Source organism: Dipteris shenzhenensis, chromosome 30 (genome assembly GCF_047967505.1).
Source record: "Dipteris shenzhenensis isolate YYH24624 ecotype China chromosome 30, Dip_SZ_1.0, whole genome shotgun sequence".
Classification (NCBI taxonomy): domain Eukaryota; kingdom Viridiplantae; phylum Streptophyta; class Polypodiopsida; order Gleicheniales; family Dipteridaceae; genus Dipteris; species Dipteris shenzhenensis.
In genome coordinates, this window is record NC_141625.1 from 44,752,745 (window position 1) to 44,824,833 (window position 72,089).

Genomic DNA, 72,089 nt, shown 5'->3' on the forward strand with positions numbered 1-72,089 from the left:
TTAGTTTATTCTCAAATCCAATTGTGGATTAAAATGATTGTTTTTCATGTTACAAGGGAATGCTACAAGACAATAAAAACTACATACTTGGAAAGAGCTTTCCATTGAAGATAGGGCCAAGCATAGCCAATTTTCTTTCAAGATTTGTCATGCTACTCCCTACATAATTAATGCATTTATCATACTAAAAACTAAACCCCCTACATAACACCTTGTAGAATGTAATGGAAATTTGATATCTGGTATGGATGACATAGAATAATTCAAGATCAAAAGATTGAAAGAGTCAACAATGTTCTCATGAAAAGGGATCTCTGATTCAATATCAAATGAAAGAATCTAAAATATTTCAATGTCTAAGCAAACAATTATATTTGGTGGCTTGCAACTTTTTGGATTCCAAAAGAAGACCACAATGTCCTCAGTTGGGTCTTTTCAAAGTGCAACACATCCATCATTATCAAAGATCAAATTCAAAGTCAATAAATATTTATAAAGAATATATGGCATAGAATGGCATTTAGCGAGATACTCAAAGGCATTGAAGGTCTTGAAAGAGTGTCAACGTGGTCCAAGTATGAGATACTATCCCTCATTTTGTACGACAGAGAAAGAGCACAATTGAAAGGAAAAATTGCAAATGGAAAAACAAACTTCTATGCTATAATTTCAACTAGCACAATCAAGAAACATTGATAATAAGAAATTGGAAGTCTAGTTTCTATTCTAAAACTATCAAAGCATTCTTGCATACTCCATGAAAAATTGGGAACTAGAGCCCTTACATTTGCATGTGTGCCATACATATGAGATCCAAGTTGAAGAGAACTCAAAGGATCATACCAGAAACCAATCTCCCTTCATGGTAATTTGTAGAAATGTAGTAGAAATTTGATATATGTTATAAATGAGATAGAAATAATCCAAAGAGTCAAAAGATTGAAAGAGACATCATTGTTCTCATGAAAAGGGATCTTTAATCTTATATCAATGAAAATTATCTATAATATTTCATTGTGCAATCATAGAATAATAGTTGGTGGCTTGTAGACCTTTGGTTTCAAAAAGAAGACCACGATGTCCTCAGTTGGTCATTTCAAAGTGTAATATTCCATGGTTATCAAAGATCAAATTTGAAGACAAAAAGTATTTATTAAAAATAGCATTTTCACATGAAGGATATCTTCATCACTATCACCTGTGATGATCAAATCATCAACATAAATGACAAGCAACATAATACATTTCTCTGTTTTTCTCACATAAAGTGAGAAATCTGCCTTGGAAATTTGAAAGCCAATAGCATCAACCAATTTCAACCTAGGGGGATCAAAGGTGATGACTAAGTCCTAGCTGCTCTATAAACTCCCTAGTAAATTAAGCAAATAGGAGGAATTCCCACCTCACTAGTCATGCATAGAGCACCCACTTGTGTCAAGCACCACAAATAAATTGCACAAATAAAACCCCCAAGAGATACTTGCTTTGGTCCACACACACAACACCCTCATCACAAAAACAATAATATGCATGAGCCACTCACAAAAGAAACATGCATTGTTGGCACTATCAAAATGGGACCTAATTCATGTGTGAAATGCCCAGCTCACTAAGATGGAGAAAAGGTCTACAATGCCATTGACAAAGTGACACCAAGCTGAATGGCCCAAAGCTTAACCTTTTTAGCCCTCCCCAAAATCACTAACCTAAAGAAGGACAAGATCCAGGATCACTAACCCAAAGGTTAACACCAAAACAACCACAGTTGGTGGTTTTGGATAGTGATAGTGATAGTGATGAGCAAATAGATGCAACATGCGATAGAACATGGGGACCACAGAGTCAGGAGAACTAGTGGCACAGCCATCGACTATGCAAGATGCAATCACAGAACAGCTTGATGCCCGAACCAACAAAGAGCTAACAACAAAGGGAACAATACAACTTGTATGGCCATGTGTCTCAACATTCACCATGTCAGCCAATGTTCGCTTTGCAGCTAGATGCTACGTAATCAATCTCCCATTTTTCAAATAGTTGCTGAGCAGTAACTATTGTTAGGGGGTTGAAATCCTTATGCTGGGTTTTGATCGTTCTTTGGCATACATCATATTGTTTGACATAGTCGTAAGCATTTTCCCAAAGGGTTGGCCACCAATATTCTGCTAAGAGGATGTTTCTTGTTGTTGCTTCCTCTAAAGTGTCCTCTTGCTATGCCTTAATGAACTTATCTTATGATTGGCATGATTTCATGCGGCATAACACATCTTCTGAGAATCTGATCATTGCCCATCTGTATAGCTGACCTGTAATTAGTTGGTAGGGGGCAGCTTTTAGAATTAGGGGTCCGGTTTGTGCAAGCTCCCTTATATTGGAGAAGCATGTGTTTGCATCATGGCCTGCAACATTGCAAATGGCACACCATAACCTTAGGGGTTGGAGACCACACTTCTAGTGGGTTGAGTTTGTTACTCAGGATGGGGAACTCATCGGCCATCTGGTTCGCCATATAGTGTGGGCAGCAGACATTCTCTCTTATTGGGTACTATGGTGGCTGAGAGACATGCAACTTTTTCTCTATGGCCTACATCATTTCTTCCTTCACCCTTAAGGCCATGGCTTCCACTCAGTCCTCAGTGGTGCAATCATTGGTGGAAGTGCTTCCCTTCTTGGAATATTTTTTTATCGTGATGACTTCATTTATAGTCATCACTATTACTATCAAAGTCAGTCATGCCATCCTTGATGTTAATTATTACAGCTACATGAACACCGATGAAATGCATATAGCTACTAGCTTTTTTCATGTCTTTATGAATGGAATTTTCTAGTTTAGAGATGAACCATGCAATGAGGTACTTATCATTAGGACAGGAAACACACTTCGTTAATTAATCTTTTCATTCTTCCTAAGTATGTTTTGACCTTTCTTTCTTGCACATTTCCATATTTCCTAATTGGAGGGGGGCTCATCTTATGGCCTTTTGGTTTGGAACCTTCTTCTAAACTGCTTAGATAGCAGTGCCCATGTGGCTCTTTCTTCTATGAGAAGGTCTAGGTACCATTCTGAGGCCATGGGAAACCATGTGGCTTTGGTTTCATTTGATTGGTTGCCTCTAGCACAATATGATGTGCCAAAGAGCTAAAGGAATCTAATAGGATCCCCTAGTCCATTGTACTTTGGCATTTCTAATTTACCAAAGTGTCCATCCATTATTCTTGGTGTTGTTGTTGCATCATTGATTGAAGGAATCTTTGGGATGCAGAGCGTCATTTACTATTTCTTCTTCATACCTTCGGTCCTCCATGCTATTTATTGATGGTGATAGGTTGAATTCTTAGACAGCACTGATGGTAGAAGAAAGTTCTCGAAAGCAGGCAAGTGCTAGCCTTCATCCTAATCTTAGGTGCATACACAATGCTCAATTGTGTCTTTCAAGTGAGTCCACAATTGATTTTGACCTTCATAGCCTAAAAATGGCAAATAATATGCAATCGATGGGTCAAAATTAGTACCTTTGTGGTGGCAAATGTCGGGACCCAAAATGAAGGCAAAAGATACCAAAAAGTTATTTTGATGTAGATCTTGTGTTAAATTTGGGTTCAAACAAGGTGCAATTTGGCCTCCAAATGACCAAGATACAGGCCCTTGAAGAAGAGGGAAAAATGGGCAATTCTTTAAAATAAAGGTCCTCTTTTTTTTTGAAGGGTTGGATAATCTAACCCAACCGAGTGTTCCTAACTGCCTATGAGTTACCCCTTTTTTTGGGAGGGGACTGAGAAAGGGTTGGTTGGACTAACCTGTCCTAATGTAGTTAGTTGTAACTAACCTTAGGGTTAGTTTCTATCCTCTCTCTCTCTCTCATATTTCTACCTTTTCTCTCTCTACCTCTCTCCTTTTTATCTCTCTACCTCTCTCCTCTCTTTTTCTCACACTCTCCCTCTCTTGATGAAGGTGGGAGCATGTGGGCCATAGTGGTGATGGAGGCACAAGGATTGCAGTGCAAAAAACGATGGTGGCAGTGGTGCAAAAGTTGATGGCGATGGCGGTGGCTACGCAATTTGCATGGCCGATAGCAGGTGAATGGAGTGGTGTTTCGATGCTATGCTACGAGGTGGTGCATCAGCTTGCAATGGTGGCACCCGAGGTTATGATGGCTCAAGGAGGTAGGGCAATCCATGCAGTGGCTCTATGCAGCCCGAGGTGGCTGAGGTTGGTGGCAACGGTGCTCTAGGCCATGTACGAAGCGACCGTAGGGCGTTAGGCACTTGATGCGAGTGGCATGAGGGTGTGTGGTGCTTGTGGTGCCCTATGTATGCAGTGCACAAGGTGCAAGGTGCCCTATGCATGTGGTGCACAAGGCGCAATGTGCCCTATGTGTGCTGTGCATGAGGCACGTGTGGCACCCACTGCATGGCGCTCGACAATGGTGAGATTATAGTGAAGGGGTGGGTAAGTGTGTGTGTAGAGAGAGAGTGTATGGGGTGGGTGTGTGTATGTGTGTGTGTGTGTGTGTGTGTGTGAGAGAGAGAGAGAGAGAGAGAGAGAGAGAGAGAGAAGTAGAAGTAGTCTATTAACGTCCTAGGGGGGCAAAAAATGATCCATGGGACCCATCTCAATACAATGTAAAATAGAGTCTCCTCAAGGAGAGGGGTCACGAGTCTATGAGGTCCTGACACCAGGTAAAAAGATGAGTGACAAAAGATCCCAATGCTGCCAGAGAGGCAGTAGAGAGAATGATGTCGACTGAGCGGAATCCTCCAGTATCTACTGGTAGTCCTCCCTGATATGTGCATATCAGGGGCACTGTAGGACCACATGTGCCTCCATGTCAACTGTTTGATGTCACAAAGGGTACAGACTCTAGCATGTCTGGGTTGATGCATCCAAGCTCCCTTCTCAATTGCAAATGTATGAGATCTGGTACAAAACCTGGCTATGCTTTTGTGATATAGAAGGGGGATAGGTGTGCTAATATAAGGTTGAGCATGAGTCTCTATGGACATGTATGTAGACCAACATGTGGGATTTATGTTTTGGTAATATTCCAGCTTTACCCTGTTTTCACTTGTCACCCAGTGAGTTTGCAAAAGGCTTCGTACTTGGAAGCTGGAAAAAATGGCCATCTACATTCAACTACTCCATAAGAGCTATGTCCTAGACTTGAGAGGGCCAGAATGGGCTATGAAGAAGAGGCATGAAACTAAGGAGGGGAAGTCCTAGCCTTGCCTTTGCCTAAAGGCTTAGGCATGGAAGGAGGTTGTGACTTTGGAGGAGAGGATGACATGAGGAAGAGGGGAGTGCTATAGGGGGGGGAGGGGGGGACACTTGTAGAGGGGGGATTGCTGTAGAGGGTGGGTTTCAAAAAGGAGTGCAAAGGCCTAGTGGTGAGACTAGCTACAACGGGAAGGGGGGGTAGCGGAGAAGAGGAGGGCAAAATCGAGGGGGAAGGGGGCAATAGGGATTGGGGGAGGGGGAGTGGAGAAGAATTCGGATGGGGTGGGGGGGCTAGATTGGATTAGAATAGAGGCTTACTATGATGCAAAATCTTGAGAGCTCCTAGCCTCCATCACTGATAGTTTACTAGGAGATTCATTGGAAGATTAAAGAACTCCTCGCCCTTAAGATTTTGGGGAAATCATGAGAGAAGTTCAACTAGCCTCTCCCTCTGAGGCCTGGATGCTACTATCTACTTTGCCACTACTAGTTGTCTGAGTCTGGCATGCCATCTCCGATTCTTCATGGCCTCATTACTAGCTTTTTCTTCTCCACCTTCACTAGACCCCCTCCAAAGGCTCCACCTAGGGGGTTTGGAACTCCTATAGTCTGCTTCCTAGAAGAATTTCAAGTCTTGCCCTCTTGAGCCTCCCTCTACTGCCCCCATCAAGTTGAGGGGCAATGGGATCTCAAGCTTGCCTCCTCAAGTAGGCCCATAGCAAGTGACCCATCTGGTTACAATGGAGGCACTACCTCAAAAGGCCAAAAACCTCCACCCCCTATTGAAATTCTCCCCCATCCAATGTCTTGAGGAAGATCACCTTTGACAGGGACTCTAGAGCCTCTACAATCACTCGAAGTCAAGGGACCCATTGTCTACTGCTACCACTAAATTGAGGTTAATAAAGACTTCAAAACTATGCCAAAACATCTCTCAATGGTAAGGGAATGGAGCAGTACCCTCTCAACAACCCAGTGAAGCAAAGTGCTACTAGAAGCCATAGAATGAGGTAAACTATGTGTGGAACAAGAAAAATGGGACTTTGCTTCCTCAAGGCCTGTGCAGTGTTGGGGGAGCCTAGCTGGTGAAGGAAGACTCCCATCCCATAGATGGTGACATAGAAAATGTGATGGCCCTTGAGTGCCAAACTTTCCTGGATCTAATCCCACACTTGACTCCTGGGAAGGTGTAATAATGAGAATCCTACCTACCATCGCTCTATCTCGTAGTGTCTACACTAAACCTTCACATATTGCTAGTCCTATGGAAAGAGTGGAATCTTCATGGTTGTGGGATTTGGAGGTGCTACAATTTGAGCCCCTCTTACCAAACAAAGGGTCACCACCAAGTTTTTTTTCTCCAAGGCCAAAGTAATAAACCCAACATTATGAAGGTGGAAAAAAGGAGGGAACAAAAAGGTGAGAGGACCAAGATCCTCCAAGAAAGCTGAGCTAGAGGTTTGGTCATTAATGCAAGGGCTATTTAAAAATGAGCTAAAAAAGAGACTAGAGCAACCTACTACAAAGAACCTAGAAGAAACTATCTCTAGGCCAAGGAAGGCATCTTGACCAAATTGTGAGCCTAGCCAACAGGAAGAAGGTTGGTCACACGAGGAGCAACCTTTAGAGGATCACGAACCAAATGTTGCCTTTCAAACCTTTTCAAGCCACACACAACCATCCAAAAATTCTATTGGGTATTGTGCAAACTATGCAAGAGGAAAGGGAGCCCTTGGAATAGCACAAGCAACTATGTAGGAGCACTCAAGTCAAGAAAATGAGCTATAGGATGTCATGAGAAGACTCTTGGGGACACTCGAGAATGCTCAAATAGCTACACAAGGGGGCACTTAGGTCCAAGCTATCTATCTAGAACTTGGACTATAGCAAAAAAGTTTCCATCACTTTAAAATCTACAAAGTGAGCTACCCTTTGATGTTGCATAGCTTCAAAATGTTATTGTATAGCCCGTGTGCTTCAAGTTGTCGAGGAGTGCAACAGAATGACTACTTTAGAAATGGTTAGCATCTAGGTCATCATCTTCTTTTAAGGCTTTCTTGTAGAGTTAAATTGAACCTCCCAATAAGAGGTGGATCTTCCACTATGAGTACTACAGGTAGAACATGAATGATAGGGAAACAAAGGCATAAGGATGGTGAGATTGGTGGTTCAATAAGGGGAAGGATTATTGAAGGAAATCTAAAATGAAATAACTCCCTTTCTTTTTTAAAACAAGGTGGCAAAACCACTATGGCTATCATTTTGGTGCCATCTTTGAAAATACTCTAAATGTTTTTGCTGAGCTTGATTTTGTGTGCTCCTCGGTTCAGCATTGTGTTCTTTTGTGTTCTTTTTTGTTTTGATTTGGACTAAACATATGATTTGATAGGTGGGACTACATTAATGAGTCTTGGAGCAACTTGGGTATTGGAAAGACCTTTGGTTGAAAGATGGTATCTACTCTTTTTGGCAATGCGTGGCTATTTTATGCCTAAATGGAGGAGTGGTAAGCCATTTCAATCTACATTGTTCTATTTGAAAGGGCTATCCATGTTGTGGGCATTGTTCTATTGATTGGTCTCATCAAAAAGAGGTTGGAAAATGGGAGAATCCAGGGTTTGAGTCCCTTCATGTCAATAGTTTTGCTCGTAGTTCTTATAACAATGGTTTTGTGGCAATGGCATGAGGACAAGAAAATGTCGATAAACTTTTTAGCGTGACTTCGGTTGGTATGATCCTGTGTTCACCTATTTTCCCATGAAAATAATAGGCCAGAGATTTTATTCCATTTAGTGAGAGCTTAAAGGCAAACAACCTCATATCTCTCTTGGAAAGACCGTGTTGGCCTAAGGGGGATGCTAGTTTATGTGAAAGCTTTTGGTGTAGTAGGGCAATTATGCTTGAGAGCAAACCATTAGTTGAGATGGATCTCCACAATATCCATATCATGCAAAAGAAAGGGGTTCAAACATGGAAACAACTCTGGAATAAGCAAGTAGTAGAATGGTACTCAATTGGCAAGTTGAGCTTCAATTCTCGTATCATCTCCATAGAGCATTAGGTCTACTGCCTATACAATACTTGAGTATACTGTGAAGAATGGCCGACAAATTATGCCATCTTGGAGGCTTGGAGGGATAGTTAGTGGGCGATTTAGAAGTAAGGTGATGCTAGGCAATAGTGTTCTATGGGCAATTGGTGGCTAAAGAGTCTTTGGTGTCAGCTTTAAATCTAAGAGGAATTCAAGAAGTGGGGCTTCGTGGTGAAAAGAAAGAATACTAAATATCTAGAAGTTAGGATAGACACGAAAGGTTAATTTTCTCATATGGAAGATTATCCAAAATTGGCTCCCTGAAAGAAGGCAATTGCTAAGTGGTTTAAAGTGGGTAGTGCATCTCTTATGGATCTCAGTTTGTGTGTAGTTTAAAACTCCTCAATGTTGGCTGTGCTAGAAATGGCGTAGGAGGCAGGTTGCTTGCCCACTGTCAAGTTGGCCCAATTTTGTATAATGGTCTTTTTTGGGAAGTGACCACCCCAACATTATAAGATTAAAAAATGACACTTTTAATTAAAGGAAGAGTAGTTAGATAGCAAGAAGACTCAACTAACTTAACATTTTAAAGTCATTTAAAACACCGATGACCTTAACAAGGTTAGCTTGACCAACTACTCATGAAAATCCCTAAGGCCATTTGGACCCAAAATGCCAACCATCTTCCCATGGTCCCTTAGAGGATTGGCCAAATATGCTAATGTCATCTTGAAAACATTCCCTTCCATTCTTTGGGCTCCATAGGACTTGTTACTAAAACGTAAAAGAGCCAAACACATTTATTTAGGCTATAATGGGGAGAGTGCCCCTATGCATGGAGCACATGTATTGTGTTGCTATAGACTCCCCTACATGCACTAGAACATTGAGAATTGGGGGGGAGGTTAAGATTATGCAGCAAGAGAGGGGAGAACGATGAGAGAAATGAAAAGTACCATCCTTTCAATAGTGGCCCTTGTGGTCCAAGGCTCACTTACCCAATTTCACCCTTTTTTCATATTAGCTTTCTCCTAATATTTGAAATATATTCTTTGTAGCAAAAAGAGTCTAACATTATCCCATTGGCAAAGTGGCCTTGCACAAATCGTTAAGGACCCTTGGTGATTTGTTACTATAGGTTGTGTGTTTTATTCATGGGGGATTCACTAGTAGTAATAAGGAGGTGTCTCCTGCGTGTAAAAAATATCTGAAAATTCCCCTTATCTACCCCTATTTACGGGACCTTACCTTATAAAATGTACCTTCCTTCCCTTATATAAACCCCCTCCCTTACACTCACGTGGTATCATACGATAAACCCTAGTGGACCCCCCGGGGTTTTATTATCCATTCACTTTTCTTTGGATCTAAGAAAACATTTGCATTAGCATTTCCTCACAATCCAAACAGTTTAACATATGAATAATGGTTTGCCATTTTCATGTATGTATCTATCCATAAACCACTAAAAGGCTCTACAAAATCTCTTATAGTCTATCTCGACACTTGTAGGCCCAAAGATCAGGCTTCTACTGCTCCTGCTGCTCCTCTGTCTGGTTACAAATATAGTTTTGTGTTCTCTTTGTAGTTTCCATTGAAGATGGAAATTTGCTTGCATAAATGAAAATACTTTCCTTTAAAAGTGCCAAGTGTACATTTAAAACTATTTCTTTTATATAGAAACTATCTTTAAGGAGGAATCTTTAAAATCCTCCAAGGAAGATACAAAGTTGTAGCTACAAGTTTGAAATAACACAATGATATTTATTCAAAAGGTTATGTAGCAAAGCCCCATACTTTCAATTGCAATAGTAGGATTAGTCCATAGTTTATAAAAGAATGAGTATAATTCTCTTTATTCTCTTGTAGGAACATGCATTAATACTTTGCATCATTTGAGATCGTGTTTGTTTTGATTATGTTGAAGGAGAGCCAACTGGAATTTTTTTTGGGGGTTGAAATTTTTTCTTGGTTTTTTCTTAAAAGAAATAAGATAACCACCTAAAGTTCTTGCTATAACTAGGTCAACCAATGTACAATTGATTAACAAAAAACTAAGAACAAAAGATTACAAATGGAGATCAAACATCAATTATTTTGGTTTATCTTTGAAGTCCTTGATCAATGCCTTGCCATCTTGATGGACAACCCATTTGCCTTTTTTTTAGCTACCTTAACCTTTGCAAGCTTTGAGGTTTTGTTTAGCTATATTTTTGTGAGTTCCTCTGCAATCCATACTTGTATTCCATTTACCCTATTGGACTGACTAGTAAGTGGCATTCTTTGAGCTCCTGTCTTGAAAGAAAGACTCCCATGCACTCCCCTTGCTTGATCTCAAAGTCTAAATCTACATGCTTAATGCTTGGTAAGGTTTTGTTGAGTTTTTTGCATGCCTCTTCCCAAGAATCTTCTACTACATCCTAGTTTTCTTGTAGGCCCCCAACCCTGAGCTTCTTAGGGTTGAGTTGCCCTTTAGCTTGTTCCTTTTCTTCCTTTTGAAATCATGCAAACACATATGCAACTAAAGAGCTCTTCACCTCTCCTTTGAGCTTCTTTCTAATCTTATTTTGTCTAGTTTATGAAATTAGTGCATTAGCTTATTATTATCCTTCTCAATAAGAAGAATATACTCCTAGATAAGAAATTTTGACTTCATTTTGCCTAATTTTAGGTAGAGCAGCTAATGCTATAGTTGTAGCACAAGAGGGCTACTTTCTCTAGTTTTTTATCACTCATTGCCAAAAAGATGAGAGTCTACAAACCCCGTTCTTATGCTAGCAAGTGCCTTGCTTTGTGAAAATGTAGAAGACACTTGTAGGTGAAACCTTGTAGAAATGTGTGTGCTTGTTAGTAGTCGCTTGAGATCCCATTGTCCCTTGCTCCCATATGGCATGCAAGGTGTAGATGATATCTTGCCATCTAGGGTAGTTACTAGGGGGCTTGCTAGCTACTCGTCACCAAACTGCAATGAGTGACCTGGATGTTCCCATAATTGTTGCTGAATACCATCTCTCAAATACTATACTTTATTGAGGATATTGGCCCGCTGATCAAAAGGAGGAGTCACATCTTTAATGTCAATATAAAGGACCCTTTATCTATGAATGCTATAAATTATCATAACCATGAAAATCAAGAAGAGTGCGCCCCTTCGTTAGCAAGCCTGCCATGCCACAGGTGAAGTCATCCTCTATGACCTAGGCACTGTCTAGAGTGCCCCTTGCCAAATATTATGTCTTATGGGGTAGCTCCATAGGCAATGAGAGTTTTAAGGTTTGCATCCACACAATGGAGGCACCTCTCATCCACACACAACCAAGGGCCAATGGGAAATCCCCCATAGGACACAATCTAAAAGAAGTATGTAAACTTTGTGTGGCCAGATGTTGGTCCATAATCATGACCACAAAAGAAGTAGGTGAACTTTGTGGCCAGATGTTCGTGACCACAAAGGCCTTCCTTGGGAATTTCCTACCATACCCATTGATGCTCTATCAAAGGGGTCTAGGTGGTGGTTAGCCTCTAGCTAGAGGGGATGAGCAATCCATAGTGTATGCCAAGCAAGGCACCTCCACAACTTTATATAAGTATCACACTCTAGAAGACCAAATCCACTCTCTTGGTTCCCATGAAACCTCTTGAGGGGGGCTCCCATAGCTGCAACCATGAATGTGATTGGTCCTACCTAAAGTGACTAGTGCTGGGTCAATTAACAACTCTTGCTGAGACAACTTGTTACTCTGATCCACTTCCACTCATCTCCAAAACCTCGTCCAATTTTGGATCTGCCTCTAACTTTAACTCCTCTCGAACCCACTCTATAATGCATGGGGCAAAAGGAGATGAGGGTCTCTATGCATATACTAAATCCTCAAAGGTGAGAGCTACCCATATGCAAATTTCTCTCTCTTGTTATTCTCATGCTAAGGATTTTCTTTGTAGCACTTAAATCCTTCATTGCAAATGTATTTTCCAACTTCCTCTTGAGTATATTTATATATTGCATGTTAGAGCCTGTAATAAGCATGTCATCAACATACAATAATAAGATCATGTATCTACCATTGTGTAGTTTCAAAGAATAAATACAGTGGTTCGAATGACATCTACTAAAACCTTGTTTTGCCATAAACCTATCAAATGTCAAATACCAGTGCCTTGAAGCTTGCTTTAAACCATACAAACTTTTCTTCAACCTACATACCAATTCCTCTTCTTTTACCTCATATCTCGGTGGCTGCTACTGCATATAAATCTCTTCCTCTAGATCCCCATGAAAAAAAATTGTCTTCACATCTAATTGTTCAAGATGCAAGTCTTCTACAGCTACAAGACTCAGAATAGTTTTGATTGAAGTCATTTTATCAACAGGACATAATATTTCATCAAAATCTATACCTTTCTTTTGTGCAAACCCCTTTACAACAAGCCATGCCTTGTACCTCTGTTTTTGTCCTCTTCTTCTTGCATCTTGTAAACCCATTTATTCCGCAATCCCTGGTGTCCATTTCACTTCAAGACTTGGAAACACCTTCATTCTTGAATTTGGGATCATTTCATTGGATTTCTGACTCACTGTGTCAATTTCAATGTTTTTTCAGCCCGAGTGTTGGAACTCAAGTTTGGAGCAACCATTTGTAGATCTGTCAATTTCGGTGGACTTAGAAGGTCCTAAAACTTCTATGTTGCTCATCATTCGCACTCTGATGGAGTTTACAAAAAGTTCAGTTTCCAAAAACGTTTTCCAGTGATTGGGACCACGGTTTCCAAAACCATCAGTTTCATTGGGTTTCGGATGCCTAAAAACCCCTACCTGTCAGTTCTTGCACGATTCGGTGGAGTATTTTCAGAGTTATAGATCTCTAAGTATTTGATTTCGTCTCTCTGTTAAGGTTTTGAACTATGCCACATGGCAGTGGATAAGTGTTAACCCCCATTTCTCACTCATTGATTGGGATTTTGTTGTTCCAGCAGAAGAGAGATATTTGTAGATTGTCTTGCTAAGTCTGATTATGCAATGGCACCCATGTTTTGAGCCATCTCGGGTTCTATTTTCAGTAGCGGTCATTGCCATGGGACCATGATTTCTTGAGCATACCTTATGCAGATCACTCTGGTTGCAGTTTGAGCCATGTGCGCTCATTCGTGGTGTGCATTGGTTGCAGTGGATGATTTATAGGCCATTTGGATGCATCGTGATCCTTATTAGATGCATTGATAGGCCCAGATTACCTTGTGGGATGCTATTTTTTATGGACGCTTTGCACATGGATGCTATTTTATGCTGAGAGACAACCATTTGACACATTGCAAGTGATGCACTGATAGTGTTATGCTCTCTTGGATGAGATATTGTTGACGCATATGCCCATGGATGGTGCTTATGCTTGAGCCATTTGGCACTTATTGGCATTTTGGATTGCCATTGCAGTTGGCATTTTCTTTTGGGCCAGATTTGCTCATATGGATGCATAGTACATGCACATGAGTCAGTTATATCTTTTAATGCTTTGAGCTTTAAGTTTTGGTGATATTTCACTCTACTGTGGCATACACATTTGGGTGCACCTGGTATTTGGTGTGATTCTCTCTTGCAGGCACTAGCATTTGGGATTTTGCTTTATTTACATCATGGCATCCTCTTCCATGTCTAAAAAGGAGTTTTTCAACATTAAAAAGTTTGATGGGACAAACTTTTCCCTGTGAAAAGAACAGATAAGGGATGTGCTTATTCAAAAGAAGCAGATAAAGTCCTTGCAAGGGATTGCAGCTAAGCTTGCAGCTATGTCCACAGATGAATAGAATGAGTTGGATGCATTGGCAAAGTCTACCATTAGACTTCATCTTGGGGAGACATTTTATTTCACAGTAGTCACTAAAAAGACTATAGAAGCTTTATCGAAAAGCTGTGTGCTACATATGAGAAAGAGACTGCCTCAAACAAAGTCTATCTCATGAAGAGATTGTTTGAGTTGCACATGAAGAAGGGAGTATCCATAGCTTTGCACTTGAATGAATTTAATATCATTTTCATTCAGCTTCAAGCTCAAAAGCTGAATTTTGTTACAGAAATGAGGGCAATATTTCTCTTATGCTCATTACCATCCTCATGGGATACTTTTCGTACTACTATCAGTAACTCTGCACTTGGTGGAGTAATAAATTTTGACGATGTTGTTGGTAGCTTGTTGGCCGAGGAGATTAGATAGAAGTCAATGGAAGGCAACAAGTAGGATGCAGCCTTAAATGTGCAAAGGGGCAAATCACAGTCCAAGGGGAAGTTTCAAGAAAGAGGGAAGTCCCGTAGCAAGTCTAGGGCATGGAACATTAAGTGTCACTATTGTGGCAAGAAGGGCCACATGAAAAAGGATTGCTACAAGCTTAAAAGAGAGCAAAAGGATAAGAAAAAGAATGCAAATTGGGGTGCAAATTAGAAGGAAGAGAGTCCAAGGGAGGACAAAGAAAAAGTGAAGATCGAGGAGATCAATGCAGTCACACATGATAGTGACAATGACATTCTCTTCATGTCTAGTTTATCTACAGAGTTGCTTATCACTTCAAATGATGCATATTCCCAGGATTGGATTTTGGATTCTAGTGCTTCATTCCATATTACTCCCCATAGGGAATAATTCTCCACTTATTACAATGGAAAGACAGGTTGTGTGCATCTTGGAAATGACTATGCATGTGACATACTGGGAGTAGGTGACATAAAGTTTTCTTTTGCAAATGGGTCTGCATTTATTTTGAAAAATGTGAGACATGTCCCTAAGTTGACCAAGAGTCTCATTTCAACGGGTTAGCTAGATGATGCTGGTTTTCAAACCATCTTTGGTTCTGAGAGTTGGAAAATTCAGAAGGACTGTATGCTTTTGGCCAAGGGTGCCAAGTATGGGACTTTGTATCTCTTGCATGTATCAGGGGTGTTTGATAATGTTGTTGCAATAACTGAGCAGCCAAGCACTTCTTTATGGCGTTGCCAGTTGGGCCATATGAGCCAAAATGGGATGAAACTCTTATGCCATTTGGGTTATGTATCGCATTTAAGTTTCTCTGATTTTGAATTTTGTGAGCATTGTCTCTATGGAAAGCAGACTAAATCAGCCCATAAAAGAGGGGAAAGAAAGAGTTTAAAAAGCTTAATTTGGTGCATTCAGACGTATGTGGTCCCATGCCTACACGGTCATTAGGCGGGGTTGAATACTATGTGACATTCATTGATGATGCAACTAGGAAAGTGTGGGCTTATGCTATAGCTCAGAAGAGTGATGTGTTCCAAGTATTTTAGAAATGGATGGCCTGGGTTGAGAATCAGTCAGGTAGAACACTTTAATGCCTACGGACTGACAATGGTGGAGAGTATCTCTCTCATGATTTTCAGCATTTCTGTGATACACATGGGATTAAGAGGAAGCTCACATCCCCTCGTACTCCAGAGTAAAATCCAATTACTGAAAAGATGAACCGTACCATTCAAGAAAGGTTGCAATGCATGCTTTCCAATGCAAGTCTTTCTGGTGGTTTTTGGGCTGAGACAATGAAGACTGCAGTGCAGTGATCAATAGATGACCTAGTAAGAGTTTGGATGGTGGTATTCCTGAAAAGGCATGGAGTGGCAAGAAGCCCTCTTACTCTCATTTGCGTATATTTGGGTGTGAGGCATATGCACATGTTTTAAAAGAGCTTCGAAAGAAGCTAGATCCTAAGTCTAGAAAATGCATCTTTTTGGGTTATGGTGAAAGTGGAGAGATGGGCTATCATCTCTGCTCTAGGATCCATAAGCAAAGAAGATCATACGCAGCCATGATGTAGCCTTCAATGAGAAGAAGATGCATAAGGCACCCATGAGAGATGTGGAAATGAGGAGAATCACTTTCCAAGACATGAATCCACCCATATATGTTGGTAAATAGCAAGTTGTCCATGCAGCAAATGTGCAAGAAATGGTAATACCAAGTACTCCCACAGGTACACAATCAAGGGTAGATGATAGATCATCTATTGGTGGAAATGATGAGCCAAATGTCGCTGAATTGCAGGTGGGACAGCAAGCTAAAATGCCCTTGAGAAGATCATCTAGAGTATCTAGACCACCTGATAGGTTTGTTCCACGGGTAGACTATGTGATGCTTACTGATTGTGGAGAGCCTTCTTGCTACAAAGAGGCTATGATGCACGAGGATCAACACAAGTGGGAGTATGCTATGCAATCAGAGATGAGTTCACTTAGGAAGAATAAGACTTGGGACTTGGTTTCTTTGCCACATGGAAAGAAAGCATTGCCATGTAAATGGGTCTACAAGATGAAGGTCACAGGTGATGATGTGCCTAGGTACAAGGCCCGTTTGGTTGCTAAAGGGTTCAAGCAAGAGAAGGGTGTGGACTTTGATGAGATATTCTCTCTAGTTGTGAAGATGACCACACTTAGATGCATGCTTGGACTAGTGGCAGCAGAGGATATGGAGCTTATGCAGATGGATGTCAAGACAGCTTTCTTGCATGGGGATCTACATGAGGAAATTTACATGGTGCAGGTGGAAGGCTTTGAACAAAAGGGAAAAGAGCATTTAGTTTGCAAGCTGAAGAAGAGTCTCTATGGTCTTAAGCAAGTGCCTAGAGAATGGTATCAAAAGTTTGATGCTTTCATTCGATCCCAAGGTTTTAGGAGAAGTGAAATCGATCACTACCTCTACACTAAAAGGGCTAAGGATAATAGCCTGATACTCCTGGCACTATATGTGGATGATATGTTATTGGCTAGTAAGAATACTTATGAGCTAGATGCATTAAAGGCCAAGTTGCATGAGGCCTTTGATATGAAGGATTTGGGACTTGCAGGTCATATTCTTGGTATGCACATCATGCGTGATCGGAGTAGGAAACTCCTTTGGCTTTCATAGAAGGAGTATGTTATAAAAGTATTGCAACATTTCAATATGGAGAGGGAGAAGGCAGTGAGTACTCCATTGCCTCCATATGTGAAACTGAGTCATACAAATACTCCCAAATCAGATGAGGAGAGGGCCATGATGGCCAAGGTTCCTTATGCATCAGTGGTTGGGAGTCTTATGTATGCTATGATAGCTATTAGACCAGACATTGCATTTGCAATGGGGGTTGTTAGCCGATATATGGCTAATTCAGGAAAGAGGCATTGGGAGGCAATTAAGTGCATCATGAGGTACATGAAGGGTACCAAGGAGATGTGCATCTGCTTTGGTAGAGGAGACATGCATGTACTTGGGTACATAGATTCAGACTATGCAGGGCATGTGGATAGTAGGAGATCCACTTCTGGTTATGTGTTCACCTTTGCAGGTGGTGCAGTGTAATGGATGTCTCATGCACATAAGTGCATTGCTTTGTCTACCACAGAGGCTAAGTATGTTGCAGCCACAGAGGGTTGCAAGGAGGCTATATGGCTTGATCAGCTAGTGGGAGATTTGGGGATTCATACAGGTATACCGACATTGCATAGTGATTCCATGAATGCTATTCAGCTAGCACGGAATCCGGTCTTTCATGCAAAGACCAAACACATTGAGGTCAGGTACCATTTCATCAGGGACGTACTTGAGGACAAGTGCATAGAGCTTGTCAAGGTTCATACAAATGATAACCCTACAGATATGCTGACGAAGAGTCTACCTAGTCAGCAGTTTGAGTATTGTCATGTATTGATGGGCATTGGATAGTATGCTCACTAGTTGTTCTCCCTTAAAGGCACATTGTCCTTTAAGTGGGAGGTTGTGGGGGTTAAAGGTCACTGTGCCTTTACCCCGGTTATGTACAATACTCAAATACATATATAAATGAATGAAAAAGAAGATTAGGGTGTTCTGCACCCACCAAAAAGTGGCTCTCTGTTTCTCTCTCTCCCTCTTCCGTTCCGCTTCCATTGAGAGCACTCTCAGCCATCATCTAAGGAACTTGAAGGTGATCTGTTTACCAAGTAAATAGTTGTATTCAATGCTTTAGCCCAAAGCTGTAAGGGTAGCCTTGCGTGTAATCTCATGCTCCTTGCATGCTCCATGATTGTTCTATTCATCCTCTCTGACACATGGATTTCTTGTAGCATTCTTGGAGCTGTCTTCTCTCTATGAATTCCATTGTATAATATCATACTCTTCGCTATAATATTCATCTATATTATCAAATTTGAGAGCCTTCAAATTCTTTCTTGCCTCATTCTCAACCAAAGCTTTCAATTTCTTAAAAGTTTCAAAGACAACATATTTCCTTTGAATGCAATGAACCCAAGTTTTTCTAGTTGCATTGTCAATAAAAGTAAGATAATAGTGGGAACCACCAAGAGATGATACATTAGCAAGACCCTATACATTTGTATGCACAAGCTCTAACTTCTCTCTCCTTCTCTTTCCCAACTCTAAGAAATTTGACTCTCTTCTGTTTTCCATAAACACAGTTCTCACAAAAGTCCAAGTCAACCTGTTTCAAACCTGGCAACAACTTTCTTGAGTGAAGACCCCTTCTCACTCACGTGTCCAAGCCTATGATGCCACAAAGTTGTATCTACTTCTATGGAAGCTAAAGCAATAGAGGAGTAAGGATTACCGGTACATAAATTCCATGTACCTACCTTGGGTCCTTTTGCTATTACCACCATTGACCCTTTTGTGACCTTCCACAAATTTCCTGCAAATGTGGTTGTGCAGCCTTCATCATCCAATTGTCCTACTAAAATTAAGTTTTTGTTTAAATCAAGAACATGCCTTACCTCCTTCAGCAACCAGTGGTTTCCATTTTGCAATTTTATCAACACCTTGCCCTTTCCAACAACCTTCAATGCTTCATCATCACCGAAATGAAATTCTCCAAAATCACCTTGAACATCCTGAAAATATTTCCTATGAGTTGTAGCATGAAATGAAGCCCATGAGTCCAGTACCCATGCATCAATGATAGTATCCAACAAAAGAATTAAGGCATCTTGCAACACACTACTTGCTACGTTTGCTTCATGCATATTCTCTTGTTGTCCATCTCCTTCCTTTTTCTTTCATGACCAATAGTCTTTCTTCACGTGTCCTTTCTTCCCACAATGCTAGCACTCCAGGTTTCCTTTGGGTTTGGATTTACTTCTTCCCGACTTGTATCAATGTCATGGGCTCTTTCCTCTCTTTGTTTGTCTTACCCTGTTCTCAAGAGCCAAAGCATTACCTGATCTTTCACCTGTGCTTTTCCATCGCATTTCCTCACTGAGAAAATAGCAACAACATCACCAAACTTTGAAATGCTTGACCCAAAAGCATAGTTACTCACATCCATGACCAAGCTATCCCAACTTGCTGGCAATGAACCCAAAATCAGTAGAGCTCTAACCTCATTATCAAAGTTTACTCCTATAGACCTGAGTTGGGCTTATATTCGAATTGAACTGATTCAAATGATCATACTACTATGGACCCACGTCATGACATCTTCAGGTTGTATAGATGCTTCATAAGAAATACCTTGTTAGAAGTTGATGGTTTTTTGCACAATGTATCCAGTGTGCTCATCAAGGCCTTGTTGTCTACTGTTAAGGCCACTGACGTTCCCAAACACAGTTGTATTGTTTCTAATGCCTTTCTATCATGAACCTCGTAGCCTTTGACTAGCATACTCACAGGCTTATTTACGATCTCCACCTAATGGCAAGAAAACGTCCTTTTGCTATAGATAATCCTTAATCTACATCTTCTAATGTCGGTAGTTCTTACCATTGAACTTATTAATTTTTAACTTGCCTTCTTTTGTCATTGCTCCCACTCAAACCAAGAACCTCCTTCCTAATGAGTGAATGGATGTTTCCCAAACAAATGCTCTAATACCAATTGTTAGGAGTAACATGATATAACTATGATGATGAAGCCACACTTTGGCCAAGGGAGTAAGACAGAGGGAAATGCTAAGACAATTGAAATTGGGAGGAGGGTGGGAGAAGCAAAGACTATGAGAGGGGGGTTTAGGAGAGGCAACACCGACAAGGTGGGGGAGCGAGGTGGGATGATTAAGAAATGAGCATTGAGGGTGATCACCGAGACAGTTGGAATATGCAATAGTGAGGTGTAAAGTGTTCAAAGAGAGAGGGCTTCCAATGTGACCCTTACCTAGGAAAGGACATGTGTGTAGAGAAATCCCATATGTAATTAGAAACATGAAATATGGGATGTATATATGATAGTGAGGGATCACAACCTTTTAAGGTGGATGCATAGAGCTCTCTCCCATGTCAATGGTGATCCACTAGGAGGCACATGTGTGTGCGCTTGGGTTAATTACATAGATAAATTGGAACCAAGGTATATGAACCTTGGTGATAGGGACCTCCAAAACCCTTTTAAGGGGTTGAGATCCTTGGGATGGCTGGTTGGCTAAGGGGTTATTGCACCTTTAGTACACTACTCTATTGAAACACACCTAACAGAAATATTAACAAGGTACCAGATCTGAAGCCTCTAACTATGTGCAAGTGGATAAGCACCTACCATGTGTCAACGAGACAGAAAGTATTGTGGTACATAGTTCAAATGCATTGATGAGCAAGTTTTAATAAAGGTTGAAATCTCCTTTTCCATGTTATCAATATTTAGGGTGATGCAAATTGATTCAGCTCAAGTTTTTAAAAAACCATTTCTAGTAGGTAACAAAACAAAAACAATAGCTTACATTAGCAAAGATATTGAAGGCATTACCCTAATTAAATCACGTAATAACATATTTGACAAAGCCATCGAGGACAAATGACATAATGAAGTTGAAAAGTTGACCATAGATTTCATAATGCAGCACAAAAGCCAAGGAGCCAACAGGTGGAATGTAAGAATCGTGTAAAGCACAAGCTAATAATGCACCATGTGGACATGAAATAGGGAAAGAGCATAGTAGAAGTAGCAGAGACCAACCACATGGATATGGATTATTAAAAAAGCTCGCAGTTAAACAACCATGCAATTTAAAGATGGGAAGAGTGCAACTAGACTAACGAGGATAGAGTTGTGCATAGTTGTAGAGAGCAACATTATAAGCCAAGGATAGACTTGAAAGGATAGAATCTAAGAGCAAAAGCCAAGGTTGTCAAGGCAAAATTGTGTGGTGCAAACAATACGAAGCTGTCTAACACAGTCACATGAGCAGAGCAAAGCTAGGATAAGAGTGCTAGAGAAATGGCACAAAGCCACAACAGCTGGTAGCATATCAATGAGCAAACAATTAGCTTGGTTAGTGCAACACGTGGCAATGTAAAGTATGAGGCCTCTTACAAAGGATAAACTCACATTAGAATTGAATTGTGAAATGGAAAAAAATTAAAGAGACTTCAAGAAGCCAATTCCCATGTAAGGAGTGTTGAATGAATGACTAAACATGCAATGGAAAAGATTTGCACAAAAATTGAATCTAAAAGACAACAAATTGGTACACCTAAAAAAAAATAGACCATGTGCATGGAAGAGCCACTGTATGAAAAAGCTAAAAACAAATTGAACCCATAGATCGCAAGAAGGAGCACATGAGGATGAAGTCAATGGGAAGCTAGAACCTGACTCATGCGTAAGGGGGGTTGTTAATATGTGCACAATCACAAGAGTGCATGAGGTGCAATAAGACTTAGGATGGAGCCTCATCTAGAGATGACATGTGGCAAATGTGTCAAGGGTACAATCCCAAAGACAAAATGGGATGCCTAATTACAAGGTATGTGAAGCTTTGGTGATAGGGACCTCCAAAAACTCAAATCCACTTTTAAGTGTTTGAGGTCGATGAGAGAAAGAGAGAAGAGAGTTTTGTGGGAGAGATTTGTACTCTTTTGGATAGAGGAGAAAGATTTAAGGAGTGAAATGCTAGGTTGTATGGTTCAAGTTAGCTTGAAAGTTATAGAACTATATTCCAAGGATTTTGTTCTATTTGCAATAAGAAAGGAGCAAAAGTATACTACAATATTGCACTCATTAATATCAATATCTCTATCTTTTACTAAGCTACATGAGAATTCAATCAAGTTCAAGGACCTTGTGAGGTCATAAATCCTCTATGTGGTCCTCAAAGTTGGGTACACGTGCCCACAAATACTAGAGTAGACAGTGTAGCTTGTTTGAAATCTTCATGGACTTGTACCCTCTTTTCTTTATAGTCATAATTGACATAGCCTATGTCAAAATTGCACTCTTGAAAATGTACTGTAATGCCTTTGGGGTAATTTTTGCAATTTATTTCTTAAAGGGAACACATTCATCAACAATAAACAACACTATCTTCCAAGGCTATGGAAAAAGTTTGATTTTGTCCCTATGTGAAACACACATGAAATATACATACATGTGGTTTGGGTGGCAACTGTGTACAATGAAGACTGCTTCTCCTTGCCCTTATCGAATGAAAAATCATGAACAAACCTAGCCGTGGTTGACTAACCATGGTTTGTCTAATCGATGTCAGCAATCCTTTAACGAATGTTAATCAAAGTCAAGTCATTTAAAAAAAACAAAGTGTTCTCTTTACACAAAATGTGATACATAATCTTATGTTCATGTGCTATCCAAACTAGACTTAATTTTCAATGACACATTAAGTAACCTATTTTCTATCATTTTTTGAAGCTAAACTATATATTTTTATAGGTTCCAACATCAAGCAATTTGATATGCTTTACAATTGCTATTTTTTGTAGTTTTGGTTTTCAAATGAGCTGCTTTGCTCTAATCTATGATTTGTCTTCATCACTAACGATGATATTTAGATGAAAGCAAAAGTTTCTAAATTCAATAATCTCAAAGTAGATTCTTCAACATCAAATTTGGAAACTTGATCACAATAGTGTGGGATTGTCTTCTTCAAATAGATCACGAACAATAAGTGATTTTATGACAATTGCAACATTTGATTGGAGACTTTGTTAGTTTGAAGGCATCTTTATTCCTCATAGAAGGGAATTTTGATAGTCGCCCTTGATTTGATATCCTATAATTATGAATGAGTAAACATCTAGAGCATGCTATTTTTGCAACAACATCAATCAATGACTCCTACAACCACCATAGAGATACAGAAGGTTAGTCTCTAGTAAAGATAATAATAGGTTTTTGTGTTAGTTAAAAAGTAACATCCTTAAGCAAAGAATGGCTTAGTGTGAATATGTCAGAGAATGTTGAGTATATAATATATCTTCTCTTTTAAACCCACCAGGATGTCCATCTTTCATTTGCACTTGCTTATTTTTATGTGTGTCTTCCTCCCTTCCTGTCTCTCAAGTCTATCAATGCTCTACAAGCAAACAAGAATTAAGAGTCAAAGCCTTGGCGATGATTCGTTGACAAATTTGGAAGACCAATATGATCTAGTGAAATAGGTTCAATTGTGGGAGCATTAGCATGCCTCAGTGCAATGATAATCAATCCAAGCAAGCAAGGAAATTGCAAGTGTTTAGGAGCAGAATGCCTTCTGCAATTGTTTAAAAGAAGGTGCAAGTCATAGAACAAATGCATCAAGCAACTTAAGGAATAATTAGTAAGGTAGATCATAGGGAATTTGCATAGATTTTTGAGTTGAATCAACAACAACAATAGACAATATGTAGAAGCCTAAATATACTTCATGGTAAATGGGAAAAGAAGACTAACCCTTGACTACCATTTATGGGTGATGGAAAGTCGCTTGAAATTCCCTTATGAGCCTCCTGTCAACATATAAAGATGCAAAAACCTGAGGACCCTAATTCCCATGGACTGCTAGATGAGTCAACACCCTCCTAGCTACAAACCAAGAAATTACCTACCCATAGTGCAATTTCATTTAGCCTCATAATTGGAACCACTTCCTTGTCCATTGTAGCATCTTTAAATTAGCACATAAAAGGAACCAAGAAAAGAAAATATTTGATGCATTCATCCTATCAATGCGTAGTCTAGTTTTATACTAGCGTATCTTTATAGGAGATTGAACTCCACAAAGCCAAGTGAGCCTTTGTTTGAAACATAGAGGCAACTCTAAATTCTTAGCTTTATGCAAAGGTTTCTATAGACTGAGTGGGTTAAGCATAACCCATTTAGCTCATGATCATGTTTATGAATGCACATAGGTCAACATTTAAGAAACCTTCCAAAGTGAAACATCTCAATACATTCACGTTATGATGATATTATAGTCATGTTGAATGAAATCCATGAGTGAAAATGACAACTACTTTATAGTTTGTTTCCAAAGGATATGTACTAGTATACAAATTTTGAGTTATAGCTCATAGGTCTAAAGAAAAAGGAATTAGCTCCTGCTATCTCACATGAAACTAGTTCGAATGCAATAAATTTAATGGATAGACTCCATGAGATTTGCAAATAAGCTCCCAACATGAGGTCCTTCCATCTACATCAGCCCCATGTAACATTTGTAATGATGCACGACAATCACATGCTTACATGGATCAGAGTCCACTTTTTGTTCATACGGATTTGTAGATCATGCCCCAACTTGAGGCTCTTTCATCTCCATAAGATTCAAGAGCTTTATGCCATAGTGGGTGGTGTATGGACTTAGTATTCACTACTAGTTGTGATCAACAAGTCAGTCCTCAGCATAGTTCAATTATGCTATAGTGCATCATTATTGGATTCACTTTTCTCCACCACCTATGATTAGTAGATCAATCCTCAACATTAGGGCATCTCGGCATCAATTTAGTCTTGCCATAATGCAATTGATATTATCATTCTTCATCATATTCTCTTTTATAATCAAGGTTGTTAGCTCCTTGATAATCCTATGATAGATTTAGTTGCATCTGATGCTGGAAAATGTTTAGACACTATTGTTAGAGGTTGCCTTTAGCTCATGTTACTTGAGCATTCTAGATATTCAGTCCATTCACGCTACAACCTTCTCCTTGTGTGTGTGCATGCACGCACATGCACACATTTGTATGTATGCATAAGTGGGTGCATGTGCACACATGTATGTATGTATGTGAGTATGCATACACATATACATACGTATGCGCATGTCCATGTGTGTGTGTGTGCGTGCACACACATGCACACATTTGTTTGTATGTATGCATAAGTGGGTGTATGTGCACACATGTATGTATGTATATGAGTATGCATACACATATACATACGTATGTGCATTTCCATGCATGCACACGCACAGACACACCATGTGTGTGGGTTTGTACATGCATGCATCTGTATGTGAGTGCATATGTATGTACATATATATTTGCATGTCTGTATGTGTGTGCATATGTGATTGCACTTGCATATGTACCAATGCGACATCACTTGCATGCATACGCATGTATGTATGTGCATGTGTGTGCAAACATACGTACTTGTGTGCATGTTTTTTTTATGCATGCATTTGTATGTGCATCTATATGTGTGCATGCATTTGTGTGGTGTATGTATGTGCATGTGCATGTATGCACTCTCACACACGCGCACACACTAAAAAGAAGAAATGAAATCCATGTCTTTCTATATTCAAGAAGAAGTCTCCAAAGAGGGAACATGCAATCACAAACATCATAAGATTTCAATATAAGATAAGTAGACAAAGAAATTTATTTGACGAACACAGAGGCAATCATAAATACATTGCCTGAGTGACATCTGAAAAAAGTGAAACTTGGAGAAAGTGGAACCTCCAAAGACTGCATGATTTATGTCTTTCCGTAGAGTCCATAGTCCTCAATATCTAAGCTAGGTGAAGAAAAGATCAAATTCATATCCGTAGGGACAAATCCCAAATAGCCATAAGAGCTTGCCAAAGCAAGTGGATGGAAATCTAGCTTGGAGATGCTTTTGTAGTAGACAGAGAAAGTAATGAGTGATAGGGCAATGCCGAAAGAGATGAAGCAAGGATTCCTTTGAAGCCAAGCAAAATGAGTGGCACATGCCCAAGCAAGGGGCATTCGGGAGGAATTTCAACAACCATCAAACATCAAAATCCACGAAATACCTCAAGCCTGCCTCTTATGATTTAGGCTTTTAAAGGATTCCGTAGATGAGCAGCCTTTAACTAGGGGAGCCTTTGCCTGGCTCTAGTCTCCCATTTGACAAATTTTCAATGACCATTCCTCTATAATATATGTTTGGCTTGACATAAGCATGTGAGCTCAGGCGAGTTAAATCCTTGAAATGGCTAGAATCTATCAGATTTTGACAATTGAATTTAGCATCAGTATTCGTAAGTCATGCAAGTTACTCTTGACGTACTCTAGAATAACACCCTGCATGCGAGATGCAAAAGCATTCTAGGCATAATCAAGATCAATATGACTTTGTTCCCAAAGAGGGGCTACGGCATTATACACCATTTGTTTATATGCATCATTCTTCAAATAGCTGCTACTATAAGGGATCTTTTATTTGGCAACCTATCATGTGACATCTCATGAAAGGACAACCTCAGCCATAACGGGGCATGATTAGAATGCAAGAATGCATAATCTACCCATATCTACCAAGTAAGAGCCTCATATTGGTGTGCATTTACCATCCACCAACAAACCAATCTTGCTCGATAGGAGGAATCGGCATTATGTTCAAATGAATATCCAAAAAGCACAGGCTATAATTCCTTCCAAAAGTCTACTAGGCTACACAGAGAGATAAATTGAGACCAATGATGACGTTTAAGTGCCAACATATGTGTGTTGCCAGATGTGTTATCCCCTTGCTGGGGTGCATCATTGAAATCTGCACAAATACATGCATGTTGCCTCTAGGGATACCAGTGGATAGCCTCCTAGATTAATGCTCTATGATGAGAAGATTGAGGTGCATAAATCGAAGCAAATTCGATATTTTCACAGTGAATAAGACATTGCATAATCATCCACTTGCCCTCCTTATCATTTAATGCCACTAGAGGTTGAAGAGTATATTTTACAAAAAAAGCAATACCAAAAAAAGAGTCCCGAATAAAAGACGTCATAACATGCAAAATATAATGTCTTGCTTGCATACATATGTTGATTATGCTCTTGTAGAGCCACTATGTGAGGCTGCAGCTCATTGACATATGCCCACACAAGCTTCCATTTCCGAGAGTCACATAAACCCTGTACATTGAAAGTCAAGCATTGTATTTGTTCAAGCACATTTACAAAAAATTTATACGAAGTATGTACAATAAAATAGATCAAGTCTGCATGTTCACCTACCTCTTCACGTGTGCGCATACACACACATGTGCACACGTGTACACATGCATGAACAAATGCACATATACGTGCACAAAACACATGCATGCGTGCATGCATGCAAGTGTGGATGTGTGTGCACGTGCATGCGTGTGTGTGTGTGTGCGTGTTCTTACCCAAAAATAAAAAAAAAAGTGTGTGTGTGCAGGGACAACTTTTTGATCTCTTTATTCTAAATATCATATGCAAGTGTTGGATCCACTTTCCCACTTTTCTCAAAAGAGATGCTTTACTTAGTCAACAAATTATCCTTGCCAATGCTTTTATCCTTGTAAATGCAATTTTCCCAATTCCCTAAGAGAATGATGCATTATGCTTTATATAGCATTGATAAGGGAATTAACTCGATTTGATTTCACTTCTTCTTACCTTTCCACACAAGGGAGGCGATAAGAACTTAATAATTTTGGATCTCTCTCTCTCTCTTAGCTTTTCTTGCACCTTGCTCTTCCTTCCTTTGGCTTCAATCTCCTAGCTTAGAGTTGTTGCTTTGTCATCTAAGTGGGAACTTATGAGGTAGTTAATTTAAGCACATGTGTTGTCTTTGTTGTACATAAATTCTTTCCACAAGTTGAGCCGCTTATGAATTATTGGTCCCCACACCTCATACAACACACTACATGAAAAGCAAGGGTTGAGAGGTTGCTTTCAAACTATTTGATTTGCTCCATCATGACATGCAAGCATAGAGTAAAAGAGCACGAGCACCAAGGAGGAGAGCCTATTTTTTTGGATAGAACTCCTAAGTTTCATGAAGTTGCTATCGCAAGAGGTGTAAAGGATGAAAACAAAGCGCTTGGACGTGCAAGGTGTTGAAGGGGCACGTTTTTATACGGGGACTACGCTGTCGTAGGAAGGTAGAACGTAAGTGTGTGCTGTTGTGTTTTTTGGGGCCAAGGGAAAGCGACACAAATGGGAGGCGCGCAGAGTTTGGGAACTGTTGCTTGTTGCTGTGAAAGAATGTTGGAATGAGAATCTTATGCGACGACAAAGGTTGGACGATAGGGTTAAAATGGGAAAATTTTGGCGGCACACGTGTAAAGGGCAGGGGCCCTCGCGACCCAGCGCGTTTACCGAAAGCCTGGGTTATTTCCACAGAAAACGCGTACAAAAAATTAAGAGTAAGAAATCAGATATCACGTGGAATTCAGCCCGTAAAAACAAATAGGATACAGCGGCAAAGGATGAGTTTTTTGAGGCATAGGTGAAAAGTACGTGCGTGATTGGCTGGAACAGAGAAAAGAACGGAGCATCTGTGGGGGTAGATACAGGGGCGCCGGCCGACGTGGCAATGCTGGCCCTATTGAAAATTTTAGCGATTTAGCGATGGGATCGCAGTGAATCTTTGGGGCGCAGCCGGCACGTGTGAAGTCAGAATCTCAGATAATAAGGCCGGAATAAAAGGAATATGATTGTATTATTTGCAATTAGAATAATTAGGGGGCTGCCTTTTCCGACAGTAAAAAAATGGGCTGCTTACGTGTCGGGCGCAGCGCGCACACACACTCTCTCTCTCCTCTCTCTCCAGGCGCCCTCTCTCTACGCCCTCTCTCTCTTCGGGAAAACGCAGTTTTGGCACGCGGGGTCACTCACCCACAATCTGTGAGCACCTTTTTGCGTCGCAGGAGGCAGCGCCCGTCTCTGCTGTTCACAGCGGCTCGCCCCAACCACCACCCACAACCGCCTCTCCCCTTGATTCCTCCCCTTTCCATCTTTCTTCCCTCTTCCCAATGCTCGCAGCTCTCCCCTGTACCTCCGCCTGCATCCCCCCCCATCTGCCCTTCCTCCCTTCTTCCCTCCTGCCCTTTCCCCCAGATCCCCTCCTGCCACCTTTTGCCGCCCCCCTCTATCCCCTCCCCTTAGCTCCTCTTCCCACAACCCAGTGCTCTATTTCCTCAACTCCATCCTCATTACACATCTCTTCAGCAGAACGTTGCTCCCTTCTCCACAGTCGCCTTCGTCATCGTCGTCATCCGCAGCAAACGCCTGCCTTTGGGTTGTGAGTTTTTGCGTCTCTCCCTAGTCCAATCTTTCCAAAGGCACCATTTTGTTGATCGTCCTTTCCCAGTTTCGGAAAGGCCATGGTTCGGCATGCGGAGCAGCTAACCGCAGCTCAAACCTAGTTTTCCATGAGCTCGGAGCATTCGATCGTACCAGGAGTCAGAACGGCGATCTTGGGCTGTCGCTCATTTTTGTTGAGTGCGTTTCCCATCTCTCAAGATGAGGGCGAAGCTTCTTCATTTGCCACGGTTCTCTTCCCTGGGAATACTTTTACCACCAAGATGATCAGGGTTCAAAGGAGTTTCGATGTAGTCTGTTGAAGTTCACAGCGGTCTTTAGAAGGGCTGAGGCCGCAAGCTTGTCCTGCCATGTTCGTGTGGTCTGGGGCGTGCTGAAGAGCGAGAGATGGGGTGTGCAACTTCGAGGATCGAGGATTCGGATGTGCTTATGCAATGCAGGAACCGCAAACGGGCTATGAAAGATGCTGTGAATTTCAGACAGGATTTCGCAGTAGCACACCTAGCCTACATACAGACACTAAGAAACGTTGGATTTGCTCTTCGGCGTTTTGCGGAAGGTGAGTTTTCTGATGCGCAAACCTCTCCTAAAAGTCCGTCCACCCCTGTTCTATCTCTACCACAAACATCTTCGCCCCCTGTTGCAGCCTTGTCCCCCCCTCCTGCAGCTTCTGCTGTTTCTCCGCCCCCTTCAACCCCTCCTGCTCCTGCTTCTCCACCCCTTGCCCCTGCTCCTCCCAAAGCTGCAAGCCCCCCACCTTCTTCACTGCCACCATCTACGTCTCCTCGGGAATCACCCCCTGCATCTCCCTTCTTAGAAGCAAGCCCCGTTCAATCTGTTCCGGATGCTAGTCCCTATACAGATGTGTCCCGTTCAATGAGCATGCATGGTATGGCATCTCCTGAAAGGGCTAGCGACTTCTCTCCTCCTTACTATTCTCCTGCAAGAGACGAGATATTCATGACGTTCTCTCCCCCTCCTCGGATGTCCGTTGCTGCCCCACCTCCACCTTCCCCACCACACTCGGCTTCGTGGTTTATGGATATTTTCACCGCTCCAGTTATTCCGTATCATTTGCAGGAGCAGAGAAGGATGAAGCAATATGGTGAAGAAGAGGAGGAAGAAGCACAGGATTTTGATCAGGTCCGAGAAGAAGAAGGAATGCCTGATCTGGAAGACGAGGAACAGAAGGAAGAAGAAAAGGATCAGCCTGAGCAGGATGAAGAGATACAAGATGTGGAGGAGACGGCACCCCAGATATCTGAGGACAAGCCTGAGGAGAAAGTGGCAGACGTACCTGAAAGTAAGGCTGAAAATTCTCCTGATAAAGATGATGAAGAGGAGGAAAAGCCAGCTGTCGTGGTAACTGTAGTAAAAGACTTGGATATGGAGAATGACCACAAAGAAAAAGAAAGGAAAGAGCTTGCTGTTCTTACTACCGAAAAGGGAAGCAACTTGAAGCAAGTTGTGAGGCATATCGATGACCATTTTGCAAGAGCCTATGACAGTGGGAAGGATGTTTCTGGGATGCTGGAAACACAGATGGTCTATCATTATCTGAACATTATGGACTTAAAAGGTATACTTTCTTCCACCCTCAAAAGGGACTTTCTGATGAGGTGTACTCCAACGCAATCCGTTGATCTAATTTTCCACCTGTTTTATTTGCAGACTCCTCCAAGGTTTTCAATGCAATCACCTGGTACTGGTCCCGCAAGACATCTCTGGCAATGAGAGATGCTTATGAGGACAGTGGGGATATTCCAGAGTGTGGTATGGCTGGCAGCCATGCCTCAACCCTGGAAAGGTTGTATGCATGGGAGAAAAAGCTTTATGAGGAAGTGAAGGTAATTCATCCCTAAGGTGTTTTTTACTGGAAGGTGACATCTTTCTTGACAATGCCGTCTTGTGAAGGTCCCCAAGAGCAGAATTATAGGGATAGGTTTAAGCCTTAGTAACCTTAGGTCCTCTAAACGGATACTAGCTATAGCCCAGGAAGTCACCTCAAGTTGTACCTCAAGTTGACCTTTCATGGGGAGGTATTCTTTATGTTAATCAAACAGATTCCAGAATCTTTCGAAACCTAGATGGCAGCTTATGCTTGGGTACTGATGAGAACATAAAGCGTTGCTTTGCTTACTAAGTTCTTTTTCTTCTTTTTAAAATTTTCTCATTTACTCATTTGAAAACAATTTCCTTTGTTCTTTTGCTTGTTTTATAAACTTTTGATTTGTAAGGTTGGATTTATTGTAATCTTATGAAGGTATATGTTAATCAAACTGACCTATGGTGTATTTTACTGCTAAAAAACTTTTTATATTATGGGTCCTATTCTGGCATCTTTGCTGGAGGGTGGCACCTTTCTTTATGAAGGTTCCCAAAAGCAGAATTCTAGGGATAGGTTTAGCGGCCAGCCTACCTCTAAACAGATCCTAGCTGTAGCTCAGGAAGTTATGTGAAGGTGCTTTTTGCTGGAGGGTGGCATATTTTTTGACAATGCTGTCTTATGGAGGTCCCCAAAGGAAAAACAAGGTGAATGATATTTAATCATTCACAAGGCCTGCCCAAGATAAAAAAGCAAACAAAAAAGAATCCATTGGGGATGGTGTGGAGGAAGACTGCACGAGATGGAGAGAGAGAGAGAGAGAGAGAGAGAGAGAGAGAGAGAGAGGAGGAGGGGGGTGGGAGCGAGAAAAGGTGGAGATGGTGTGTAGGAAGAGAGAGAGAGAGAGAGAGAGAGTAAACCACTTTAAAGTCTACATTCAAGTCCAAACTTAAGAGAGAAGCCACGTGTCAACATATTGTCCAATAGGAAAATGCACTTCTAAAGATTCTAAAAAGGCCTAATTTCTGCTTTGCCCAATTTGAAACGTTGCTAAGGCTACCTAGAGGGCAGGCCAATTATAGGGATAGGTTAGCCTTAGTAACCTTGGGGCCTCTAAACAGATACATGCGATTTCTCAGGAAGTCATGTCAAGTAGACCTTGACCATTCATGGTGAGATTTTCTTTATGTTGTTAATCAAACTCGCCTTTGATGTATTTTACTGCTCAAATCTTCGTACAGCGTGGTCCTATTCGCTGTGGGCTCGTAACTCGATCAATCACTCAGTCAATCAACTCGCTTGATTGGATTTTTACCCTTTTGCTTTATTATCTATCTTGTGAGTTAAGCAAAGATTCAGTTGAATGGCACTACTGCTTCATACTTTTACTTGTTTTTAATTGTCAAGTTTGTATTCTGTTTGGACTGTCTTCTGTTTGGACCATTGTTGATATAACTTGATTTGAGTTTCTAGTGCTCTATTACATTATTACTGTGCGAAGCTAGCAGTTTCTGGATAGTAACTGGAGAATCTGGTAATTTGTTGCTGCAGACTGGAGAGGTTATTCGAATGGCTTTTGATCGGAAGTGCAAGCAGTTAAGCATACTTGATCGTAAGGGGGAGGACCCCACTGTGATAGACAAGACACGTGCTGCTATTAAAAAATTAGACACACGGCTTATAGTGGCTTTTCGAGCAATACATTCTGCGTCCATGAGAATCCAACAGCTGACAAATGAAGAATTGTATCCCCAGCTGGCTGAGTTGTCAGGAGGGTATGCTTGGATTTGGCCCAACTAATAGTTTTGTGTTATTACATGTTCAGTTTGCAAACTCTTCTGGACTCGTCCCGAATACTAATACCTGACAATCTGTCAAGTGCTTTAAATGCTGGAAACTTTTCTGCTGTCTGCTGTTCACTACTTCTACACTACTGCTCAATACAAACTTTACATCAGTCAGATTCCTTAGTCTCACACAGCTTATCTGTGAAGTGCTTGCTTGGTTCGTATTTACAAACAGGCATGGTCTCACATCCTATGGTTTGTTTGCATCACAGGTTGATGAATATGTGGAAGGTGATGTTAGAGTGTCACAAAACACAAAAAGCAATTGCATTGGAGATGCAGACTCTTGAGAACTCAAAAGCTGGCGATGCAGCAGATGAGATGCACAGAAAGGCCACTATTGAACTGGCACATGAGCTCGAGAAGTGGCAAAGTCATTTTCATCGATGGATTAGCTCTCAAAGAAAGTACATCAACTCTTTATTTAAATGGTTGGAACAATGCCGCTCCCAACCAGAGGCAGATGTGAGAGGTACACCTAATTCTATGTACCGGTCAGCAGGAGAGCCCAAAATTTATTTGTTAATACAAAAGTGGCAGACCTCCCTTGATGAACTTGCAAATGAGCAGAGGGCTGTGGATGTTATCAGCGATTTTGCTGCAGTGGTATACTCATTAGAGTCCGGGCAGTCAGAGGAGCTAAATCTAAAGAAACAAGCTGAAAGATCTGCGAAAGGCCTACATGACAAGACTCTCTCACTTCAACATATGGAAAGGAGGTTTGTGGAGGCTCCAGAAGACTCTGGTGGTAAGCCTGGTGAAAGGCATAAAAGCAGCTTACAGGAAAGAAGAGATGACCTAGACAGCTTGAGAACAGTTGTTGAGGAAGAGAAGTATAAGTATTCCAGGGCTGTACAAGGCCGACGAGAGACCACCCTCAGTAGTCTTAGGGAAAATCTTCCAATGGTCTTTGAATCAATGACTTCATTTGCAACTGCTGCTCTTAGCAAGTATGAAAAACTGCAACAGGAGACGGAGAACAGTAAATTTTCACTTGAAGACAATGATGAGATGCATGAAAATTTGGAGGAGTGAACAAGTTTTATTTATGATGGGAATAGCGTCTGCTCCGAGGGTGCATATGCCCAACAGATGGTGTCATCATCTCAATTACCATATCTTATCATCAAGTTTTGAGGGTGCCTGTGCCCCTACAGCTATCTTAGCAGTTATCAATCAAGTCTTCTTTTTCCCTTTTCCCCTCTGCACAGCTTGCTTATGTTGTAACTTTCATAGCCTTTTTGTCAAGGCTTCATTATTTATAATCTACCCCTCTTCTCTCTTTTGGTTGATTAGTGTAATTTCGTCTATGTTTTAGCTCCTTAATAGGTAAATGTTGTTAGTCTTCTTTGTTTTTTATGCATTAGCTCGTTCTTTTTCTCGTTCTGTATTGTTGGCCCTGCTCTTATTTCCTTTTTGTGTCTAATTTCCCGCCTTGTTTTTTCCTCCCCCTCGTATCATCATTCAAATTTTCAGGGAAGAATTTCCCAAGTTAAAGGGCTTTCTTTTGCAGCTTCATGAAAAGTTTTGTAGTGTAGGGAGGGATTAAGTAGTGAGAGTCTATTGAGCCATGGGCTCTTGATGTGTGCTATTGTCAATGGATTAACTGTAAGGAATGAGCAGCCTTCATATTCTCAGCGGCAGCCCTGCCAAAATAAGGGGTGGGGGGTGTTCAGCACTCCTGTTTTCACCCTGGGTCGTTCACCTTCAGGCGGGCATGGTTTGAACATCTTCTCTATTATTGCGAATTCAAATCAGTTCTTAAAATGTCGACTGTCATTAGGTATGTCCTTTAAAATTTTTCTCCTATTTGATGCTATCTTAATTTGTTGTACACATATATTTGATTTCTGAGTGAAAGTATGAGTAGGCTTTAGGCTGCTTATTTAGATGCTAAAAGCTAAAGACCATATTAGTCACCATGCATGATAAAGATTGTGTTTAGAATACGTAGGTGCTGGAGGTCAACTTCTCCTGATGTCACTCTAGAGAGAGAGGGCCAGTGCTGTGAGTGTGTCATTCCAGTGAGGCTAGTTAGGCTGAGTGAGGGCCTTGTGGGTGTGCCTGCCCTGCGAGGGTAGAGTAGGAGGTGCCTCCGGACTCACTTGGAGGCACAGTTGGGGGCTACTTCATGTGCTGCAGTCCCTCTCCTATGAGGCCTTTTGTAGGATGAGGTGGGCCAACCTGTTGGTTGGCCACGTAGGCCTTCTGGTTGGCCTATAGGCAGGGGAGCTTGGCAAGTTGGCTGTGCAGCAGCCTCATATGAGGCCGGCCAGGTGGTGCAGCCCAGCCGGCCAGGTGGTGCAGCCCAGTTGGGCCTAGAGCCAGGGCTTCTGCCCTTGTAGAGCAGCCTGGCAGCCTCTATATGGAGCAGCAGGTGGTTGGCCACCTAGGGCTGCTGCTGGCCCAGCAGTCGATCAGTGTGGAGCAGGGTTCAGCCCCTACATAGGGCCTTGTGGAGCCCTAATTATAGGCCAGGGGTTCCCCTAGGGGCCTATAGTGGGCTGTCGAGAGCAGGTGGGTCGGCCTGCTTATCTCAGCCGACCCAGGAGGCTTCTTCAGTAGAGGTTTTCCCCAGCAGGCTGTGGGATTTTGGCCTGAGATCTCTTGCATTCTCTTGTCCTTTTCTCTCTCTGTGAGCAGTTTGTGTGTGCGAGTGCTCTCTCTGCTTCTGCATGACGAGGTATGAGGGCTGTAAGGCTAGGTTAGGAGGAGGAGTGTTATGACCCTCATTAGCAGGAACTCACGTTAGGTCCAAATTGGCATTAATCATGGGGTTAGGTCTGCATTAGCTTTATGTGTCATTGTAGAGTTAGCAAGTTCTTCTGGACCCGTCATGAATGCTAATACCTGACAATCTGTCAAGTGCTTTAAATGCTCTAAACTTGTCTGCTGTCTGCTGTTCACTACGTCTACACTAACTTTACATTAGTCAGATTCCTTAGCCTCACACAGCTTAGTTTTGAAGTGCTTGCTTGGTTCGCATTTACAAACAAGCGTTGTCTCACATCTTATGGTTTGCTTGCATCACAGGTTGATGAATATGTGGAAGGTGATGCTAGAGTGTCACAAAACACAAAAAGCAATTGCATTGGAGATGCAGACTCTTGGGAGCTCAAAAGCTGGAGATGCAGCAGATGAGATGCACAGAAAGGCCACTATTGAACTGGCACATGAGCTCGAGAAATGGCAAAGTCATTTTCATCGATGGATTAGCTCTCAAAGAAAGTACATTAACTCTTTAATTAAATGGTTGGAACAATGCCGCTCCCAACCGAGGCAGATGTGAGAGGTACACCTAATTCTATGTTTCGGTCAGCAGGAGAGCCCAAACTTTATTTGTTAATACAAAAGTGGCAGACCTCCCTTGACGAACTTGAAAATGAGCAGGGGGCGGTGGATGTTATCAGCGATTTTGCTGCAGTGGTATACTCATTAGAGTCCGGGCAGTCAGAGGAGCTAAATCTAAAGAAACAAGCTGAAAGATCTGCGAAAGGCCTACATGACAAGACTCTCTCACTTCAACATATGTAAAATAAGGTTTGTGGAGGCTCTAGAAGACTCTGGTGGTAAGCCTGGTGAAAGGTATAAAAGCAGCTTACAGGAAAGAAGAACTGACCTAGACAGCTTGAGAACAGTTGCTGAGGAAGAGAAGTATAAGTATTCCAGGGCTGTACAAGGCCGACGAGAGACCACCCTAGTAGTCTTAGGGAAAATCTTCCAATGGTCTTTGTATCAATGATTTCATTTGCAACCGCTGCTCTCAGCGAGTATGGAAAACTGCAACAGAAGACGGAGAACAGTAAATCTCCACTTGAAGACAATGATGAGATTCATGAAAATTTGGAGGAGTGAACAAGTTTTATTTCTGATGGGAATAGCATCTGCTCCGGGGTGCATATGCTCAACGGATGGTGTCATCATCTCAATAATCATATCTTATCATCTAGTTTTGAGAGTGCTTGTGCCCCTACAGCTGTCTTAGCAGTTATGAATCAAGTCTCCTTTTCCCCTTTCCCCCTCTGCACAGCTTGCTTATGTTGTAACTTTCATAGCCTTTTTTTCAAGGCTTCATTATTTATAATCTACCCCTCTTCTCTGCTTTGGTTAATTAGTGTAATCTTGTCTATGTTTGAGCTCATTAATAGGTAAATGTTGTTTTTCTTCTTTGTTTTTTATGCATTAGCTCGTCCTTTTTCTCTTTCTGTATTGTTGGCCCTTCTCTTTTTTCCTTTTGGTGTCTTACTTTCCCGCCTTGTTTTTTCCTCCCCCTTGTATCATTAATCAAATTTTCAAGGAAGAATTTCCCAGGTTAAAGGGCTTTCTTTTGCAGCTTCATGAAAAGGTTTTTAATGTGGGGAGGGATTAAGTAGTGAGAGTCTAGTGAGCCATGGGCTTTTGATGTGCGCTCTGGTCAATGGTTTTTAACTGTAACGAATGAGCAGCCTTCTTATTCTCAGCTGTAGCTGTCCCAAGAAAGGGGTGGGGGGACGGGGGGCGGCGGTGTTCAGCACTACCGTTTTCACCCTGGGTCATTCACCCTCAGGCAGGCGTGGTTTGAAAATCTTCCCAATTATTGCGAATTCAAATCAATCCTTTAATTGTTGACTGTCACGAGGTATGTCCTTTTAACTTTTTCATCTATTTGATGCTATCTTAACGTGTCGTTCATATATATTTGATTTCTGAGCTACATCAAGTATGAGTAGGCTTTAGACGGCTTAATTTGATGCTAAAAGCTAAAGATCATATTATTGACTACACATGATAAAGATTGTGTTAGAATATGATATGTAGGCAAGGCCCTCAAGTGAGCTTTTGCATGAGGAGCTATGAGGGCTGTAGGACTAGGTTAGGAGGAGGGGTGTTATGACCCCCAAGATCATTTCGCATTGATGATGGGTTAGGTCCGAATTGGCGTCAATCATGGGGTTAGGTCTTATATGATGGGATTAGGTCTAGGTGGTTATGGATAGACCCAAGAGATTCTGGATATCTTTTGAAACCCAGATGGCAGCTCATGCTTGGGTACTGATGAGAACATAATCGTAGCTTTGCTTACTAACTTATTTTTATTTTTTATTTTTTTGATTTACTCTTCCCTTCTGTCCTTTGTTATTTCATTTGTTCAAAGCACCAAGTGGGTGAGGAGGCACAACAAAGGCGTATATCCGTGAGGCAAAGGCTAAGGGACCTAGGTAATCCACTGTACTTGTCCCCCTGCCATGTGGGAAATAAGTGAGCCCGCCAGATAATGGCCATCTCTGGAGATCGTAATATGTGATCAAATCACGGACTTCACTACTCCAGTAGATGGGTCGCCCATACCTTGTCAACATGTGGTGCATCTGCTGAGTGCCTCACTATCCTGAGCTCTACTGCATCTAGCTCCGGTACTATCTCGTGCGTGCATTGAAGTTAGCAAGAAGTAGGGTTATCTCCCTGCCTAGAGAACTCCGTGATGTCATCTTGTATCGTCTCATATGGGCTATGTCCCTCTGTGGTGACCTCACGTGCATAGGATGAAGTGTCTAGGGCACCACAATAATGATCGATCGTGCATTTGGGGGCTGGACCCGTATCCCGATATGTCTCTCTTCGTGCCACAAATATGAGTGGTCGGCAAGTGTGATCTGAGGACAGCCACACCCCCATAATCTCGTATCCCACTGTCTCTCATCATCTCTATCCTATGGGTTGACTCCCATGTATATCCTGTCACTATGGGCAGTCCTCTCTTTGGGCTTTCATGTGTCTCGGTGTGGAAGATCATGTCTCTGTCAGTGTATGTCTACAAGAACCCTCCCGGATTGGACCAAATGGTGCCATTGCAATTCTATACAGCTATTTTCAGTCCACTTTGTGCAGTCATCCCATGGGCCCGACACCTTCATAGCTCCCCATCTTCCTCCTCATCGTTTTCTTCTTTGTCTACTCTCTCTCGAATGATCACTTTACCATCCCTGGAGGCAGCCCATTTCCTTGCTTCTCTTGCTGCCCTCATACTCATGAGGGTAGACCTGTCCATTGCTGTCCTGAGCTTCATCACTAGTGGTCTCATTGGGATCTCCGCCTTGCCCACTCTCCAAGCTGTCTCACCAGTGAGATTGACCCCCATCTTATCGAACAAGACTTTGGCATCTGCCATTGGAGTGTCTCCCATTGGTAGGCCTCTGACCAAGACATTTAGTACCTTGTTAGCCCTTCTCTTTTGCTTTTCAAAGCTTCAGAGATAAACTCCTTTTTAGGGGCTGATGTGCCTCTATTAACCACATCCTTCCACTCCATCATCTTTGCCTGTCTCTTACTGATTTGTTGTTTGAGTTCAGCATGTGTGCCTTGCATTGTTGTTTGCATAGCTGCAATATCATTCCTAAGAGTAGCACTTTCTGTTTTGAGTTCTTCCATGGCCTTGCAAGTCTCTTCCAGAGCCACCTTCATGTCTTTTAATTGCTGCATCTCAATCCCCAAAGCATGTACCTTCTCTTGGAGTTTGATTTTTTCATATAATCACTCAGCTTTTTCCTTCTCCCATTCTTCCCTCTTGGCCTTTTCCTTTCTCCACTTTTCTTGTATCCCCCCCCCTTGTTTCTTCACTTTAGCTAGTGTCTTATCCACATATGCTTTCTCTGTTAGGAGAGCTACATTCGTAGCCTCCTGGCTGTCAATTTTCTTAGTCAAGTCTAGGCATATCTTATTGAGACTTGTGAGGACATTGGATGTAGCATTGTGGTTTGTTTCTGCTGAATATGCTGTCATGGCATTTTCTTAAATATCCTCTACACATCCTCTTAATTTGTCTGATTGGATATATTATAGTCTTACAATGGTATATATCCTCTACACATGGTCGTGTAGGCATTGTGCAAAGCCTCGTTCGTCCTTGTTTATTCACACAGATGCATATATATATATATATATATATAGAGAGAGAGAGAGAGAGAGAGAGAGAGAGAGAGAGAGAGAGAGAGAACTACTCCAAGGCACAATTAATACACCAACATGTGCACAATTTGCCTGGGATCACTAGGAATTAATTCCTCAAGCCTGATACACGTACTAGGACTCTCGGAATCTCCAAAGGGCAGCGAACAGATAATAACTAGCGAATACTTAATTTTCTGCAATTGAGAAATTCCGTTTTGATTTAAACTCTCTAATGAGTGCTATCCCGTCCCGGTAGACTGCCCATTTACCATCCTCCTTCCTAGCAGCCCGAACCTTTGCCACTGCCTTATCCTTCAGTTGAGCCTTGGTGAGTTGTCGGCTATCCATATCTTCATCCCTTTCAGCTTGTGAGATTGTCGCAGAACTTTTATACGTATGTCTCGTGAGTTGAGTGTAATGATAGCATCGCCATTACGTTGACCGATATGAACTGCTCAAGCTTCATTGTCATCATCTGGGTTGTCAGGATTGTCCTCGGCATTTGCTGTCCAGTCAACAGTAGGCATGGCTGTCTGGACATGTGCTAAGGTATCACTAAAAGATTCATCTTCTTTATACCATCCATCTAGAAGCTCCCCAATTCTGATTTTCAAAGCATTATCCTTTCTAGCTGCATGTTCTTTAATCTCTTCCTGAATATCAGCTTTGTTGACCTTTGCATTAAACTCCATAGTCACTTCTTGTTTGGTTGTCTGCATTTCAGTATGAACTAGATTCTTGACTGCAGAGACCAGTTGGGGGGTAGGGAGGGAAGCATTGCATGACTTTATAACCTCGTCAATGACTTCCTTCTTACCAAGTCCTTCCAAGACTTGAATTCTAGCTATGGCATCCGTTAGCTGCATCCTCAGCTCTCTCACTTGATCCTGTAGGAAGTAAATTTGTTCATGATATCCAAGAATTGGTCGGTCAAAAAGACCACCTCGTTCATATATATGTGCATACAGGGAAGGCGTCTTGGCTGCCACTATGGAGTATCTGGCTTTGTTACTGGAGGCTGCTGGAGTGGAAGGGGTTTTTGAAGAGGAGGAAGGTAGGCTGGGCCATGCTTTGCTAGCCATATCTCTTGTTACCCCCTGCTTGAGCTAAACCGGTCCTTCCAAGACTTGAATTCTAGCCATGGCATCCGTTAGCTGCATCCTCAGCTCTCTCACTTGATCCTGTAGGAAGTAAATTTGTTCATGATATCCAAGAATTGGTCGGTCAAAAAGACCACCTCGTTCATATATATGTGCATACAAGGAAGGCGTCCTGGCTGCCACGGTGGAGTATCTTGCGTTGTTACTGGAGGCTGCTGGAGTGGAAGGGGTTTTTGAAGAGGAGGAAGTTAGGCTAGGCCATGCTTTGCTGGCCATATCTCCTGTTACCCCCTGGCTGAGCTAAACCCCTAGTTGGGCTGGAGGTTCAACCCAGCTAGGGGTTCCTAATTTAAGAGCTTGCTACAACCAGCTAGGGGAGCAGGGAGCTGAACAGGAACGGGAGCAAGAGGTACAGGTGTACGGGTACGAACGAGAGCGGGAGCTGCAGCAGGTACAGACGGGAGCGGGTGCGGGTATGGACGGGAGCGGGACAGGAGGGGGTGCGGGTACGAACGGGAGCGGGAGCAAGAGCAGGTACGGACGGGAGCGGGAGCAGGTACGGACAAGAGGAACGGGGGGAGGGGGCTAGCAGAGAGGCTATGAGAGGGGGGTTGGAGAGGTAGGGGGGAGCGGAGAGACTACGACAGGGGGGTGAAGAGGCTATGAGAGGGGGGCTGGAGAGGCTACGGGAGGGGGGGAGCGGAGAGACTACGGGAGGGGGGGCGGAGAGGCTACGGGAGGGGGGTGGAGAGGCTACGGGACGGGGGTGGAGAGAGAGAGAGAGAGAGAGAGAGAGAGAGAGAGAGAGAGAGAGTCTATATTAGTCCATGCAGACCAACATGTTAATGTGACAGCAAAAAACTATCTAGTACATCTCTGCTTAGGGACGGCACATGGCATCTCTCAAGGAGTGCAAAAATCAACTCAAGTTATTAAGAGTTCCTACGTAATAGTCTGTGAAAAAAATAATAAGCCATAATCAGTTTAAGACTGAGGGGTTTTTTGGCTTGGATTTAAATTCTTTGATGAGTTCTATGCCTTCACGGTGTACTGAACATTTTCCAGCCTTTCTACTAGCCTTGACCTTGGCTAATTCTGTTGCCTTTTTCTTTAATTGAGCTCGTGTGAGTTCCTTGGCTATCCACACCTTGGTCCCTTTCAGCTTGTAAGATTGTCGGAGAAGCTTAATCTGTGAATCTTGTGAGCTGAGTGTATTTATAGCAAGTCCAAGGCGATGTGATAGAATACCCCTGGATCACTCTATTAGCTTGTGGCTTGCCTCTCCTTGTTCTTCTTTGGTCCAAAAACGAGCCTCAAAGCAAATTTTACCTTTTCTGCTTGCTTTCCAAGCCAGCTAGCCAAACATGGCTTGTGGAGCTATTTTTAGTGAAAGGGATTTTTATCACTATTCTGGATCAGCAGAAAACTACCCCAAGGCACGATTAATACACCAACATGCGCACAATTTGCTTGGGATCACTAGGAATTAATTTCTCAAGCTTGATACATGTACTAGGTCTTCTAGACATCTACTCTTGTCTGCGACAAAGGGGCAGAGGAAGTATCCCCTCTTGAGTATTAGGCAATACTTTGGACCTGCACCCTGCTGAACTTGAAGGAGCCTCGACCAAGGTTGGCTCAAGATCAAGCTGCGCGACGTGATACTTTAACTCAAACTTTTATTTCCTTCTGCTGTAGGAACTGCTCTCATGAATCATCCATCTCTTCATCCTGTGGCAGTTCCTCAGCAAGCATATCCTCTGGAAGAGGACCATGGAATGGTTTCAAGATACTCACATGGAAGGCATTGTGAATTCTGCAACCATCTGGTAGTTCTAGCCTGCAAGCCACATCATTTATCTTTTCAATAACTTTGAAAGGCCCATAGTAGCGAAGGCTCAGCTTAGGCGAGTTCTCCACAAACGAATCAGCCTCAAAGATTTTATCTTTGGTATGCAATATAGGCAAAACTTTCTGCCCTCCAACAATATGAAACAGGGCTTTACTTGTAGGAGTGTGTACCGTATTATTATGTACCGTATTATTATATGCAAATTCAACCAAAGGTAAATGCAGCTCCCACTGAGCCTTACGATCAGAGACATAGCATTTTAGAAGATGCAAAACCGTTGAGTTTGGTTGCTCTGATTGTCCATTAGTCTGTGGATGAAATGCGGAGGAGAACTTCACTGTAGTACCCAAATTATCAAAGAGTTCCCTCCAGAAAAGACTCGTCATGCGATGATCCTTGTCACAGACAATAGATGTCGGCATGTCATGGTACTTAAAGATATGTTGCATAACCAATCGCGCCATGTGATCTGCTGTAATTTTTTTCTTGACGGGAATAAAATGAGCTTGCTTACTGAATCGATCAATAATCGTCTAGATTCCATCATGTCCCGTGGGTGTACAAGGAAGATCGAAGATAAAATCCATGGTGATACTTTCCCATGGCATGGTAAGGATCGGCAATGGCAACAAACCTCAGGATTTCAGGCGGTCATACTTAACCTTTTGGCAGGTTAAACATGTCGTGACATACTCTTCCACATCTTGGCGCAAACTATGCCAATAAAAATAATGCTCCACCGCCTTGACTATGGAATCAATGCCCGTGTGCTGTGCATAGTGTGGCGTATACCTTGGGCCTCAATTGCTTGGGTACTCACAAGAAGCCATGCATCATTAAAAACGCTTCCTTAAGAGCATAATGGTCTAGGCGCTGCCTATCCTATAACTGATAAAAAATCTGAGCAAAATCTTCATCGTCCGCATAGTTTCCCTTGATAGGCTCCAATGCATCATGATAAGCAATAGAAACAGCAGATACGTGTGGCTTCCTGGACAACGCATCTGCAACCACATTCTTCTTGCCCTCCACATGAATAATGTGGAAATGGAACATAGACAAGAAGTTTGCCCATCGCATATGCTTCTCCGATAGTTTGGACTGTGTGAGAAAAGACCTTAAAGATTGATGATCAGTCTGCACTGTAAAATCAGGTCCCAATGAGTAATGCTCCCGAGTAGAAAGGGCATGAATTACAGCCAACATTTCTTTCTCATAAATCTGCAAATCCTTTTCCGGAGGCTGTAAAATGCAACTTTCATAAGGACAACTGCAACTGGAGAAGATTTCCCAAAAGGAAGGTACGTAAATCGGGCAAAACCAGCACCGGATCTGAAGTGAGCTTCACCTTTAGTGTCTCAAAAGAAGCATTGTGCTTCTCAATCCAGACAAACGGTGTCTCCTTCTTCTGCAAAGCATGAAGTGGACCTGCATCTCTGCAAACTAGCGAATGAAAAGACGATAGTATGAACATAGCCCAAGAAAGCTACTTAACTCCTGCAAGTTTCTAGGTTGGGGCCAAGTCCTGATTGCCTCAACCTTAGCTGGATCTCCCCAAAAGTGTATCTCCAGCACGAAGAATTCACTAACACTGGAGCTAGATTGCCCTTGTCCACCCCCAGACGCTAGATTGGCTCTAACCTTAGCTCCCGTTTGGGTTCTTTATCATTTATTCAAAAGGCATCTATATACAAGAAAAGCAATGTCGTGCATCGATCCAAAATGAGCCAACTGAATAATCCATTCACAGGCAATTCCGTCGTGCTATGCATTAGTTTCAGGCTTAAAACAGCATCCCAATCGAGTGCAATATCCCATGATAGCCTTTCTTCTGATTCTGGCTGATAGTTCTAACCTGACAACTCTGACTCCCTTCACAGGAGTCCTGGCAGGAGAGAAATCAGCCAAGTCTGTCCTGGCAGCTGTGATACCCTACAAGGGAGTCTTGGCAGGACAAAGACCAGAAAAACAACCAACCCTGAAAAAGGTTAGCTGCAACAAGGCTTTAGGATCTGAAGAGTTTGAGGCAGCAGGAGAGCTTTTGGGAAGCCATCGACTAATCTGAAGGCTCTAGGAACCCTCAAAAGAAACAAGCAAAAAGGCGAATCTGTCTGGAGTAGTTCTCAATCACTTTGGCAAGCAAAATCAGGAGGAGCAGCCTTGGAAGGTGATAAACAGCAAAAATGATTTCCATCTGGCACCCTTCGGCCCCTGGCAGCTCAATCTTGGTAGGTGAAATGGATTTGGTACCAATATGGCACCCCGGAAGCATGTCTGGTGGATTTGGAACAATAAAATTAGGTATGGCATCCTTGGAAGGCCTATGGTAGGTGCAACTTAGCAAATCCTCCCGCTTGGAAGCAAGTTGGGTTGCAAGGGAGCTCCAATTGCCCGAAAAAGTGCGATTTTGATAGGCGCTTGGCCTGGAAGAAATGTGAATCAGATTTGGGCCTTTTCGAAGGCACGAACAGCAAACATGCAGCAAAAACGAACTGATTTGGAGGCCCCTGCCACAAAAACGAGCTTCTGGCAGCCCTGCTAGCCCACCAACAGCCCACAAACTGCCGTCTGGTCGAAAGTGAGCAAGGTGATGCTATAGAATAGCCCTGGATCGTTTTCCCAGCCTATGACTTGCCTCTCCCTCTTTTTATGTGGTCCAGAAAAGAAGCCTCAAAGCAAATTGACTTTTGTCGTGTCCCACAAGCCAGCTTGCCAAACGTGGCTCTTGGAGCTATTTTTAGCTATAGGGATTTTTACCCTTCTCTAACCTTCAGACCCTTGCCTTGGCCCATGGAATTAATTGCACTGAAGTGTCCTTTGATCTGTTTTAATCAGTTGGAGGCTAGGATAGTCACTGTAAATTCCTAAAGCTTCGAAATTCACGTCCCCGCGACAGTTTCAAACCCATGTCCCTTGTGAAAGAAGCAATGGTATTGTCCTCAGATCTCATAGTAAGCAAGGTAAATGCATAAGAAATGCTCCTTAGTTTCCACCGTTGCCAATGTGCATAGCCTGCAAACCCGTTGCTCTCTAGGTGTGCCTGCGGCCCTCCTTGCCTCGATCCTTAGCTTGTGAGACGAGACCCGCATCTGTCCTAATGCATGGGTAATCCGTCTGTCGTCCAGATGCTGGGGCCTAGTGATGAATCCCTCGTCTGATACTCTCAAGAAGTAGAGAGAGAGAGAGAGAGAGAGAGAGAGAGTCTCTCTATTAATGTCCACGGAGACCAACATGTTAATGTGACAGCAAAAAACTATCTAGTACATCTTTGCTTAGGGATGGCACATGGCAGCTCTCAAGGAGTGCAAAAATCAACTCAAGTTATTTAGAATTCCTACATAATAGTCTATGCCTTCACGGTGATGTATGTTTGAAATGACAGAGTCAGCAATTGCATTTGCTTCCGTGACAACTTGTTTGTCATATGCATTAAGGTAGTATAGCCCGGTGGAAATTGTGCCAGTAAGTTCTATACGGTTGTCATGCCGATTGTCGTGCACAACATATTGATAGCCGTCTACGAAAGCCATTTTTGGAGATGGCTGAGATAGAAATCACATTGTTTGTGATACCTGGAACGTATAACACTTCAAATAGTGTCGCTGCATGACTTCAACCTGTCCAATCCCTTTCACGGGATTAGATGCATGATGAAGTTTTGGATCAGGATTCATCGACGTAGCAAACGGGTCCCTCCCTTTTTCTCCTCAGCCTATGAGGTATGCAGGATAAAGAACCAACCTATCTTGTTACGCTCTAGCCGAGGTAGCATGACCTCGGAAGAATCAGTCGACATTTCCCTTATAGGATCTATCTCTGTAACACTCTCCTAAGTTCAGATTGCCTTGCGTTGGCTTGTAATTGCTGCGCTAACAACTGTTGCAAGGCATCCTCCAGCAATGCAATCCTGCCAGATAAAGTGTTAGCTACTGGGCGCGATCCCTGCTGGGTCGGCCGGACTCCTGATTCACCAGGGTCCCTCCTGGAAGCCCCTTCTTCTGCTTCCATTTAGTTCAGTAGGTGTTTTGTTTTGGGGCTTTTTTTTAATTTAAAAAACACCCCCCTAGAACACTGTAATCACAAGCTGACACAATTCAGGGTACTGACACTCTGAACACAATTCCCTATACTAGGGAATTCCTGCAATCCCACATTCACACTGATCAAGCATTTAATACAGGCATATATCACAGATGGCGCTTTTCCCTATACTAGGGAAATTCCTGCAGTCTAATTCTAACTGAAGCACACAGGCATCTGCTCAAGCATAATTTGTTCTTGCTATAGCATCATAAACTGCGACCTCTGCTAAAACCACAAAAGTCTAACTGCTTCCGACAAAACAGGAATAACGAAAACCAAAAGGGAAAATAGATAAAGTGCTCCCTGGAATTCGAATCCCGCAGCTTGCAGCCTGCACGTACGGCCTGCTCTCAGCTCTCACCAGTCATCCGTACTCTGACTTCTACCAACGACCACCGAACACAACCAGCAGTCGAAGACCTTCGTCAGGCCCGATCAAGCTATGCTAAGTGCGGGAGGGCTATGCTCAGACACGTCGTCATCACGTCGTCGTAGTCCATCGCATGGAGGTCACAAACAGCAGGACCCTCCTGCGCTCTTCACCCCTCGTTTCGTCGAGTCACTTGCAACACTGAACAACGTTCGCCTCACGCCAGCTCCTCACAGTCCTCTACAACACGCCCTCAGCCTCTTCGTGGGTGACCTCATCAAGTGATGTTGATCGGAATCCAAAATCATCCATTGACGATTCCCTCCGCGCTCAGAGGTGACTCTGTTACTCTTTTCCCCTGCTTCCGATCATTTCTTTTGGGAATCGCGTCGCGCCCAAACGCTCATTTCAACATCTATTTTGCTCTCTGGCACCTCGTCGCGGCTCCATCCAAGGGAAATTGTGTGTGGAAGCTTGATCATAGTGAAGAATAGTCGCAAAACCTCACGTTAATCAGCGCCTCACGTAAATACTGAATATCAAAGTGCGCTGCTTCCCTTCTCGTCGATCTCTAGGCTCTGCGACAGCTACGTAAACCCGTGTTCGTCCCTTCTCTAATTCCAAGCCTTGCGCTCTGATACCAACTGTCACCCTCCTGTTCTCTATACTAGCCTGTTCTGCCAGATCACGGGAGTAGCACCCTGATTCTCGTCCCAGCCTATTCTGCCAAGACTTCCCAGCGAGACAGAGATCTACATTCAAATTCACGTGAATCAGTTTCTTCTCTTCTCTCTCTAGCCTTAGCAAACCCCAAATCCCTAGATAGATCTAGATGCCACATGTCATCCATATAGGGCCTTCCTAATGCAACATTTCACCCCTCTCTTGGGATGCATTTAATTCCTTGCCCCTAGGCACCATCTTAGCACTAGGCCCTTGGTCTCAGATCTATCTAGTCTGGTGCTATCAGCCCTCACCTAGGACCTTGACATTAAATCCCTCCCGATCATTTACATGAAGCGCAAACACATATATTACAGAGATAGATCCTATAAGGGAAATGTCGACTGATTCTTCCGAGGTCATGCTACCTCGGCTAGAGCGTAACATATCTATTCAAAGATGAACTGTCGAGAATGTAAGGGGCGGTACAGGGACCGAGTGGAAAAGGGACCGTGCACAAGTGACAACGCTCCTGCGTGGAGCATCACTTAAAGACTGAAATGGAGATTTACAGGAGGTAATATGCTTAGAAACACCATTGTCAAAACACGAAGCTGACAATCGACAAAGCTGAAGCATGCTTTCTGGATAGTGACAGGTTATAAAAGTGCTCACTCATCATGAACCATGTTTGTTGCCTCATGAGTGTGTTCATGGGCAGTAGGAGCATTTTGTAACTGCAAGACCTTGCTGCTGTTTTTTCTTTCTCTAAGCAATGTGCTTCCGACATTCAGAGATGTCATGAAAGTGTTAGAAACATGGTGAAGGGAGATAGAGAGAGAGAGTTAGGGTGTGAGGAAATAATGCTCAAATGAAGACATGAAGAAAGGCTTTCATTCATTCATCAAGTATGACAAGACAAGTGAAGTACAAGCCTTATATGGGCTACTCACTCACACACAAGCACCTAGTGCATATGGGATAAGTCCCATGATGACACGTGGCACTCACACATGACACACACATAGACTAGTACTAGATCACCTAGTACTACTTCACACCAACACACTCTTAGGCTATGATATCTCTGACACCCCCCTTCAGAGCAACGAGTGTGAGACCCAACACGCAAAGAGTAGACCGAGGCAATATCAACTTGCAGTTGCAAAGAGAGTATAGCCCCTTCTGTGCCTACTGCTGCGTCCTCGTCCGCCCCTACTTGTCCCTCCTCCATTGCCTCCTTGCTCGCTTGCTGCGCCCCCCTCCGCTCGCTACGCCTCTCGTCACCCCGCTTCCCTTCACCTCCGCCTTCTCTGCCTCCATCTCCTCCACCTTCGCCCCCCGCCACCTCCACCTCCTCCGTCTCCTGCGCCCTTCTTCTCTCCCTTGTCGGCTCCCCTCTCCGTCCTCTTGTCTCTTCTCCCCTCCTTCTCTCCCCCCTCGCCTTCTCGCCCTCCTTCCTCTTCCACTCTCCGTCCTTCTTGCCCTCCTTCCACTTCTGTCCTTGCTCCCTCCTTCGCCCCACCTCGTCTCCGCCTCCCCCTCTGACGCTCTTTTTTTCATTTTTTCCTCTCCCTCCCTACAGCGGGAGCACTTGTGCTTGTGAAGGCAAAAGAAAAACCTTGGTGGTGACCCTTAGTCTGGCTAGAGGGGTTCTGCTTTCCCCAGCATACAAGCAACTGGTACAGCAGGCAGTCCAGTCCCTCCAGGACAAGGCGCTTGTGGGCAGAATTGTGGGCCTCACGCCTACATGGAGACAGGTGTGAGAGTGGATCCAGGTGAGCTTGGCATTAGAGGGAGACCACATCCAAGAGTTCACCATCTATGGACGAGGCGTTTTTCTCATCCAGTTGAGCTCCCCCGACACCGTCTCGACACTTGTGGAGCAGAGCTCCTTACACCTTGGCCCGCACCTTGTCTACCTCTTTCCTTGGTATCATGGGTTCATAGTGGAGGACATGGATACGACACACCATGTTCCACGGTTTTCGGTTACACTCTGCTTCCTAGGGCTCTCCAAGGAGTATCGAGCCATCCTCCCTTCCATTGGTCGGGCATTTGGCACAGTGCTTGAGTCCTCGCGAGAGACGACCGCCTTCATTCTAGCAGATGGAGTCCCCAGGATTAGACTGGTGGTGGAAAGCTCGGAGTCCCTTCTAGAGTTGATCCTTCTCGAGACCTTGGAAGGGGGCACACTTTGCCAGAGGGTAGAGATCTCCGGGCTACCAGGCTTGTGTCTTCGGTGCAGACAGATAGGTCAGCTCGCCAGAGATTGCCTCCGTGGCCTCCCTCGTGCATCTTCCCTCCCTCCTTCGCAAAAAGTAGACAGAGTCAGCAGGCCCGAGTTCAACGTCCTCTCAGGCATGAGCAGCAAGAGTCTCAGACCCCATGGGTTACCCTCTCAGCAAGGGACTGGACACATGTTAAAAAGAAAAAGAAACCAAGCAAGCAGGCCCGCAAACGCCGCAGACAGAGGACCAATCGCTGAGAGAGGGACAGGGTTGATCGAGAGGTCTCGAAGGAGAAACAGCAGGAGCCACCTCCTCCAGCGACAGGGACCACCGTCCACTCTGTTGATTCTCCAGCTTCGGAGATTGAGCCTCCGCACCCACCCTTACAGCAGCAGTGAGTCTCAGGAGCTCCAGATGCGGTGATGGCGAAAGCCGTAGTTGCCAGTTCAATGAGGACCGCGGAGGAGCCGATCCAGAGCCTTGGTGAGCTTGGTTAGTAGGGGGGGCCTGATGTCGTCCTTATCTCTCCTCCTCCTCCTCCCTAGACCCCTCCCCCTCCTCCTCTTCACTTCCCCCCTGTGCCTCCAAGGTTCTCCTCTCAGTCCCCCCTTCTATGTTCACTCTCACCACCCGTCCCTCTCCCCATGTCCCTCGCATCCCTACCCCTTCCTCTACTGCCGTCCCCCCCTCCACTTCAGCAGCAGGTTCTTCTACTTCGATACCCCTGTCAGCAGGCAAGGGAATGTTGGGCCTCCTCATCGCAACAGCAGGTCCGTCCAGGGAGGGATCCTTACGGGCGAGGCTCGTCCTCTCGGTCAATAGCTCCCAATCTCTAGCCTGGGCATCTCTTACTGCGGGACTTCTGGAGGTTACGACCCTGGAACTATCTGGAGATTCCAGACTCATATCCTCTACCATTGGAGGTAACGCTCATGGTCCTTCAGCCTCGGAAGGGGGGTTTGGTCAGTGAAGTGGGATCTCAGACACACCCCGTTTGGAGATTTTCGTTTGCCTCCACAGGGTTGGAGAAGTGGTTCTCGGAGGTGTTTGATGCTATTTTGGAAAATGAGATTACACTCATGATGGACGAGTGGATGGGGTCAGAGGGATTAGACCTTTGGTATGCCCATGGCGCGGAGGTGAACTTCCAGCTGAGCTTCACGCGCGAGGAGCCGGTGTTTGGTTTGGTGACATGAGTCATCAGATTGCCGCTGGAGGCAAAGATGGAGCAGGCACACTTCTAGTCCCTCCAAAAGTGTGCGGAGCTGTTTGGGGTAGAAGCCTCCCACACTTCTGGTCCCTTCAGAAGTGTGCGGAGCTGTTCGGGGTAGAAGCCTCCTTCATGATGAAGTGGGCACGAAAGATCGGTATTGAGCCGGTTTCCACCCCAGTACGGCGTCGCACAGACACCGACTACTCGTCCTCTAAACCCCCGGCAAAATCGCACAAGGCACTCTTTCTAGGACAAGCACCTACTCACAGGAGAGCCTTGTTCTCGACTCCGTCCTCATGAGCTGGACCTGAGTGAGTTGGAACGTACACGGGCTCCACGACTGTGTTTGTGGCCAGTCGCAGTACCTGATACTCTGGCAGGAGTTGCAGAGGGCAGTGGTAGGACGGGCAGTGGACATCCTTATGATTTAGGAGCACATGTTTTCAGCCACAGACATCAGACGACGCCATCACCTTCTTCCAGGGAGAGGTCCAAAGGTGTGGTCTTCCACAGTAGGACGGAGCGGAGGGGTCTGCATCTCAGTCTCATAGACTTTGGCTTCAGAGGTCTACGATCAAGGTGAGCTCATTCCAGGACGGGCAGTTTGGATGGGAGTTAGGTCGGGAGAGTCCAGGATTGGGATCTTGAATGTGTACACCCCAACGTGTAGGCAGTGCCGTTCGACCTTTTGGAGGAGGTTATTAGAGTGTCAATGTAGACTCCTAGATTAGTGGAGGTGGCTTCAACAACCTGGAGTTTGGGAAAGACAAGTAGGGCGGTGCCTCTTTCTTTGAGATGCCAGCAGCAGAGCGTAGCACTTGGGAGCAGTTCATCTTCATGATCAGTGGCAGAGACGCATGGAGAGAGCCAGATTTCAGTAGGACACCTAGAAGCCTTCTCTTCTTCTTTGTACAGAGGAGACATGATGGATTGCTAGAGAGATTAGACCGTTTCTATGTTGGGGATTGAGCACTATACAGAGGTGGATCTATCGGAATTCTGGCAAGTACCACGATGTTAGACCACTCTTCAGTGGTACTTCACTTGGATCAGCTCCGCCGAGGTCTCTCTCAGAAGGGGGTCTGCATTCCAGAGGACCTCTTGCAGGGTGAGGAGATTCAGCAGGTCATGGCAGGGATTTGGGAGCCATCAAAGATGGCACCGTGTGAGGGCTGGACTGCGTGGGTGGCCGATGCGATTCAGAGGAGCATTGAGGAGTTGCAGGCTCACGCCCATGCCCTTAGGCAGAGGAGGATCCTTCAAGGGCGTGAGTTGGCTTTGAGGAGAGACCTCACCTCCATTGAGAGGCTCAAGGAGCAGGACTTTGTTTCTAAGTGGCTTAGTGGCAGATTCGAGAGCGCTCGTCTCGAGCTCCAGGACATAGAGTTGCGGCGGGTTGAGTTCTCCTATCACTCCTTTCGAGCGCGATGGGTGCAACAGGGGGGCAGGATGACGAAGCAGTTCTTTCAGTCCACTGGGCCCCGATCGACAGGCGCACAACTACAACGTCTCCGGGACTCGCAGGGCATCATGCACACTGACTTGCAGGAGATTCTAGACATGACCATTGGATTTTACGGCCAGCTCTTTCAGACAGAGAGGATGACTCCAGTTGGTCTTGTGGCTCGAGAGCTAGTTTGGGATCATGTTCCGACAGTAGTCTCGCAGGTCTTATGCAGCAGGCTTGAGGAGCCTTTCATAGATGAGGAGCTTTGGGAAGCCCTGGAGGCTCTCCCGACCCAGAAGTGCCGGGGTGAGGATGGCTTGACTCCAGGCTTCTTTTGGAACTTCTGGGAGATTATCTCCATTAAACAGATCCACCCCCTCCTCAAGGACTGCGGGAGAAGGCCCGTGTCAAAAATCTCCTGGCAAGCTAAACGGAAAGATAGGGCAGATATCCGACAGTGGAGGCCGATCACCTTTCTTGATACTGCATACAAGATCCTCGCCAAGGTCTTGAGTTTGTGGTTACGGTCCCATCTTACCGACATCATCCATGACACACAAACTGGGTTTTTCCAGGAGCGCAACATCCTGGACAACATCTTCACGTTCTGGAAGGCAGTGGATTGGTCCAGGGAGGAGTCAGAGCCGCTGGCCGTCCTTCTCTTGGATTTTGAGAAGGCCTACGACAGGGTGGAGAGGTCTTTTCTAGAGGGCACTATGAGGAGAATGGGTTTCTCAGATAGATGGGTCAGAGGAGTTTCATCGCTATATGCAAGGAGCTCTAGTCAGATGCTCATCTGAGGACACATGGGTGAGGCCCTTCCTCTCTCTTGCTCGGTCCGCCAGGGTTGCCCACTCGCTCCCTTCCTCCTCTTGTTTGTGGCGGAGGCTTTAAGCTACTATTTGAGATCACAGGTGGCGGGTCTCACGAGGATGAGGCTTCCAATCAGACAGGAGGAGGAGGTACTTGACTCGGAGTTTGCAGATGACACGGCCTTGTATGTTGAGGGCACCACAGCGAGTCTGGAGAGAGTTAGAGGCGTCCTGGCTATTTACTGTGAGGCCTCGGGGGCACGGATCGATTGGACGAAATCCATAGGCTTCTTCACAGGCTTTGAGGAGACACAGGAGATCTGTGAGTGGGGGAGTGACTTTGGCTTCAGATGGATACTGCGGGGCTAGACAGCGAGATACCTCGGATGCCAGGTGGGTATTGACATCACAGTAGATCAACAGATTGCCGGTCCTAGAGAGTGTTTGGCGCAAGCTTCTCTATTGGAGCTCGGCCAAACTCTCCCTAGCGGGACGCGCCTTAGTGGCAAACCAGGTCCTTCATGCCGCAGGCACTGGGAGGCTTGGGTGTCATTGATCCGGAGATGCAGAGCAGGGCTTTTCTGGGCAAGTTGGTGGTTCGTGGCCTCACCCTAGGTGCAGACCCTTTGAAGCTCCTCTTACAGCGAGGGCTTCTGAGGAACACCCCATGCACTGGGGGACAGTGGCAGCCTACACATAGATGGATCTTCTTAGAGGCTTCCCTTATGGGGAAGGGCTCCCCCTTGATGAGGAGTCTTTCAGGGTATGGCAGAGACTGGCAGGGGGTCTGATTCGTGCTCTGCCCAGATGTACCCTATGAGGGTTTGTTCGAATGGCGCATGGACATGACATCTAGAGTTCTATTTTGAATGCGTCAATGATGATTGGTGATGTACAAATATTCTTGTACATGCTTGTGAAATATTATGGCCATCATGTACTTTTCCTATGCTTTGGGGTATTGCTATAAAGGTTTGCTCAAATGGTGTATGGAATTTGCATGCTATGTATGTGTTCGTGCATGTGTTCGTCTATTGGGTGTAGTTCCAAGATTTCCTGATGTGACTTCCGTTGAGTGATCATCTAGCCCGGTTTCAATCTCTTGTTCAACAACTCTCAAGTTTGAGAAGTGTACAGATGATGAAGATAAGATGGCTGTCCTTATGAAGAGTATGCATGGAATTTCTAGCTTTGAGCACACTCTTGAGATCCTGGGTCTTGCCACTACCACGTTTGATGATATGGGGGCACTCCTCATTGAAAAGGACCGTCGCAATAAGGAAGCCACTCTTGCCTCTCCTGTTGATCATACATTTGCTTCCACAAGCAAATGGAAAACCAATAAGAACATCATTTGCAGGTTTTGCAAGAGGAAAGGACACATTGAAGTCCATTGCTTCAAGAAGAAAGCACAGGAACAAGAGAAGCATGATGCCAATCTTCTGGCTAAAGACCAAGCTGAACTTGAAGAGCCCCCGAAGGAGATCCATGCAGCTACAACACAGGTTCATGGCCTCTCTCTTGACGACGAGGATCCATATAGCATTTAACAACCACAAATCTCTCTTTTAATGTTGCTCTTCCATTTTCAGTTCATAAAATTTGAGCTTCAAAAAGACTTTAGAGTTGGCGATTTTATTACCAAAGAAGGTCTCGAGGCGACTCCAAATCTGCTTAGCTGTTGACTATCCACATGATGGATGAGAGAGTCAGCTAAGCAAAGACCAATGAAGGCAATGGCCTTAGCATTCTGCTGCTTCCAAATCCTTTGGTGCTGTTGATCAAGTAACTCAACCTGGTCATCCTCAACATCCCAAACTCCTTCATGCATAAGGAGAAGCTGCATTTTGGTTTGCTATGTGGGAAAGCCTCCCCCCTTAAACTTCTTCACGAGGAACTTGAAGACAACTTCTCCATGAGGATAGAACTTGAAGACAAAGAAGTCATGATTGAAAATAGCTTCGTGAGAGTGGACAGCAGCCAAAAAAGTAGCTCTTGTGGGCGTTGTGACTGCTTGAAATGCTGCAGCAGGTCCGAAACCTGCAAAGTAGCTCACTAGGGAACCCTGAAGTGCAAAGGCTGGTCACCAATGTGCAAGGCAGCTCCCTAGAACAGCTCCGAAATGTGTAGCAGGACACTTGTCTGAAAATTGTCTGTAGTAGATGAGCTGCAGCAGTAATAAAAGGCTGTTCTTGGCGTTGAAAACCCTAAATTGGGTGTGGGAGAGCTCCACAACGGCCTTGGGTGTGCAGGAAGTGCCGACCAGCAAGCAAAGAGGAAGCCAAGGGCCTAGCTACAGGAGGGCTTGAATGAAGGCGGCTGGCTGCAAGGACAGAAAACGTAGGGGGAGTGGGTACGGGGGAGGCTGCATGAATGAACTGGAAGGAGGGGATAGCTAGAGGGGGAAATGAACAAGGGGTGAAATGGAGCTGGGCTGAGGCGGCTGCAGGCTGCAGGAAGAAGGGCTGAAGCAGAATTAGGGTTAGGGCTAGGGTGACATGGCAGCTATGGAAGGTGGCTCTGATACCATGTTAGAAACATGGTGAAGGGAGATAGAGACAGAGAGTTAGGGTGTGAGGCAATAATGCTTAAATGAAGACATGAAGAAAAGCTTTCATTTGTTCATCAAGTATGACAAGACAAGTGAAGTACAAGCCTTATATAGGCTACTCACTCACATACTAGCACCTAGTGCATATGGGATAAGTCCCATGATGACAAGTGGCACTCACTTTTTTTTTGTTTTGGTGAGAAGACAAGTGGCACTCACACATGACTCACACACATAGACTAGTACTAAATCACCTAGTACTACACAAACACCAACACACTCTTTGGCTATGATATCTCCAACAAAAAGGACTTCATGCAATAATTACAGTGCTTTAATTTCTTTTTCTCATTAGCCGGTAGAGAAGGTTACATGAGGTACAACAAGGCTTTGGCTTGCTGAAATTCTTGCCCTCCATACCTTCCCTCTGTGATATGTGGCAAAGGCTTGGTCTGCGTTCATGGAGGCAGCCCTATTGGAGTGGCTCTGCTCTTCTTGCAGGAGCAAGGAAACAAGCTGATCGAAGTAGGAGTGGTTGGGGTTACCCATAGCCACTAACCTCATCTTTGTAGCAAAACCCTAGTAAGATCAGGGAGTCCATTCAGTACGTGGACACAATGTGTGAATTTGGTAAAATCTTATGAACATTGATTAGCTGCTCTCTAAATTCCTTGTTTTGTGTGAATAGGCATCCACGCTGTCACCTTCGTTCATCTTCACACTGTTCAGCTGCTTGCGCAAATAGGCAACTCTGCCCTCATTCCGAATCTGCTCTAGATTGGCCAAAGTGTACCATGCAGCCGTGGCAAGATGAAAGTATCTGTTCCAGCGTGGGAGGCACTGTGGCAACAGTGGTAGATAAACCAAAAGTGGCAGTCGCAACAATAGCACCACCCACAAGAGGTGTGGGTGCTTGTGCTGGAGAGACATGCTCGTCTTTGATGCAGTTACAAGACCCTGGAAATTCTTGAATGAAAACATGTGGGACACCAAGTACGACCACATGGGATAGTTGGTACCGTAACGCTTGTCCTCCGAAAGGATTGTTCCAAACAAGTCATTGTTGGCCATTGCAAAAATCCCCTAAAAAGAAAGGTCCATGCAAATGTCAAAGCCTCAAGGCTAACACTGCAATGAGCTTGCTGCTTGAAAAGGTGACTGCAAGTGTCAAGCCCAAAATGACAGTAAAGTGCCTGCAAATGTGGATGCCATAATGGGCTGCTCAAACATTGAGCTAAATGCAAGAGTCGGTTCCCAAAAATTTGCCTGCAGTTGTCTGACCAATTAAACACGGTCCAGCCATTAAATAAGGGCAGAAAGCTGCAATTTGCACTGTGGCTACCTGTAAAAGAACCCCAAAGGCACAAGGGCCAATTCCAAGAACAAATAAAGCAGAAGCCCCAAATTCTGCAAGGGAATATGTGCCAAAGTAAGGGCAAATGCAGAATTTGACACACCAAATGCACTCTTAGCTGCAAATTGTTCAAAAGCCCCAATTCGTAGGGGGAAATTGAACCAAAAAAGAGGGCAAATATGTAAAATCCTCAAATTGGTCTGTACTAGATAAATGTCCCTGCAATGTCACTGCAACTCTGAGCCAATGTGTTGCAGAACCCAACCAAATGCTGTGGGAGCAGGCTGGAGCAGTTGGAGATTAGTTTTGGCAATCTGTAGAAGCAAAATATTGGAGCCTTTTTACCGGAAGTGACTCAGATGACTGCAATGCACAAGAAAAATGCAGTATGTACTGCTGACGAGACGTCCATACAGTTGTACGTACATCTGTACCATTGTAGAGACGGGTGGAGGTGGGCTGAAACTTGGTCGAAATGCTGTTGCAGGTGGAGGTGGAGCAATGGAAGGAAGCTGGAATGCAAGGAGGAGACAACAAGCTGAGGGAAGTGAAGTGTACGTGCAAATGGATAATATGAAAGTACAAGAGATGGCCAATATAAGATCCAAAGTCAACCAAAAAAATGGCATAAGTGTACTAGGTTTCCCAATAGGCTAAGTGTCCTAACTAGCCTATAAGACCATATGAGGGCTAAGTGTCAACACATGTGGGTCTTCCTTTATTCCTTTACTGTGCCTAGCCTTGATCCTGTTCGTGTGTTAAAGTCACTTGTGAGTATGATTGCATGGTCTTTAGAGTATGCAGCTATACCCTCTCCCAAATGCGTGAAGGGGTCACCTTGTGATATGCTACTATTGTGTTAGGGGCCCGGGGGGGGGGCGGGGGGGGGCAACAGAGCATGCTACTAGTTGGATGTCCCCCTTAGTTGTTGCTATGTCCAACCACATGTATTGTTTATGTCAGTCTTCTTTATGACCTTGATTGTCTTCGTACATGGATTTTTTGGGGGTTTCATATTCATTTCTTCGAAAATCCTTGTATCTTTGGGATCTCGTGCCCTTCATGTTCCATGTCTCTAATGCCAGCAGTATATCAGTTTTTGATCTCTTTCAAAGTACGAGGGTTTTTTCTAGAGACCATCCCCCTACATTCCATTCTTCTCTCCAGTCCCTATGCGTTTGCGGTTGCATTTGCATTTCCCCCCTCCCCCGCTCCCTTTTTCATATTTGTATTTTTTTGCAATATTTGCCTTTCCATGTTTTCTGTATTTATCTTTTCCTTCTTTTTTTGCATTCCTGACGATCTCAAGTTCCTTGAGCTTGCAGGAGTATTGAGGTCCTCATTGATCCATATAGGGTGCCATCTTTAGGTATGAGTGAGCACGTCCAGTGGGGACTGGGCATCTTGGAACTTTGCAAACCAGCTATGTTGGGGTGTCCCCTTGCCTTCCTACCCTGTAGGTGTCCTTCCCCTTTCTTGCTAATATCTGCATTGTTTTCTATTGTTTTCTGAAGGAGATCTGTGAGGATCTCTCCTACATCTTCCTCCTCGTCGTCTTTTATCCCTATTACATCTTCCTCCTCATCTTCTTTTATCCCTACTATTCTGAGGTTTAGAGCCTTGTCCTGCTGCTCTTTTTGTTCCCTCATTGTTTCTGTTATTGCATCCAACTTATTGTTTACCAGTTCATCAATGGTGTTTATGATGACCTGCTTTTTGGGTATTGTACTGTTCTGCACCTTTACTATCTCCCCTTTCTCTGGTTGTGCCTGCATTTTCTCTTCTTTGGTGTTGACTTTGGCATATCCAATCTCCACTTTGCTTTCTGCCTCCCCGAATCTCTGAAAGAGCCCCTGCATGGTTGCTTCTAGTTACTCAATCGCATTGATCAGCCGTGTTTTACTGCTGCATCTTGACCATCGCCTCATTTAGCTGTCCGCTAGTGGATTTGTAGAAGTGAGGGAGGGGAGTCAAATTTCAATTCATCTCAAGCTTGGCCCTGATAAGGGTGGACATTCTGCTTGTCTCCACAACAGTTTGGAATAGCAATCCCTCTCTCTCTCCTTCTCTGGCCTGGCTTAAAATGGAACACTACTAACAAGCTTTCTATGGATAGAGGGCTCGTTGCTGCCTCCCCTCAAGCATATGCGTTTGGCTGCACTTGGTCATCCCCTTAACTTAAGGTTTGGCTGAGACAAGGGTGCTAAAATTGCTTCTAAAAAATTACTTTGGCTGTCTTCAACTACTTGTGACCAATAGTGTCAAGAGACCAAAGCTGCTACGTCATGAACAAATGTCTGTTCAATATTGAGCATTAACTTTGAAATGCTTCATCATAACTTTGTGAGTGTGAGTGGAGAGAGAGCAAGAGAGTGAGCTGAGAGCTTGAAAGCTTGAGAGCTTAGTTGCAATAGAAGAGTGTGTGAGAGTTACAACTGAAGGAGTGAGATAAGGTTTTGTCCTAGTGACAAAACCTTAGTAGTCACTAACCATAGTTAGTGGACTAACTGTGGTTAGGGGGAAAAACCTCTTAAAGAGGGAAAAGTGCCCCTAACTAGCTTATTAAATTACATTGGTCACTGCTGAATTATATCTATAATTCTAACACCCCCCTGCAGTGCCAATGTCATGTACAAGGATGATTAATCACCAAACGGATATAAGTTCAGGGCACTGCGAAATGCCTCAAACTTTTCACGTGGAAGTGCTTTGGTGAAAATATCTGCAACATTGTCATGTGTGGACACAAAGATCATACTGATCTCTCCTGCATGCAACTTCTCTCTGACATAGTGATAGTGAACCTCAATGTGCTTCGTGCGAGCATGAAACATTGGATTCTTTGCCATTGCAATGGCACTCTGACTATCAGTGAGGATTGGAGAAGGACCCTCCAATGACAGATGAAGATCAGCAAATAGACGACGCAGCCAGACACATTCAACTGTTGCTGTGAAAGCTGCCCTGTACTCAGCTTCACATGATGAGGTAGCCACTGTAGATTGTTTCTTGCTCAGAAATGCAAGCTTTACCCAAAAAGAAACAATTGCCACTAGTGGACTGCCTAGTGTCATAATCACCAGCCCAATCTGAATCACTGTAGGCATGCATTTGCAAGTCACCCCCCCTGGGAAATAACAAGCCAAAAGACTTCGTGCCCTGCAAATAACGGAAGATGCGCTTAACTGCCTGCCAATGCATAGTTTTTGGGTTGTGCATATACGTGCTCACCTGAGATACTGCAAACTGAATATTAGGTCTAGTGTTGCAGAGATAAATGAGGCATCAAACAGCCTGACTGTAAAATGTGGCATCAGCCGAGCATTGTGAGTTTCAGCCCCGGCTCCATGGGAGTGGCTATGGGCTTACAATCATGCATGTTAAATCTGTCCAAGAGTTTCTGCACATACTTGGACTGAGACATAACAGTGCCAGGTCTCTCTTGAGAGAACTGGATCGCCAAATAAAAGTGAAGCAGCCCCAAATCTGACATGTCAAAGTTGGTCTGCAAATCAGCTTTGAAATCTGCAATATTATCTTCATTGGACCCTGTGAGGAGTAAGTCATTGACATAAAGAATGATGACTAAAATGTCCCCCCCATCCTTCTTGATGTAGAGGGTGCTCTCAGTAGGACTATTATGCAGCCCCTTGCTGGTCAAAAAGGCATGAATCTTGGTATACCATGCACGAGGGGCCTGTTTCAGCCCATACAAAGCTTTATTTAGCTTGCATACCTGAAGTGCATTTGCTGAAATTTCAAAGATTGGAGGTTGTTTGACATAAACCTCTTCCAACAAGTCTCCATTTAGGAAGGCTGTTTTTATGTCCAACTGATGAACATTCCACTCAAAATGTGCAGCCATTGCAATAACAAATATGATGGTGGTCATCCGGGATGTAGGAGCAAAAGTCTCAGATCGGATGGTGGTCATCCGGGATGTAGGAGCAAAAGTCTCCTCATAATCTATGCCCTTTTTCTGAGCATAGCCTTTGGCAACCAGCCTTGTCTTGTATCTGTCAATGGAGCCATCTGGCTTCCGTTTCACCTTGAAAACCCATCGTGTACCAATGGCATGTTTACCTGGTGGCAAGTCTACGACATCCCAAGTCTGATTTTTCTGAATGGACTGCAATTCATCGTGCATGGCATTCATCCAATGCACATTGTCCTTTGCTTCTTCGAATGTTGCAGGCTCCTCCTCATCGAGAAGAGTACCTGCATATGTTGATTCCATTGAATTAGCACCTTCCATGTGCCTTACTGCACTGCGAGTCCTGCCAGGTAATGGAGCATCAATCTTACTCTCCCTGAGAGTTTGTAACAGCCAGTTTGGGACTGTTTTTGCTGCACGTATGTCTGCAATTTCTTGCTGAACCACCCGTTCCACTGCGTTTGGAGGGGGCAAGACATCCTGTGGCTGAATTGGAGCATCGGGAGGTGGCTGTAAATTCTGATTTGCATCAGAAATATCAGCAGGGGAACCCAAGGCAATGGGTAGCAACCCCTCAAAAACATTCTCTGAAGAAGAAGGCATATGAAATTCAGCATGAGTGTGAGCTGACTTTTCTGCAAATATCACATCTCTACTGACAATGATCTTGCGTGTAGCAAGATTGTAGAGACGGTACCCCTTGCTTTCTGCACTGTACCCAACAAATATGCACTTAATTGCCTTATCTGACAACTTATGCCGAAATTCAACTGGCACATGAGCATATGCAAGGCATCCAAAGGCACTGAAATGATCCACTGAAGGCTTTCTCCCATTCCAGACTTCATTGGGAGTTTTTTTTTTAAAAGCCTTAGTGGGAGACCGATTTAAGATGTAGTTGGCACACATTAGACCTTCAAGCCAGAATTTGTGAGGCATGTGTTTGCTTTTCAGCATACATCTGTCCATCTCCATAAGAGTTCTATTTTTCCTCTCAGCTTTGCCATTTTGCTGAGGGGTCAGCCTCACTGTGAGCTGATGCACAATACCCTTGCCTTTTAGAAAAGCATCAAAATCTGTAGACAAATATTCCCCACTTCTATCTGTACGCAATGTCTGTATCTTGAGTCCAAATTTATTTTCAACCATGGCTGAAAAGTGTTTAAACACCATGAACACTTCTGATTTGCGCTTCAGCCCAAAGACCCAAGTGAAATTGGAGTAATCATCAATAAAAGTAACAAAGTAGAGATGACCACCCAATGATGGAGTCCTCATGGGACCACAGACATCACTGTGTATAAGCTGTAATTTTCGGACAGCTTTAACTGAACTATCCTTTTTGAAGGGGAATTTGTGCATCTTGCCTAAAATGCACCCTTCACAGGCATATGGAGAAGGTATTTCAAGAGATGGCAATGCATCAACCATAGAGTGCTTCTGAAGTGTCATCAAGCTATTGTAATGCATGTGGCCATATCTGGCATGCCATAACTTTGCATTTTGCATGGCAGCAGTAGGAGTAGAAACTGTACGCAATGTCTGTATCTTGAGTCCAAATTCATTTTCAACCATGGCTGAAAAGTGTTTAAACACCATGAACACTTCTGATTTGCGCTTCAGCCCAAAGACCCAAGTGAAATTGGAGTAATCATCAATAAAAGTAACAAAGTAGAGATGACCACCCAATGATGGGAGTCCTCATGGGACCACAGACATCACTGTGTATAAGCTGTAATTTTCGGACAGTTTTAACTGAACCATCCTTTTTGAAGGGGAATTTGTGCATCTTGCCTAAAATGCACCCTTCACAGGCATATGGAGAAGGTATTTCAAGAGATGGCAATGCATCAACCATAGAGTGCTTCTGAAGTGTCATCAAGCTGTTGTAATGCATGTGGCCATATCTGGCATGCCATAACTTTGCATTTTGCATGGCAGCAGTAGGAGTAGAAACTGCAAGAGCATGGGCTGCTCTTTTCTCAAAAAGATCAAGCTGAAAAAGCCCACGCAGCAGAGTACGAGATAATCTCAAGGCATAATCATTTTCTCTGTCTCGGACAGCACATTTGTTATCCTCAAAGATGACCTGAAATCCAGCCGTGTTAAGAGTGGACACTGAAAGGAGATTCTTGGTGATACCAGGCACATACAAGACATCTGAAAGTCTGAAAACTGAGCCATCAATGGCGGGAAGCTCAACTTCTCCTGTACCACGTACTGAATATGACGAGTTGTTGGCACAAGTGACTTTCTTACCAATGGGAGGTGGATGCAAGGAAGTGAAGAGACACTTCCTGGAAATACCAATGGGAGGTGGATGCAAGGAAGTGAAGAGACACTTCCTAGAAGTGATATGCTTGGAGGCACCGCTGTCAAAATACCAAGTATTCAGTGTTTCATTGACACTGAAAGCTGATGCATCTGTGGAAGGATCATAACTGCAAGTCAAAAAGGCATATGTATCATCATTACAAGTGGCTGTACTATCCCGAGCATCTGGAGCAGCCAGCCTAGAATCTGAAATGCAAGATAAAAAGGCATAATCCTGTCCAACAAAGTTGGCTGTAGCATCCCCACTGTCAGATGCATGAGGAGCTGAATCTGAAACAGCCATACCGGAGCTGTTTTTCTTCTCTTTTGCAAGCCTTTTCCTGCATTCTGCAATGTGATGACCTGGCTTTTTGTAGTAATGACAAAAACCCTTCTTCTTGGGCTTACTTGCATCATTCTCAGCCTTTTGTGAAGGTTGTCTTGACCCACTGGAAGGCTGATTTACTGATGTCTTTGCCTGTCCCTTTCCTTTTGACTTGAACTTTGAGAGCATAGCTTGTTCACCTGCACGCGAGGCCAAGTTTTTCCTGGTTTGCTCTTCCTGAAGCAGAAGTCCTATCAACTCATGAAAAGTGAGAGGATTTGCACCCCCCCTCAATGATAAGTTCAGCTAGGTATGAAAGCTGAGATAAGTCTCAGGAAGAGAATTCAGAGTGGTGGTAATAATCTCTGAATCAGGAATAATCTCATCAATGTTCAATAATTGCTCTCTGAGATCCTGTAGCTTTGTGAGGTGGACTGACATGGAGTCACCCTCTTCCCTATGTGTATTACTTAACTCTCTTTTCAAGAAAGATACCCTTGCATCATTCCGGGCTGCATACATTCTTTCTAAGATATCCCACGCTGCCTTCGAGGTCTTACACGACCGAATATGCGGAATGATAAATCTTTTCACGGAAAGAGAGATGCATGACAAAGCTAAGGCATCCCGTGAATCCCGTCTCTTTTGTTATGGAGTGGTGGCTACAGCTGCACCAACAACCTGTCCTGCAGCTGCACCCTGTGCACGAACTCTTCCTCCTCCTTGCTGGGGAGGGGTATTAGGTGCCATACCTGCTGGTCGGATCGCACCCCCATTCACATAATCCCATAAATTGCGAGAAATCAGAATATTGCGTACCATAAAACTCCAGAGGGAGTAGTTGGTACCATCCAACTTGTCTTCCTGTGAAAGACCACCGAACTGGAAATCATTCTGATTTTGCCGGGCCATATCTGAGAAAGAGATTTTAGCAGATACAAAACTGAATTCCCTTACTGGGAATGAAATGCACAACTCCCAAAAAACACAGCCAAGCACTGGCTGAAAATGCAACTCAGATTTCTGCAATTTCTTTGTCAGAAATCTGTCAAAGCATCAAAACTCTCCCAAAATCTGCCAAAAGTGCTGCAAAACACTTACAGAAAGGCAGTGTGAACTGAAATCTCCAAAATTGCTCTCCCAACACTAAAGCCCCAAAATAGGCCTGAAATTGCAACCAGAAAGGGGCAAATTGATCAAAAGCCCCAAATGTTGCAAGAATTGCGCTCTGTCTGCAAAAGCCCCAAATTTCACTGCGAAATTGCAGTGTAATCACAAAATCCCCAAATTTCTGCAAGAAATTGTACTGCAAAACTGAAAGCCCCAAATTTCGAGCTTGAAATTGCAACCAGAAAGGGGCAAAAGCACAGAAAGCCCCAAATTTTGCAATTTCAGCAGAAAGCCCCAAATTTTTGGACTAAACCTCTGAATCTGCCTGCAATGTCTGCTTCACAAGCAACTACGAACCGGAAAATACCCAAATGACTGCAAAAGACTGCAAATGTCTGCACAGTAGGTCGCTGTCCAGGCGCAATCAAACTCCTACATTCTGACATTGCAGACCTTTCCAAGCACCAGGGTGCACGATCAAATTCACAGAGGAAGTGGTAAAACGTGGTGAGGACTTCTTCTATGTTGTCATCCTTGCTCTCTTTTATCCCCAAAATTCGGAGGTTGAGAGCCTTGTTCTGCTGCTTCTTTATTTCCTGGAGCGTGGAGGCCAGCCCATCCATTTTGCTGTTGACTAACTCATCAATGATAGTGATGACATCCTGTTTTTTTGGCATCTGTGGAGCTTGCATATGAGCTGCTCCTTCATTCTCAAGCATTTTCTGTTCCATGGACCATGTTGTTGACCCTGGCGTCTTCTAGGATATTTCATCACGGTGTCAAACTGATTAACTTCTTTGATCAGCTGAAAGAAAGAAAGAAAGAAAGTTTAGTTAAAGTCTTTGGAAGACCAAAGGGTCTATGAAACTAAAAAAGACCTGGTATAATGAGCTAAAGGGTGGAGCCAGTAAACAGGCATCAACAACCATGATGAACCTAAGAAAAAGCCATGATCATAGTGATATTGATACATAAAGAGAGGGAACCCTGTGTGTGTGTGTGTGTGAGAGAGAGAGAGAGAGAGAGAGAGAGAGAGAGAGAGAGAGAGATTAACACTCGTGTTAGACCAAAAAGATCGTGTTAGACCAAAAAGATCTATGGGACCAATAAGTAGCTTGTATGTTATATCCCCAAATGGAAGTGGATGAAGCATGTCCGCCTTTATTTTAAAGCATAACTATCTTCTAATATTAACATAATGTGGCCTCCGCCTTCACTCCTCACGTTTCCCCTCTCCAACGTGCTCTTTCCCTTCCGCTTCCCCTTCATCTGCTTCCCGCCTTGGCATCCCCCTCCATCGGTGATCTCATGCCAAGGTGTGCTTAGCACCCGCTTGGGCAGCGTCAGCCGGCTAGGTGGTGGAGCGGAGGAGCAATCAGTTCCCCACACCCTTTGGTGGCCAGCTCGTTAGGAGAGAGTTGCTCTCAGCCCACCCCTCGACTATCCAAACAGGGAAGAGCCTAGGATCGGCCCCCTTGAAGACCAATTGAAGGTGTGGCAGCCCTGTGAGCGAGCAACAGGATCCTTTTTTTGCAAGTGGCGGGCTGTTTGAGGTCGAGCACCCGAAGTTCGAGGGAGGGGTTTTTCGGGATTCCTTTCTTTTCGTGCTACACTTGCAGCCCACACAACTTGTAGCTTATTGGCAAGCTGTCCCCCCTTGTTTTCCCCTTTGTTTTCGAGGCAGCAGAGTGTTGGTGTTTTTTTGTTGAGGGACAGAGTCTTGACCATAACCACTTGGTCTGCCTAGAGGAGCTCTCATAGTAGCATCCTCGACCCTCAAAGCTGTGAAGATTCTTCTCTCCCCCTCAGACAAGCAGTACGTTGAACATGCAGTTCGGTCCCTTCAGGACAGAGTAGTGGTTGGACGGATCGTCAATATGCCACCCTCGAGGAGGCAGATTCGGGATTTTCTTTAGGCTTGCTTAGTGTTAGGGGGTGACCACATTCAAGAAGTCATTATCTATGGGTGGGGAGTATTTCTCCTTGAGCTGAGCTCTCCAGCCACCTCACAGGCCCTCGTGGAGCACAGTTCGATTTTCTTGGGTCCACACTTGGTCTACCTTATTCCTTGGTATCACGGTTTCACAGTGGAGGATATGCATCATGTCTCCCGCTTCCTAGTGACGCGTCACTCCCCGAGGCTCCTGAGGGAGTACAGGTTTATCGTGCCATCTATGCGGGGGTTTTTGGCACAACCTTGGAGTCCCCATCGGCTACAATAGCTTTAGCCCCCTACCCCCTTCTTCTCTTGTTATCCCACCCTATCTTAGTCCCCCCCGCCTCCCTTTCCCTCTCATTTCAGCCTCTCCCTCTTCCCCTCTCAGCCCTCGTCCCTCCTTTATCTCCTTTCCCATAGCGGACGGATCTTCAAAGTGATTGAACCAGCCTTTTTGCCCCGATTCATGAATGGCTTCCCATTTAGTCAATCCTAAACTGCTCCCATCGGCCACGAGACAAGTAACGTTTTCTAAAGACGTTTTCTAAAGACGAGTTGCAGCAGCTCAAAAAAGATGTAGAGCTTGAAAGCTCTACTTCTCTTCATGCCCGAGTTTTTGGATCCCATCCCTGGAGGCTACAAGCCAGGGATTGGATGCCAGTGGCGTTACTTGGTAGTTGCAGACAATGGGGTCCCTTGGCTCAAACTAGCTGTGGAGAATTCGGAGTCCCTACCAGAGATGAATCGCCTTGAGACTCTAGATGGGGGCACACTGCAGTAGAGGGTGGAGATCTCAGGGCTTCTAGGACACTGCCTCCGTTGCAGATAGCTGGGGCACCTAGATCGAGATTGTCCCAGAGAACATACACAGCCTCCTTCACTCGCCAACAGGGTAGGCAGAGTTAGTAGAGAGAGACTCAGGAAGAGAGGGCGCATAGTTTCTCTAGGCAATAGCAATAGGAGTCACTGACTCCATGGGTGCTGCCCTCCGAGGGCGAGTGGATCTAGGTGAAAAGAAAAAAGGCGAGCAAACGGATCTGGAAGAGTTGGAAATGACGAGCTAGACGTAGTGTCAAAGAGCGGGCGGAGCGAGAGTCAGCACCCTCCCCCTAGGGAAAGCAGTCTGTGGACTACCCCTCAGCAGGTAGAACGGGTCCCTGCTTTTGCATTAGACCCCTCCAGCATAGTGCACTTGGATAGCTAGACGTTGCAGGTACCAGAGGTGTTGATGGTAGGGGCTCCCCCAAAGGGACGCCCTGAGGAGATGGAGGATGATCTTTAGCGCCGCCCGGCCTCCCCCCCCCCTTCCTTCTCCTCCACCCCATTCGAATCCTTCTCCTCGTCTCCCTTCTCCTTCCCCTTTGGATCCTCCCTTTACTCCCCCCTCCACTTCCCACCCCTCGGAGGTTGTCCCCCTCGTTACCTGCCTCCCCCCCGCTCCATTCCCTACAACAGTGCCATCCACTTCCTCATCCTTTCGTGCCTCCCCTGCCCCTCAGCCCGTTGGCAAGGGCAAGGCACCGACCTCTAGCTCATCTTCTCTCCTGGAGCGGCAGATGGAAGCCTTCTTTGAGCGGACCCTTGCCTCACAATAGGAAGCAGGGAGCAATAGATCCGTGTTGTAGGTTTTGGGGCCTAAAGCTTCGCCTTGGACTTCCCCTGTCGAGGGCGCTTGGGACCATGGAACTACCTTGCTATACCAGATCCCTACCCCATGCCTCTCGAGCTAACAGTTTTGATTTCGCAGCCCCGCAAAGGGGGATCATTCAGTGTGGTTGGAGCTCGCACCCATCTTTTCTGGGGCATAGAGTTTGCCTCCACAAAAGAGAAGTGGAAACCGGAGATGCTCGATGACATGATAGAGGAGCAGTTGCCTCGCATTATGGATGAGTGGACGGGGCCGTACGGGCCGTATGTGTGCTATGCGCATGGCTCGTCGGCATTCTTCCATTTGGGTTTCACTTTAGAGAGACTTGGATCAGGGTTAGCAGTAGGTGATTCGGTTGCCACCCAATGTGAGGATTCATCGGCCGACACAGCAGCACTAGACTCTACAGTAGTGTGTAGAGGCATTCTGGGCTAACGTTACTTTCATGATATAGTGGGCGGGGAAGGTGAGAGTTGAGCCGATTGCTACTTTTTTTCGCAGGCTCACGGGCACAGACTACTCTCCCTCCAAGCCTCCATCGAAATCACAGAAGCCTCGTTTTCTAGAACAAGCTCCCGCTCATAGGTGAGCTCTGTTCTCTTCGACACCCTTCTCATGAGTTGGACGATGGTGAGTTGGAATGTGCACGAACTCCATGATCGTTCACGTACTTAGCCTCAGTACTTGATTCTTAGCCAGGAGCTGTAGGAGAGAGCAATGGTAGGAAGGTCAGTTGACCTCCTTGAGAATATGTTCACTGCGGCTGATATTGGACGTAGCCATCACCTTCTTCTGAGTAGGGGGCTCGAGATTTGGTTCCCACCAGTGGGCAGGAGCGGAGGGGTTTGTATCTCAGCCTTGCAGACAGTGGCCTCACGTATTGTTGGGGTTTTGTGTAGGGGGCCTCAGGATAGGGGCCCCGAGCGTATATGCACCAGCTTGTAGACAGCACCGGTTGACCTTTTGGAGACATTTGGCAGAGTGCCTTCTTGATGTGGATTCATGGATGGTTGAAAGCGAGTTCAACAATCTAGAGTTCGCGGAGGATAAGCATGGGGGGCTTCGTTTTTAGAGATGCCTGCAGTAGAGCAGAGCACCTGGGAGCAAATTGTTGTTGGGATCAGCGGCAAGGATCCCTGGAGGGAGGCAAACTTTACTAGGATCCCATACAACCTTCACTTCTCCTTTGGGCAGAGGAGAGGCAATTGATTACTTGATGGTCTGGACTGGTTCTATGTTGGGGATTGGGTTATTCACTGAGGGTGAGCCACATGCATCTTAGCAAGTACCACGATGTCGGATCATGCTTCGAGTAGGCTCGCCCGGATCTTTCCTAGAAGGGGATCCATATTCCAGACAGCTTGCTCCAGGAGGCAGAGGTCCAACACTCCATAGTGAAGATTTGGCATCAGCCAGAGGGAGTACCCTCAAAGGGATTGGTAACTTGGGTAGCAAGGGCCATCCAAAGGAGTAGCTTTGAGCTACAGTCCCAGGCGCCCAGGAGGAGACTTGCCCTTTAGGAGAGGGCGAGAGCCCTGAGGAGGGATCTAGCTTCCATAGAGCGACTCAGGGAGGAGGAGTCGGGCTCCCAGTGGGTCAGTAATAGATAGGAGGCCGCGAGGCTGATCCTACAGGATATGGAAGTGCGGAGGGTGGAGTTCTCTTATCACTTGTCTCATGCAGATGGGTGCAATAGGGGGATAGGATGACACGGCAATTTTTCTAGGCCATTGGGGCATGTTCAGCAAGGACGCAGTTGTAACAATTGAGAGACGCTCAAGGATAGATGCACACGAACCCCCAAGAGATTTTGTAGATGACTATGGATTTTTACAGACAATTGTTTCAGTCCGAGGAGGAGACCCCCGCATGCTTTGTGGCCAAGGAGGTAGTATGGGAGCAGGTCCCAACGGTGGTATCTCCGAGTCTGAGCAGACGCTTAGAGGCCCCCTTCGTAGAGGAGGAGCTCTAGGAGGCTCTTAAGACCCTTCCTCCTTAGAAGTGCCGAGGGGAGGATGGACGGACTTTGACTTTCTTTCGCTTTTTCTGGGAGAGGATTCGCATTCCGCTCATACAAACCTACCATGAGATTTTTGATACAGGTTCTCTCCGACCCTCCTTGAGCCGTGGTGGGACCTTTTTACTGCCAAAAGGGGGGGACAGGGTGGACATTCATCAATGGAGACCGATTACCCTGTTAGACACCGCATACAAGCTCCTAGCCAAGGTCTCGAGCTTACGATCGAGGTCCTACCTTCTAGACATCACTCACGACACACAAACTGGCTTTGTTCAGGAACGCAGCATCGTGGACAACATCTTTACATGCTGGGAGATAGTAGATCTGGCCAAGGAGGAGGCGCAGTCTCTCGCTACCCTTCTCTTGGATTTCGAGAAGTAAATGAGAGGGGTTTCAGCCCTCTATGCCATGAGCTCCAATCCGGTGACTGTCGACGGTCACATGGGAGAGCCCTTTCTTTTGTCCCACTTAGTTCGGTAGGGCTGCCCTCGTGCCCCCTTCCTTTTCCTCTTTGTGGCGGAGGCCATGGTTATTTTCTTCGCTCTCAGGCCGTTGGCCTCTCTAGAGTGAGACTCCCGATTCAGCAAGAGGATGAGTTGTAGGACTCAGAGTCTGCGGATGATACTGCTTTATTTGTGGAGGCTTGAGTGGGGAGCCTTGAGACGGTCAAGGGAGCCCTCGCCATTTATTGCGAGGCCTCTCAAGCACTGATCAACTAGACCAAATCAGTTGGCTTCTTCATGGGCACCGAGGAGGTCCAAGAGATTAGTAGCTGGGGGGGCAGCCCTGGGATTCAGGTGGATCCGATGGGGGCGGACAATGAGATACCTAGGATGTGAGGTGGGGATGGATATCTCGGCAGAGCAACAGATCGTCTCGGTTCTTGAGAATGTTAGGCGCAAGCTTCTCTATTGGAGCTCAATCAAGCTCTCTTGCAGGTAGAGCGCTAGTGGTGAACCATGTTTTACCTTCAACGTCTTGGTATATTGCATCATCCTGGTGTTTTCATAGAGGATGCATGGGCCAGCTCAAAAGATTGGTGCAGAAGTTTCTATG

General features: G+C 44.4%; 2 protein-coding genes across 2 annotated transcripts; both read left to right on the forward strand.

Moving 5' to 3' along the window:
- The first annotated feature begins 29,088 nt into the window (after positions 1–29,088).
- Positions 29,089–34,434, forward strand: LOC147882196 (protein ALTERED PHOSPHATE STARVATION RESPONSE 1-like). Its single transcript, XM_087401291.1, has 4 exons — positions 29,089–31,051; positions 31,144–31,319; positions 32,849–33,072; positions 33,357–34,434. The coding sequence occupies exons 1-4, from the start codon at positions 29,860–29,862 to the stop codon at positions 34,177–34,179; spliced, it is 2,415 nt and encodes an 804-aa protein (XP_087257417.1). The 5' UTR covers positions 29,089–29,859; the 3' UTR covers positions 34,180–34,434.
- A 136-nt stretch (positions 34,435–34,570) lies between these two features.
- Positions 34,571–37,209, forward strand: LOC147882197 (protein ALTERED PHOSPHATE STARVATION RESPONSE 1-like). Its single transcript, XM_087401292.1, has 2 exons — positions 34,571–34,927; positions 36,178–37,209. Exons 1-2 carry the CDS (start codon positions 34,911–34,913, stop codon positions 36,431–36,433), a joined length of 273 nt encoding a protein of 90 aa, XP_087257418.1. The 5' UTR covers positions 34,571–34,910; the 3' UTR covers positions 36,434–37,209.
- The last annotated feature ends 34,880 nt before the right edge of the window (positions 37,210–72,089 follow it).

What these genes read in the sequence shown, in the direction of transcription:
- LOC147882196 (XM_087401291.1), top strand. Translation starts at nt 29,860, where the DNA reads ATGGGGTGTGCAACTTCGAGGATCGAGGATTCGGATGTGCTTATGCAA. An exon ending in GAACATTATGGACTTAAAAG is followed by an intron (nt 31,052 to 31,143) that starts GTATACTTTCTT and finishes TTTTATTTGCAG; the next exon opens with ACTCCTCCAAGGTTTTCAAT. An exon ending in CTGGCTGAGTTGTCAGGAGG is followed by an intron (nt 33,073 to 33,356) that starts GTATGCTTGGAT and finishes TTTGCATCACAG; the next exon opens with GTTGATGAATATGTGGAAGG.